Raw genomic sequence first — 72,089 nt, 5'->3', positions numbered from 1 at the left:
ATTTCACTTCGAAATTGTGTTGAGGGGTCCATCTCCAATAGCAAATGTCGTCAATGTCAGAATGGATTGGGCATTTGATAGAGATAATATGAGGAATAACAGCCGGCTGAAATACAGAGGAATGAAGGTCCAAATCCCGTGCACCATTGCCATCCGTAAGGTCCAATATATGAGTGAAGGAATCTATCGATAAGGGATTACTGACGTGATTATAGAGGGGACCAAGGGTGGGAACCCACACGTCGTGCCACAGGGAAACATGATTACCATTACCAAGGCTTCACGCTAAATTGGGGAGGAGATCGCTCCAAATGTTAGCAACCGAACGCCAAAGGGTCGAGCAGCGGTGGCGCTGTATACTAAGCGGTACTAAGCGGGAGACGCTCCACCATTTTATATTTTCTTGCAAAAGTTGGACCCAAAGAGCCCTTGGTTTTGAGATCAAAGCGTAGCCAGCCAACATTATGAATGCCTTGTTGTGATCATAACTCCGGTGAATGCCAAGACCGTATCACTTAATAGGTTGACAAATAGATTCCCAATTGACTAAGGGGGGTTTTGGAAGTAGGAGAATAAGAGCTCCAAATGAAGTGCCTTATAAGTCGTTCAATTTCATTGCAAACAGTCTTGGGGAGTAGGGACGTTTGCATGAAGTACACTGGAATAGCAGAAAGTACGGATTTCACAAGGGTGATGCGACCGGCAAGGGAAAGGGTCTTGGCCGCCTATCCATTTAATCTGGCCTTCATTTTATCAAGGATAAAATAAAAATCGGAGCACCTTGTCCTCTTATGAACAACAGGAACGCCAAGGTATTTTCCGAGGGAATTGACAACCTGAAATCCCAATCTCGAGCTAATTAAAGTTCTAGCCTTTTGCTCGATGGAGGGAAAGAAGAAAAGTTGTGTTTTCTGCTTGCTGACCTGGTGACCAGAAAAATAACCGAACTCCGCAAGAATTGTGTCAATGATTTGAGCATGTTCAATGTCTGTCTTGGCATATAAGATAAGGTCTTGAGCAAAAAAGAGATGTGAGAGGGGCGTGCCGTTACGAACGAAGCGAAAGGGTTCCTATTTTCCCAGCTGAACAGAAGCAGTAATACTGTGGCGTAAGCATTCCACAGCTAGAACAAAGAGGTATGGGGAGAGGGGATCTTCCTGGCGGACTCCACATTCAGGGTGGAAGGTGGAAGTGAGACTGCCATTCCATTGGATTTACATTGACGAAGAAGTAACACAGTTCATGATGATGCAGATAATTCCAGGCGGTAAGCTAATGTCATGGAGAGTGTCCCAGATAAAGAGTCGATTTAAACATTTGGAATTTTAATATTTAAGAATCTTAAAATTTTAATTTAGCTGTTTATTGTCCTGATTTTTCATTGTCTAATATTGGAATTGTTATTTTTTTTTTGAGGGTTTAGGGTTATTTTTAAATAGATATTGACTTTTACTTATTCCATAATAATAAAAAAATAACTTTGATTTTTAAGGGGTTTATCATAATCTAGTTAGATTAGAACAATATTTTAACTAATGGTAAAGAAAAAACTATTTGAGTCTACAAAAATAATAGTAAATTAATCACATATATCAATTTTTTTAAATCTTTAAATTATATAAATTAACCACTTAAAATAAAAAGATCAAACAAATGATTAAAACTTTGACTAAACAACTCAGATAAATGATAGATACAAATAAATATCGTCATCGACGATTAAGGATAACATCATCAACACTGACATAAAAAAATGCATATAACAATAATGACTCGTTAGCAAATTGACATTACCACAACTCAATTGCGATAAATTTTCGATGATTGAGAGTGTTTATCAATATCTAGCCTAAGAATCCAAAATATGGATAAATTAATAAGATAATCAAATATAGGTTATAGGAATCATAAGAGACGATATCAAATCTAATCCTAAAATGAAGAAAATATCTTGCTATAAGAGTTAACAAATTTTTTTTACTACAACTCTAAAAGAGCTGTTAAAATTATTTATAATTTAATATAAAATGAAAGATTAATTGAAAAAATACATGATTTTAATTATAAAGAAGGGGAGGGTAGGAAAGAAAAGTGAAATTCAACTACCAAAGACTAATAAAAAATTAATATTGTCATCGACAGTTAAAAAGTGTCACACCATCATATTATTAATAGTTTAATTATTCAATAATAAATAATAGTAATTCACAATTGCAAATATACTTTAATGACTAAAACGAGGTAAACCCTAAAATTTGATGAAATGATATACTATCACATATATAATGTTCAACCTAGTCTTGCGTCAGAAACCATGCATTTAAATTAATAGCCATGATTAAATTGAGCAACTATCAATGAAGTTTTGGGCATCATACTCGAAATCGACGGATTCCGACTCAATCTGACCCGATCGGAGAGGATTTTTTAAAGGTGATGTTCGGGTTAGGTCAGATTTGAGTTTAGGGTGAAAAAATACCCTACCCTATCCGACATAAAAAATATAATTTTACTTTATATATTTAGGAATAATTACAATAATACCCCTTAATATATTATTTTTTTTAATTAAATCATTGTTTTATTGAATAAAAATAATATTTTATTACTATTTTGGGTAGCGTAGGATCGAGTTTGAATTTTATTTCAAAAAGTCGAGTCGGATTCAGGTCAGTTGAAGGATATAAACTTTTCGAGTCGGATCGGGTCAGCCAAAACCTAACCCATGCCCATCCCTAGTTTCAAGTAATAATTAAAAGAAGAAATATTTATTTTATGACAAAGAGCAAGGTAAACAATGTGTCAGATTAAGTAGTGTCAATTTTCGTCCCATATATATATATATATATATTTAAAATATTTAAAAAAAAATTAGTCATATAGATAAAAAAAACTAAGAGTCAAATATTTTAAAAATAGTAATTTGATTTTTTTTGAAATAGTGTCTTGAATCTTTTAAAAGATTAAGAGTTGATATTTATGTTTAAAATATGTGATTTGATTTTTTTTAGAAATTTAACATTTTAATTAATATTTAAAAATGTACGAACTAACTTACTTCTGTGATTAAAAGAATCGTTATTGTTTCTAGAGGTCATGAGTTGGAGTTCCAATAGTTGCAGCAGGGTGATTGAACGTTTATTATCAAATGATTGAGATTATTTAAAACAAATACTAATTTGTAATTAAATTTAGTTTTTAAAAAAGAAATTAATATTTAAAAATGTTGAGAGGAAAAAAAAGGCGAAGAAAGTGAGATGGAATGAATGGAGGCATTGTTGTTGTATATTATATTAATAAAATCATGGAACAATGTTGGTTTGCCTTGTTGGAAAGACAAGGTAGAGTTAGTCGTTGTTGCCAAAATATATCCATTCTCCTTTATGTTATCCATCCATTTATTATCATCCACACCATTGGTGGATGGTTGATGTTTACAAGAACCTAATTCTGCATTATTTCATGGAATATATTCCCCCATACATTGCTTTGTGATCCTCGGGGCTATGCTTACAAGAACCCTACTTGTTTTCTTTTCCTTTTTAATGTCCCATACTTAGAGGGCCCTAAACAAGGTGGCCAACAAGGATCCTTTCATCAAAATGGTAGGGTTGGCCACCGCTTTGAATGATCCTTTTCTTGTTTGTTTGCTTTTGAACTTTGAAAAGAATAAAGTGATTTTTTTATGACCAAAAATATTTTATTAAAAATTAAACCGTAGATAGAGTCTCATTAAAAATTTCCCTAAACTTAAGTGAAAGAAAATAGTATCCTTAGTTAAGAACAAAAACAGCAACACTAGAACCGAGCTCAACAACATCCACGAAAATACACCCTTACCACAAGTATCCTCTTACTCGTCACTCTATCGACATGGAAAAATAACGAAAACTCTACTTAACACAACCCCACCGTAACACAGACTAGCAACAAACGCGATCATTGGAACAATGACCCTGCTACACATAAGATAAGACCCCAGACTACTTTGAAGTTTGCAAAGAATAAAGTGATTTTTTATTATTTTCTTTTTAATTTTGAAGTAAAAAAATATCCGGAGTTAAAATGTTAGAAATAAAATACCTACATAACATCATTCTTATTTTTGAAAAAAAAAACCATTAATGATAAAATTATTAAAATGGTCACTTTGATCCATATTCTATTTCTAACATTTTAGTTGTTGATGTTTTTTTTGGTCAAAATAGATGCTATCGTAGATGGAAACCGTTAGTTGACTAACAATCAACTCATGTTGGTAACATGACATTTTTACATATGTTCAATCCATGACACATATCACGTGAATATACGTGAAAATGTTATGTTCACAACATAAATTGACCGTTAGTCAACTATCAGTTTTCATCCATGATAGAGTCTATTTTGACCAAAATTTAAACATTGGGCTAAATGCTCTAAAAAAATAAGGACAAGATAACCATTTATACAAACATTGCAAAGTAATTTTGTTATCATCGGTGAATGAGCTGTGTAGGAGTTTGGGGAGGTCACTGCCCCTCAATTTTTATATTAAAGAGTATAAGTATAATTATCTATTTAGATCTTTAAATTTTAATTAATTATAATTTTATCTTCTATTTTTTATTGTTAATTATATTTTATCCGTCTTAAACTAAAATACCAACACTGTCCCTTATCATTATAAAGAACACGTCCACAAACTCAAGTAAAATGTGAAAGTTTAGAAGTATAAGATAATCTCGTCTTGAATTATTTGCTCTCACTGAATTTAATGCATTTTCTATAAAATTCTAATTTTGAACTTGGGAAGTGACAACATCAGCAGAATTATCACTGCTAAAATCATATGATTTCTTATCTAAATTCTAAGAAAGACTTGTTCATCGGTATTATCAAAAGACCATTTACTAACATTTGCTTTTGCGGAATATACTGAAAGGGATTAAACATAGATGTCGCATTAACCACGCAATCCAATTATAGGAATGTACTTTTACTATGTAGAGAGAGAGATTAATGTAGGACAGCTAAAATGCTATACGGCAAAGACAACAACTAGTGGATTATCGTGCAATCAGATAACGAAGTTTATACTTTATAGGTGCCTAAGCCTTAATTTGATGTTGAATTTAGAGTACAAGACAGATAATGAATATCTATTAACTAACAATCAAATACGTGTTATTGATATAACATTTTAATATGTGTTTAATTATTAATGTGATATATATCACGTTATTATTTTGATGACGTGATATGTATCATATCATTAATTTAATTACGTATCACATGTCACATCATAAATTTTAATAATATAATACATAATATATCAACACTTTAACAGTGTGATATATATTATATTATTATATTGAGTGACGTAATACATATTAATGGTGGTCATTTAAGAGGAGGTAGCTATGGTTATTTTCATTGAAAATACGGTTAATGTTAGTTCCGATGAGGTGATGGGGGTAATTTGGAACAGTCCTTGCTTGGGAACTGAAGTTGGTTATGGGTTTCTGGAAAACATTGATGAGTTTGTCTTCTTATCTTCACAGCAGTAGAAGTACACATGATGATTCATCGAAGCTCCGTTGACGATGAGTACGTGATTGACGTGGTTTGGGTGCATTTAACGTCGGGCGAAATTGGGTTGCGACGGAGAACCAAGAGACGAGGGCAACGTGGATTGAAAATAGTTAACGTTTGATATTTTATTGAATGATTAAAATATTAAATATTTTATATTTAATTGATTTTTATTTATTTAGATAAAAAATGAAAATTAAGTGATAATGTGGTGTGCTTTGATTGTCACTAAATTATTTTTTAATAGATTTAACGGTTTGGAGCAAATGAGGTAATTTTTCAAACTTCAAGAGGTAAAATGTCTCAAAAGATACTTTAAAGGGTAATTCGATGCAAATGACATAATTCATAGGGTAATGATACATTTAAATCTTATAAATTTATAAAAGAACTGAGTCGATTATCATAAAAATTTTAATCTTTATCTATTTAATTTAAAAATAAAATTTATTTCGATTGAATTTCTTTGATTAAATTAACAATTTTTCTCGATTTCCTTGAGCTTTTTTCAATTTATTTTAAAATTATATTTCTGGATGGTTCATTCTGAATTATTTAAAGTTGTGATAGTAGTACGAATCAAGTGACTTCAGTGGTAAATGAATTGTTGTTGTTCCTTGAGGTCTTAGATCCGACCACTATAAATTCCAGAGATCTGAGTATTTAATGTCAAATAATAATTAAAAGTATTTTTTTGAATATATATATTATCTTATACTTGGATGAGATTAATAGAAAAAGTTGTGATAGTAAAGAGAAGGAGAAGGAGACCATTCTTATCTCAGTTTCTTACTATACTTTAGTTGGTCCACAAGTGTAGCTTTCACATCAATATTTTTTTTTAAAGCATAACCTGAATATATAGTCCACTAATTGATAAGTATCCTTAAGCTTTTTTCTCATGTTGGGTTAATTTAATGTGAAAATATTACGTTAGTTTCGTCCCTCAAAGAATGAACTATTTGAATGATCATCTAATTATGAGGTTAGTATCAAAATAACCACAATTTTTAAATTTTCATGTATTTGAGGATTTGAACTTAGGTTCTCTACAATGGAAATTATGAGATATCCAAATCATTGAGCCAATTGCTCCATTAGTTTGGTAACACCAACATTTATTTATCTCATAATATTATTAGTGATATAAAAATAAAGAAATAAAAATATTCAAATGATATTTAACTTTTAATATTTTTAAAACAAATCAAAATAAGTTTAATAATTTATTTCTAAAACCAAATTCAGTATTTTTATATTTTTTAAATATAATTTATGGAAGAAATCATGTAATATAAAAATAAAAATATTTTTTAAAAACAAATCAACTCTATAACTACCTCTCAGCCAACTATTTTTTTTTTCCGAACTTGTAACCACCTAACTTCCCAACACTTTTCAACAATTAAGTTTGTTTGGTATGTTCCCGTGATAAAATAATGCGCCTCCAATAGCATTGCTTGTCCACAAACTCCATCCTCTTCTTTGAAACCAGCACCACCCAGTCATCCTTTTTTATTTTTCAATTATTTTTAATCAGTTGTTGACATGAATCTGAAATGCAGAAAGAACATGAAATTTGGCAAGATGCTACATTTTATTCATATCAGTTCTCATGCAATTCCATTGGATATCCAATAACAAAACAAAGAACTCGTAGCCGATACCTCAATACAGGACCAAAAGAAGATAAAAAAAAAAAAAAGTCTTTTGAGAGATTCATATAAGTACAACTTTAAAAACAAAAGGAATTCCCTACGACGGAAGGAACTCAAACGCAAACAGCTTAGAAGCCTTTGGGTTTGTGGGCAATGAAACTGATGCACTGCACTTGACGGACGTTGTCGAATCCGATGATTCTAACGAAAGAATTGGGGTATTCCTTCTTGCACTCCTCCAGCTCCGTCAACACCTGAGATGAATTGGTGCATCCGAACATGGGGAGCTTCCACATGGTCCAGTAGCGTCCGTCGTAGTACCCCGGTGACCTGTGGTTCTCACGGTACGGGAATCCGTGCTGCACACATCACAACATAAATATGTAAGAAGAAAAGATGGGAGGTAGATGGTTGATGTAGTGGAATAGTTTATAGAGATTTTAGAGCTTGAAAATACCTCTAATTCGAATTCCAAGCAAGGAATCCACTTAGATCGGAGAAGGTAGTCTATTTCCTTAGCCAATTCCTCGGTAGTAAGATCGGGGAGGTATGAGAGAGTCTCAAACTTCTTCTTTCCAAGTGGAGGCCACACCTATACTCCCAAAAATTTGATTCAATTCATGTAATGTCTATTCTAATTTAAGTGGTAATTAGCATAAGCCACATAGTGTGACCAAGTACCTGCATGCATTGCACTCTGCCACCGTTGCTTGCAATGGAAGTAATGTCGTTGTTGGCCTTTCTAGTGACTGGGAAAGCGGAGGCAGACTTGAGGCCGGTGAAGGGGGCGACCATGTTGGCCTGAGCCGGGGAGGAGCGGTTGACGGTGGCAATGGTTGCCGATGAGATCATTGAGGAAGACATTGCAGATACTGCTTGCTAGTAGTATATGCTAGAGTTGTACAAAAGTCTCAGGAATTCCTTAGGAGTGTTATTGCCACTGCTGCAGTAGCCTTTATATAGCGATAAAATTTGGCTCCCATTTCCTGAGGTCACGAAATGATGAGATGGACTTGGGAGAAAAGGTGACCACTGGATTCAAAATCTGATAACATTACAACATAACGACCGCAAGAGATGGAAAAAAGTTTTGAACGGTAAACCTTATCTTTGGCAACCTGCCACGTGGAAGAAGCACAATGATCTTATCTCATCTCATCCAATGGGATCCCAGAATGAGTGATCTCTTCTTTTGGATTCAAATAAAAATCGGTACGGTCCCATTTGGAGGTTTGCCCTTGGAACAAACGTATGACCATACCTTGTTTGCTTGGCCATCCTCTCCTTTTATGTTTTACTGCCCTTATCTTCAAATCTAGTAACTTTGGTAATGAAGTGTTACCTATGTCATGTGATTTTACAGGGATGACATTGTTAGAATGAGAAGACAATACTTTTAAGCCATAATTTGATAGGGATGTAATTTCTAACACACTTTTATAGGGATGAAATTGAAGAAGAAAACCAAGATATTCTTTTGGAATCTAGTACAGGTGATTTATCATAAGAGCCTTGAACAGATGTTTAATCATGGAGAAATGATTAGTTTTGAGGAGAACGGGTGGTATCTGCAATTAATGCCAAAGTTGCTGCTCTGGCAATCCTTCTTCACATACAATAATGAGATGATTGGAGTCCATATCTTTTCTCATCATTATTAACTGCAACTAAAATATCAAACCTTCTTTTAGAATTCCAATTTCAGAGAGAATGCCATGAAGAACCCAGCTGATATGAACAAACAACAGTGAACCTTTTGATAAATGAAATGCATTTTATGGTCAAATTATATTATTGAGAAAATGCATCAGTAAAATAATATTTTATTATCACTGAAAATATATATCAACAAGATGGTAGATGAAGGTGATGACATACCAATCTTGGACCTCAAACTCAAATAATCAGCCGCATAAGTGATGCTAAAATATCTCCTTTTTCATTCCTTATCGTACCTTTCCTATGTACAGCTATTCCACCATTGAAGATTCGAAGTAATGATCCATGTCTCCAAAATTCCTTAACATGTAGGAATGCATTATTAATATCCAGTTGGCAATGCATTATTAGTAACGCCAAAGTTATATTTCAACTTAATCATTACACCGTTACATTATTGCAAACTTATGGTCTGCTTTTAGGTAATTTTATCAAATATATAAATTGTCTGGCTTAATGGATCATTTGATGAACTTGAAGCATCGAGCTCTCAGGTAGAATATCTTGATGAGTGATCGAATTTGTATATATTTTATTGATAACTATTTTTTGTTGTTGAATTGATATAAGGGTTATATTCTGTTTTGATTTATTTTTGTGATGTAACTTTTTTTCTAGAACCAGCAGTAGGGTGAATTCTACAATTTTTATTTTCTAGAATCGTAGCTGGAGCCATGGGTATTACCTGGGGCACGACAAATTCCGAAGCGGTAGAATTTGACGATCCAGTCAATAGCAGCTTCTAGAAGACAGTCCAGTCAGCATATTCTAAAAGGTAGAAGGACGAAATTATCAAATAAAATTCAAGTTTAAATTTCGAAATAAATACTTTGGATAAATTTTTGGATTATTATTAGGATATTTTATTTTGAATATTTCTTTTATTCCTAGGATATTTTATCTCTTATAAATTCTCCAAGCTATAAAACCCCCCTAAGGTAAAGCAGCTTGAGAATGTACTTTTTGATTTATTAAATTCTCTCGGGGTTATTTTATAAAAGTTCTTTTCTATCTTTCATATTTTATTTTTACTTTATTTTTATTTTTTTTTTTCAAAATTCTATGTATGATCTCAATCATGCTTAGCTAAACTTTCATTTAGTCAAAGGCTTTTGCGATGATTCAATTTCTATTGTGAAAATTGAAAAACACTTAATATTTTTATATAACATTCTTGATTTTTTTGAAAATTTGGATTAGCAATAGGCCATTCATTTTATAATCTCAACACCTTCACTTCAAAAAGTCAGCATTGATTTGAGTAGTGTTTTTATTTACAGTTTGGGAGTCGGATCGATTGGTCGTAGTTCAACTTCCTATGAACAAACTTAGTGACGGTCCGCTAAGGTGAATCGAGAAAGGGTTCGATTCTCAGTGAGACACCATAATTCGAGTCGAGCTTTTCCAGCACTTAAAGTTGTATTGGTGTTAACGGTGATAGTCATGGTTAGCCCAATAAGGATTGAATTCTAGAGATAAACTTGAGAATATCGGTTTATCGGAGAGAAAAGTTAGTCGCAAGAATTAGACTTTGTAGACTGTAATCAACGTGTATTCGAAAGTAAAATATGTTTTTGATGAGCAATTGGGAATTGACGCTAAGAGAAGCTAGAGGCTATTTTCATCTCATCTATTCTTTCCTAAATTTATTTTATTTCATTTTACTATTTATTTTCGATTTTTACTCTCTTAATTAAAACCCAATTTTACTATTTTTTGTTAAATCAAGATCATAACATATCAACATTATCAACTTTCTTAGTCCTACGAATTGATCCTTTTTTTTTATACTATTCTTATTTATTTATTTGATAAATAAAAATTAATTTATTTGACAATTCCGATAATTGTAAAATATGTTATGTGTTGAACATTATGACTCAATAAATCAATGTATATTATGGTCGTCAACAGGCTTTCCATTCTTCCTCATGGTTTGGATCTTTGGGCCACTGATTGCTTTCTTGTGCTCCCTCGCTATGGTCCATGTACTTTACAACCTTCCCTTTGTATTTGGGTTTAACAGGCTGCTAGCCTTGAGGAAGCATGATCAGCTCAGTGGATGTAGGGACCGTGTTGAGTCAGAGTCACTGTAACCGTCATCATTATTATCGCATATATTTTAGTTTTAGTAACATAAGATGTATACAAGATTTTATATTAGAAGATTAATTTTAAAAATTTTAAAATTAAAAATATATTATCAATAAAAATTTAAATTATATAAAAAAATTTAATTTTTTATTAAGCTAAGATGATTACAAAGTAGTATATATTTAAATTCTCTCAATCATTTGACAATGAACGTTTAATCACCCTACTATAGTTACTGATATTCGAACCCGTGACATCTAAAAATAATAATGATTCCTCTAATCATTTTATTAATAATTTAATGATTAATTATATATTTTATCATTTTTGTATTTATTTTTTTGATAAAATTATTTTTATGTTTATAAGTTCATAGTAATACTTCAATTTGAATGGTCATAATAAACGACTATCGTAAAATTTATTAATTTCATACATTATGAATGTTTAAGTCATTTTTATAATAATTTAATTAATTTTAATAAGTAAACATATTTTTATTTTAAAAAATAAATTATTTTAAAATAAAATGTTTTACTTATTCATAATCATATGTATACGTCCTGCCTTAAAATTACTTTGTATTTTTTGCCAAGCACGGACCAAAGAAAACAGGTGTCACTCTCAACTCACGTTATAATTAAAACATCACTTATAACAAGCGTTTAAATAAAACAATTTCCTTAATCCACTATATTAGAAGATAAGCACGAGCTTGTAGTTCTTTTCCCACATTCAAAACCGTTGGCTGATGGGAGGTTCATAGCGCGCCCACGGTCCCATCCTCCCAATCCCGGAAACCAGCCACCGGTTTTCGCTTAAAAGCGGTTTTGAACTAACACCAACTTCCCGAAAACCAGGAGCCTTTTTTAATTTTATTTTATGATTTTCCTTTAACTAAAAAAAATTCCGCCAAGGTAGAGCCCATCATATCACTCCGTCCGACAGATTATATGTGGCGATTCGACAGCACTCTCGCACTTAACGTGCCACCCACGCGCTGCTCTCTTCCTTTCTCCATATTTGAGCTTTCTCTAAATAAATATAACAATTATAATATTTTTGTCATCAAAAAATTAAATAGTAAAAATAAAATTATATAAGTAATGAATTAAAAAAATATATAAATATATATTATTATTAAAAATAAAAGATAAATCTTATTAATATATAATGATAAAATTATGACAACACATTGATAATTAATTTTTTAACTAAATAATTGATTTTATTCTAACCCAAACGCGATATATTTGAAAAAAATATTATAAAAATAAATAAAAATATTTATAAATTTGTAAAATTAAAAAGAATATTAAATGATATAAAAATTCAAATATATATAGTATAATTTTAAGAATTTGAAAATGAAAAAAAGAGTGAAAGAATGAATATAGAGAAATAAAAAGAATTGATGGCTAACCTTCCTACACGACCTTGCTTCCTATTGTTAACAAGACATCCCAAAAAACTTAGTTAGGGATGCAAGAGTGAGTTACACTCGTGTGAAGTGAAAGTGGTGAAGAACCGAAGTGTCGTAGAATATTTATTACTAGTTTGTTTTGGTTTATAGCGTGGCTCCTTGAATGTTGAAAAGTTGAAACCATGATTTTGGAAGTAAAAACAACTGCTGCATCCCCTGAACCCTGAAAACCAAGCGGCCACCGCCTACTGCTTTTTTGTTTTTTTTATTTATAATTTTTTCTTCTTCGTTCTTCCCTTAAATACTCATACTGCTCTAGATTCTTATCCTCCTGTTTCCCATCTTATTTTCTCGTACACAAATCCAGACATCAAATTTTCTGATTTGATATCGATTTCAAATCTTTTCTCTTGCCTTGTGTGTTTCTCAAAACGTTTTCAAAATGCGAATGAGTTGCAATGGATGCCGGGTCCTGCGCAAAGGCTGTAGCGAAAACTGCAGCATTAGGCCTTGTTTGCAGTGGATCAAAAGCCCTGAATCCCAAGCAAACGCCACTGTTTTTCTTGCCAAGTTTTACGGCCGTGCTGGCCTCTTGAATCTCATCAACGCCGGCACCGAACACCTCCGTCCTGGTCAGTACTCTTAAATATTTTTAGATTATGGAAAATATGATGTGTGGACTAACGGTTTGTTCTTTTAATCTTCAGGGATTTTTAGGTCGTTATTATACGAGGCTTGTGGGCGGATTGTGAACCCCATTTATGGTTCAGTGGGATTGTTGTGGTCTGGGAATTGGCAGCTTTGTCAAGCCGCCGTCGAAGCAGTGCTGAAAGGATCTCCGATCACACCTATTGCTTCGGAAGATGCGGTGGATGGTCAAGGGCCGCCTCTTAAAGCATTCGACGTTCGTCATATTTCTGTAGAAGACAACTTCGCGGCCTCCAACAATGTTGATCGTGTAAAGAGTCGTTGCCGAGTCAAGAGAAGCGTGAAGCGGAAGGTGGACAAGAAAGCGATAAAGGAAGAGAGCCGAAACGCAGAAGCCAAATCCGAACCGCTTTACTGTAGTGACGAGGGAAACCGATCGACGAGCCACGAGTCTTCGCTGAGCCATCAGTCCGAGTTGGCGGTTATGGATGGGGAATGTAAAGAAACCGAGAGCATGATCTCGGAGGAAACGGCGCTGGCGTCGCGGCTGTTTCCGGAGGAGCCGGAGTTCGGAGGTAAGGTTTCCAACGAGGAATGTGGAGACGTTAGGCTGGAGTTGACGTTGGGAATTCGACCGGGCGCGTGTGACGTGGTGGTGCCGGTGAAGAAACGGAAATTGGAGGCATATGACACGTGTGAGAATAATCGCACGTGTATAGTTGAGTTGGGGCTTTCTTATCCGGCTTAAAAGAAATCTTCTGGTCCTGTTTTGGCGGCTCGGTTTCGGGCCTTTTTTTAAAAAAAAATCTTTTACATAGAAGAGGGAAAAATGTGAGGTGTAGAAATGTGGGATTACATGAATAGAAATTGTACATTTATTAAAGGGTAAGTTTTTAATATCTAAATTATCAAGATAATTTATGGTTTGTTTTAGTATTGAAATTCTATTTTTTTATTTAAAGTTCTAATTTTTTAAAAATCATACATTATGTTTATTTTTTATTTATATTAGTATTTTATTATTAAATTAAAAAATTAACCGATAAATTTTAGTAAGGATGGATCGAGGAACGGGTGGGATAGTCGTCCCTAAAAATTTAAAATTACTATATATTTTAATTTTTTTTATGTATTTTCTATTAAAAATCTATTGTGGCCTCTCGAAATTTTAAAAATTCAAGTTCATCCCCTAAGTTTAAGTTTGTTCGTCTAATATAAAATTATATGCCTGTCTTTCGGTTCACGACATTACATCCATCGGTAGATGAATGTGAATTTTTCAACCTATACCTTTTTTGGATACTCTGAACGCGATTCTAACTTTCATTTCACCGAAAAATACTTTAATCTCTCTAAATTGAATATGGACTTTTCGATTTCTTTACCTTCGATCTCTATCGTTAACTGTCATATAGATTTGAACTATATTGACTGACTCGTCTTTCTCTCGTGATCCACCATTTGAATAGATCATCCGTCCACTGGAGTATGTCTTGTAAATCTATCTATTAAATATTTAATAGCTAATGTACTAAAATGAAACAAAATACGAATGTTGCGTATAGTTTACCCTTTATTAAATAGGTTAATCTACAGTCGCCCCCCATTTCATTCAGACATGAGTCTAGCTATGAGGCAAAGGGATAGTAAGATAACCCTATTTCAAGTACTCGATACATTCCTGATACAGGGACGACACAAAAATAATTGGGATATGTATCAGGGAATATCATGGTGACGGATATGTCTAAATGAACACGGAACCATTTGATGCTTACTTGATGACATTTCAAGGAGGATATATAACTATCACATAAGTCCCCATAAGTAATTTTAACATTTTTCATTGAAAAATTAAAAAAAGTCCCGCACAAAACCTTATTTTCATCATTCATAGGTTTATTGGCATCCTTGATTTGGCATCGTTTCAAGTACACAGCTTTTTTGTATGCTAACATCTTTGCAGTTTTTAAGAGCAGAATCAAGTTGATGTTTTATTTTCTAATAAGTTCATACATTCAAGTAGTGTACTATTTATCTTTGAACAGATATTACCATGTACTTATCCTATATTATATTAAAAAAAAGAATTCATAGATTCTATTTGCACATATTATATATCAAGTTGATGGTTTTGTTTTTTTTTCTCTAAAAAAATGTTTATTTTTTTAAAATATTCTATCTCTATATTTTATGATTTTTACATCTATTTATAATTTTAAATTTTTTATATACCGTACCATTATCATCTTCGTATCTTGTAATTTTAAAATTTATTGTTTTCCATCCCGTATCTGTATCACTGCCGTATAGGAATATAGCGCCCAAAACAAAATCGAAGCTAAAACCCCAAACCCAATTACCTATAGGGATGGGCAAATAATCTGTATCTAACCCGATCCAATCTGATATGGTCAGATTTTTTAATTTAAAATTCTGGTTCAGGTCGGGTCGGTAAAAAATAACTGACCCGACTCGACCTAGAATAATTAATATATGTTATCAATATATTTACAAAAATGTCATTATATATATGTCATGTAGGGTTATTTTTTTATCTCTTATCCCTTCAGCCGTTTCAATCTCTCTTCTCACCCTTCCTTATTTCCCCGTTTAATTCTCTCTTTTTACCATTTCCTTACTTCTTCCGGCCTCCTAACTTTTTTTCTTTTCCTTTTCTTTTGTATTTTCATTTTCAAAATCAAGGTGATCTGTAGGTTGAGGATCTGGAAAATCATGATGTTACAATGAATCCTAATGAAAGAGTTGTTGTTCATCTACGTGCTATCAGAGATCATCTAAATCCCATTTTGGATGATTTGAACTCTGTTATTATAGCTCTCGAGATTCAGATAGCATAATTTGAGTTAAAGCTTGTTATGTTCAATATGTTGAACTCGATATGACAATTTGGAGGCATGCCGAATGAAGATGCAAGGTAACATATTAGAGCTTTCTTGGAAGTTTGCGACTCTTTTAGATAGCAAATAGTACAATGTAGATGTATTAAAGCTCAAGCTATTTCCCTACTCCTTGTATGGAAGAACACGAGCATGGTTAAGTGGTGTTCCATATGGTTCAATGGAATCATGAGAAGACTTGTGTAAGAGTTTCTTGTTACGTTACAACCTACCAAACATGAATACTCAACTAAGGAATGACATCGCATGCTTTCCCCAAGCGGATGATGAATCCATGTACAAATATTGGGATTGATATAAGGGGTTGTTGTGCAAGTGTACAAATCATGGGTTTCAAGATTGGACATAAGTGGCTATGTTTTATAATGGTGTTAATGGCCATACAAGAATGATGCTTGATGCTTCAACAAATAGAACTTTGTTGGATAAATCTCTGAAGAGGCCTTCGATATCTTATATAGAATCACGAATAATGATTATCAATTCCTTTCTTCAAGGCTTGGAATAGAAATGAGACCTCAAGGAACTTTTAAATTAGATACTTATGATTCTGTTTCAGCTCAGTTGTCCACTATCACCAATATGCTGAAGAATTTGCAACGCAAAAATGAAGTAAAGAAGGCCAAGGTTGCGAGTTTTTCTTGTGTTCTATGTTGTGGTAACCATTATATAAGAGCTTTCGAGAGATAACCTTTATCTTTATTTGATGCTTGATATCGAGAGTGTAACACCCCCAACCTGTACTCGATGTGGATACGAGTCCGCAGTGTCACGGTGACTTTTTAAACTTTGACTCTTAAAGAAAATCAAGGAAATTTTAAACTTTCATTCAAATAAAAGTTGTTAACTTACACAAGTTGACCAGAATAATACAAAATCAATAAGAGCATTCGTAATTAAAAAATTATTTACATGCCAACTCACTAGATACAATAAAACACATACTTTGTCAATTACTTCTGATCTGATCTTCTAGTAGTGATGTTGTCCTTGCAACTCCTAACTCTGATCTTCTTCTTGTTTCTTGGTACCTACGTTTAAACCATTTACACGATAAGTCATAGACTTAGTGAGGCATAAATAAATATATAACGATACATTCATGAACATGCACTACTATCAATCAATCATAACATTACAATATACATGTATCTACTAAACTATAACATATATGACTTTGATATGCATATATGACTTTGATATGCATATATGAACTTTAACTTCACATAAGAGTTTTCAATCAATTTATCTTTGGATGCCCATGTACATTATTGAGAACAGGAGGTACGTGTGTACATTGAGGTTGTGCACGAATACAATCACCACAGCTCGAATAAATTGCCACTATGGGCACCAAAAATTTATCTCGGATGACCACTGATAATCCCTCAACTCTTGGCATGCCAATTATACCTACAACTCTCATATCATATAACATGGGCTTAATTATAAGTATCTGTCACATTTCAAATCACTTATATATTTCTCATATAAACTCATCATATGCACATATATGATCCTTTGATGATATCATTCATCACATATAGTGTTATATTAAAGCATGGATGAATTATGCATGTAATAACTATAACCTTAATATATATATATATATATATATATATATGCATGTACATGAATTTGAAATCATGAATTCAACTATAAGAGATAGACTTATCGCAAGTCTTATCTCCATACAACTTTATTTAGGATATGCACTCACCTTAGCCTTGCTTGAATTGAGTCGATTCTAATTCTTTGATTGTTCTGGAATAGAATTACGTTAAATATCTACATAATTATACATTGATACATATCAGTATTCCAAATGGCATACTCTAATCTTTCATTTCTTAAATTAAAAGAAACGCTAATTTTATTTCTTGTTTAAAATAGGTATCAGTACCCTCTATAAGGTATTGGTACATTCCTTAACTGAGGTATCGATACCCTGCCTAGGTATTGATACCCCTATTACATTCTGTAAATTATTCATTTCAAGGGGGTATCAATACCATCCTTAGGGTATTGGTACCCTTTGAATGCCTTTCTAAATTTACTCTTGAGGTATCGGTACCTGTTGAATGGTACTGATACCCCTTGCCCATAAATCACTTTTTTAGCCTGAAAGTTTACTCAATTAAGCTCAAATGCTTTATATTTCACCCTCTTACATATACTTAACTTACATACACATGCTTAAACCCATTAATACTCATCTAATACATCCTTAACTTCAAAATCCAATCATCTACATAGAATTCAAGAATAACACCAAATTTGTAACATGTTCTAATTCCAATTCTAACACTTCATATTTCTTAGTTAGGTTGATGACAAGTTAAATTTAACTTCCAATTCTAATTATAAACTCTATTCCAAGTTTTTACTAAAGAACTCAACATTTTTAATCCCTCCTAACTCCATCATCCTTTGATTTTAAGATAACTTAAGCTTTCTTTAAGCTTAATTATCATCTAATGATCATAAACCAACCTTAAATTCAACAAGAAATTAATTAACCAGAAAACTCACCTTTGTTTTTGGGGCCTTCACGTACAAAGAAGAAAGGAGAAAAAGAGAACTCTGGAAACTGGAACTTTGTCTCTTCTTCACCTCCACGAGTACCTAATATAAACCCATCAAAATTTAATTATTTCTTACCCAAAAGACTATTTTGTCTTTCAATTACTTCTTCTTTGCAATTCAATCATATACCAAATTTATAATATAAATCCTTAAACTATTTAATTATTCTACTGTAGTCACCAAATTCTGAAGTTTTACAATTTAGTCACTAACCCGATATTGGGGATGTTACAAATCTCCCCTTAAGAAAATTCGTCCTTGAATTTTCATTACTCAAAGAGATTGGGGTACTGATTCCTCTTGTACTCTTCACGCTCTCACGTTGCTTCATCTACCTTATGATTCCTCCACAAGACTTTTACCAATGAGATAGTCTTGTTCCTTAATTGCTTAATCTCATGAGCTAAAATTTATACCGGTTCTTCCTCATAAGTCAAGTCTGATTGAACCTCTATTTCTTCTGGCATCACAATATGGGAGGGATCGTATCTATACTTTCGAAGCATTGAGACATGAAAGACATTGTGGATCTTCTCCATTTCAAGTGGAAAAACTAGTTGATATGCCACTGATCCCACTCTCTTAGCGATTTCATAAGGTCCAATGAACCTGTGATTAAGTTTTCCCTTACGTCCAAACCTTAAAACTTTCTTCCAAGGAGATACTTTTAGAAACATTTTGTCTTCAATTTGATATTCTATCTCCTTCCTCTTTAGAGCCACATATGATTTTTGTCGATTAAATGTTGCTTTGAGATTACTCTGAATTACTTGGACTTTTTCTTCCACTTCCTGAATTAACTCATGACCGAGGACTTCTATATCTTTAAGCTCGAACCAATTCAAGGGCGTACGACATCTTCTTCCATAAAGAGCTTCATAGGGAGCCATTTTGATGATTGATTGATAACTATTATTGTAAGCAAATTCGGCAAGTGACAAATACATTTCCCACGATCCCTTGAATTCTATTACACAAGCTCTCAACATATCCTCTAGAATTTGGATGGTTCGCTCATACTGCCCATCTATCTGAGGATGAAATATTGTGTTGAAGTTCAGTCGAGTGCCTAATGCTCCATGCAAAGTCTTTCAGAATCTCGAAGTAAAGAGAGTGTCTCGATATGAAACTATGGAAACAGGTACATCATGCAATCGTATAATCTCCCTGACATACAACTCGGCATATTTATCCATGGATAAATCAGCTCATACTGGAATAAAATGGGCTGACTTAGTCAATCTATCTACGATCACCCAGATTAAATCTCTTTTGTTCAGAGTTAAAGGTAACCCTGTCACAAAATCCATTGTTTCGTTCTCACATTTCCACTGAGGAATCAACATTGGTTGTAACAGTCCTGACGGAACTTGATGCTCAGCTTTGACTTGTTGGCAAGTCAAACACTTAGATACAAATTTTGTAATATTCCTCTTCATTCCAGGCCACCAATATCGACTCTTGAGGTTCATATACATTTTGTTCCTTCCAAGATGCATCGTCAACGGACTATAATGAACTTCTGATAATAATTCCTTCTTTAACTCATCATTATCTTGAATCACCAATCTCCATCGGTAATACAAGTTCCCATCAGACTTGATCTCATAATCTTTTATATCCTCGTTCTTTACTTGTTGCAGTTTCTTTAGATATTTTTCATCTTTGCAATTCCTTAATTCGATCTAGACATGATGGCTTGAGAGTCAATTCCACACAGATCGCACCATCTCTATTTAATGATAGTCTGGTATCCAAAGCTCGCAAGGCTGCAAACGTCTTTCGACTTAATGCATCCAATAGTACATTTGCTTTTCCCGGATGAAAATCAATCACCACATCGTAATCTTTTAGAAATTCCACCCATATTCTCTGTCTTAAATTCAATTCTTTCTCACTCATCAAGTATTTTAAACTCTTATGATCAGTATATAAGTAGCAACGTTCACCATACAAGTAGTGACACCAAATCTTAAGAGCGAACACTGCTGTATCCATCTCCAGATCGTGCGTTGGGTAATTATTCTCATGGGGTTTTAATTGCCTCGAAGCATAGGCCACCACCTTGCCTTCTTACATTAACACACATCCCAAACCATTATGGGATGCATCACTATAAACTACAAAGTTATTGTCAGATTCGGGTTGAACTAATATTGAAGCTTCTGTTAAAATCTTCTTTAACCTTTCAAAACTATCTTGATATTCTGGGGTCCAAACAAATTTTACCTCTTTCCTCAACAATTTAGTTAGGGGTAAAACTATCATCGAAAAGTTCTTAACGAACCTTCAATAATAACCGATAAGTCCTAGAAAACTACGAACTTCCGACACATTCTTTAAAATTTCGCACTCCAAAATGGTTTTTATCTTTTGAGGATTCACTCGAATTCCTTCTGTAGAAATTACATGCCCAAGGAATATCACTTCGATTAACCAGAATTCATATTTAGAGAGTTTAACATATAACTTCTTATCTCGCAAAATCTGTAAAAATATCTTTAAGTACGAACTATGCTCTTCTTTTGACTTCGAATACACCAAAATATCATCATTGAAAACCACTGTGAACTGGTCCAAATAGGGTTGGAATATCCTATTCACGAGATCTATGAAACAATCGATGCATTCGTAACTCTAAACGTGTAATATCCCAAAATCGAGGTTAGTGACTAAATTAAAAAATTCTAAAATTTAGTGACCAATCTCAGAAAAGATTAAAAGTTTAGGGATTTAAATAAAAAATGTTGATGTTGGATTTAATAACAAAGTTTGAAAGTAATAAGGGTAAAATGGTATTTTCTAAGGAAGGATTTTATTTCTCTCTTTATATAGGAGAGCAACACGTGGTAATAAATAGAAAGGAAAGAAAATTTTGGAGCTTGTTTTATCTTCTTCCTCTTCTCTTCTCGTAAGCTCCATGGCAAAGGTAAGTTGGTTCCAAGTTGATTAATTCTTTTGTTTTAAAGTTGGTTTTGATTCTTAGAGTGATAGAAAAGATTAAGGAAAGCTTAAGATGGATTAAAACTCAAAGATTATCAAGTTATGAGAGATTGAAAATAAGAGGTTTCAAATTGAAATCTTGAAAAAGAGTTAGTAATTGAAGTTGGAGGTTAAATTTGACTTGTAAAAGGGTTAATTAAGAAGTTAGAGGTGATAGAATTGAATTAAGAACACATGGAAAATTTGATGAAATTCTTTGATTCAATAATTATAGTGAATTATGAGGGATAATAAAGTGTTATAATGTTATAAGAAGGTTTACATGTGTATAGATAAGTTTTATGGTATAAGGAGGGGTTAATAAGTAGAATTTGATGACAAAGTAAGAATTTTCGGGCTCAAAATGTAATTTATGTATCAATGTATGATTATATAGATATCGAACACGAATAAGTTCTGGAACGATTATCAAGTTAAGATTCGATCGAAAGAGAGGAAATCATAAAAGTGGATTGGAACTTAGTGAGGCCAAGGTGAGTGCAATTTTAATTGTACTTATATTATTGAACGAACATCAGCTTGCAATGAGCCAGTGACAGAGTTACTATGGTAAGAAGTAACTTCTAAAATGTTATGTGATTATTATGTGTGCATTAGTACATAGAAATGGATGTATGTTCTTATAGGTTACATGATATGATATGCGAGTTTACATGAACAAATGAGAAATGATATAAGCCATATGAAATGATCTATGTGAATACATACACGTGTGATATATGTGATATTAATATAAGTAATTATAGGAATATGTAATATAAGTGTTATATGAAATGTGACTATATGATATGAATGTGATATGTGAACATAAGTGACTAATTGACATGAGCTATGTGACTATATGAAAGCAATAACATGTGACATGAAATACATGATAAGAAGAAAAGATACTCTGTAAGGATATTACATGATATAAAATAAAAGAGTTATGAGTCACATGCATATGTGATATATGTTTACACATACATATGGTATGTGACAGAAGAGAAAGAAATATATGATCATATAAAATGTTATAAAGAGCTATGTGAAAAAATAAGTGATATGAAATGTATAAATGATAATGCCCATATTATATGATATGAGAGCTAGGGGTATAGTTGGCATGCCAAGAGTCGAGGGTTTACCCATGTTCTACGGAACATATGAACATAATTACCTACGTCTTTCGAGACATATGGACAATATACATCTGTTCTAAGGAACATATGGACAGTTTACCTAGGTTTCTCGGGACCTATGGACAGTTGCCAAGGTTCTTTATGACCTTTGGATAGGTTTTTTGGGACATTTATACGAGCTGTGGTGACAACATAGTGGTGCACAACCTCAATGTACTCACATATCTTAAGTTCTCAAAACTATACATGGGATAATACATAGACTTTAAAGAGAGTAAATAAATCAATTGATATGATACGATGTGTGTTCGGTTGTGAACTGATATATGTGTACCATGATGTATATAGAAATGTTTAATATATGTTTATATGATAAAAAGAATTAGTGACATGTATACATGGGCTAATAAGAGATAACATTGAATACAATGTATGTGATATATATATATGTGTGTGTGTTTTGTGATATGAATTATATGATATGATATGATATATGTGTGTTAGTGATTATTGTATATGTTATAAGATATATGATATGAACATAATGGATCATATAAACAAGAGAATAGAAATATGAATGATAATAATATGATAATGATAGGAAAGAAGATAATTATATGCATGTGCGGATTTGATATATGAATGGATATATGTTTGGGTATGATGTGATAGCAATAATTGTTCATGCATGATTACAAGTTATAGTTTACATTATATGTTTATTGCCTCACTAACTTATAGACTTAGCGTGTAATTGTTTCACACGTAGGTTACAGAAACGAGAAGAAGAGTAAAGAGCAATGTGGAGCAAGACAGGTCAGTTCTCCTTACTGAAGGTCAGATCAGAAGAGAGGTGAATAATATGTATTTTAATATATAAAGTTATAGTTGGCATGTACTCAAAAGAATATAGTGTATAACTCTGAATAGTTCTGTAAACGTTTTGAATAAGTTATATGTTATAATTTTTTTTAAATTACTCACTATTTTATACAAGTAAATGTTTTAAAAAGTCAATGTGACACCTCAAACTCGGATCCGGGTCGGATACGGGTTGAGGGTGTTACAAAACGGCATCACAATAAACTCATAGTGATCATGCCTCGTTCTAAATACCATCTTTGGAATATCTTTTTCTTGAATCTTCAACTGATGATATCCCAACCGTAAATCAAATTTTGAGAACACTGAAGCTCCCTTTAACTGATCAAACAAATCATCAATTCGAGGAAAGGGATACTTATTCTTGATGGTCACTTTATTGAGCTGCCTATAATCAATGCAGAGACATATTGAACTATCTTTCTTCTTGACAAACAAAACTGAAGCTCCCCATGGTGAAACACTTGGTCTAATAAACCCTTTGTCCAACATTTCTTGTAATTAAATCTTTAATTCTTGCAACTCCTTTGGGGCCATTCGGTATAGTGTCATTGCAATAGGCACTGTTCCCAACATTATCTCAATCTGAAATTCTACCTCTATGTCTGGAGGTAACCCTGATGACTCTTTAGGAAATACATCGGGGAACTCTCTGACTATGGTAATTTCTTCAATCACCTTCTCTTTGACTCCAACATCTAGCATATTAGCAATGAACCCCTGACATCCCTGTAGAAGTAACTTTTTTACCGATATCACTGAGATTACATTTGCTAATGGATTCCATCATTCACTAAATAAAATGACTTCTACACCTTCTAGACTTCTCAACGTTACTCTTTTCAGTCTACAACCAATATTAGCGTGATAACGATATAACCAATCCATTCTAGTATTACCTCGAATTCATCAAAAGGTAATTCCATCAGATTAGCAAGGAATTCAATTCTCTGAACCTGTATGGGACACCCTCGACACACCATATTTACTCAAGCACTCTGCCCTAGCAGATTCGTCACTATCACATCATTGCATGTAGTTTTCAAATGAATGTTCAATTCCCTTACTAACTTACTACTAATGTAAGAATAGGTAGACCCTAAATCAATCAATACTAAAACACTCTTGCTATACAATTGAAAGATACCTTCTATTATCTCCGGGTCATCTTGATTCTCATTGGTCTTGAGGTTATACACTCGAGAAGTAGAGCGTATCTCCTGTTGAGCAGAGGACTCTGACTGACTTATTCCTCTGCCTCTACCTCTTTCTCTTTGAGTCATAGAAGCAGACCTCTCTGGCTGCGCAGACTCACTGACTATCATGGGACAATCTCGAACAAAATGCTTGGTATCTCCATATTTAAAGCATGCTCCAGAAATCATTCTGCATATCCTCGATTGATTCCTCCAACAATGTGAACATTGTCTGAATTGGCCTTGGTTAAATCTCCCAGCTCCAGATCCCGCTGACTGAGTTTGTCTGCCTCTCATCAGATTCGATTCTCTAGCGGAGGATGCCACTAACTCTGATCTAGCCTGGGGTCGAGAACCAACATCTCTGTCCCTTTTTTATGGTACATAATTCGAAGAAGCACCCGTTATTTTCAATGTCTGAGCTCTTGAATCTCCAAACCTCTCATTCTGAGCTCTTTCCAAAGCTTTGGTATGGTTCACCACCTCTTGAAACGAGGACAAGTTCAACACAATCAACATTTCTTTCAATCTTGGACGCAAACCTTCCACGAACCAATCACAAGCATCTTTCTCTGTTGGAATAAGCTCGACAGTGAAGTGACTCAACTTGTTAAATTCACACTCGTATTCATACACGGTGCAATTCCATTGCTTCAAATTCATAAACTCTTGCTTCATTTGTCAGATGAACTGAACTCCTATATATTTATGCTTGAATTCCTCTGAAAACAAGGACTAAGTTACTTGATCACCAGACATCCTCAATGTAACGTTAGTCCACCAAATTCTCGCTTGCCCTCAGAGCAAGGAGACTACTCCATCCAGCTTCTCAGCATCAGAACAATGAAGTCCCTCAAGTATAACTTTCACATCATTGAGCTAAAGGTCTGCAGTAATAAGATATTCTTCAGCTTCACCTCTAAACTCTGGAGCTCCTAAACCCTTGAACTCATTCGCAATATTCATTCTCATAGTTGAAGTAATAGGAGGTTGGAAACGCGTCAATACAACATCCAACGTCCTAAAGAACACATCTTGATTACTCATATGCACTCCAGAATGTGTCTGTTCTTCACCTCACCTTGCCTGGCCAGGATAGGTGAATTACTGCTTTTAGTGGGCTTATCGTCTCCTGCTTCACTTCTAGAACTATCATGTCTGGACATCTAATAAGACATAACCATATCATTCTATTAGCAAAACAACATACTCACTATTTTATCAGATCATAAGTTCTCACTTATACGTTGGCATGTACACATTTAAAGACACTTTAGACTCTGATTTATGCCTAGAATTGGCTAAACCATAACTTTGATACCATTAAATGTAATACCCTCAACCCGTACCCGACCTGGATACGAGTATGCATCGTCACATTAACATTTTAAACTTTGACTATTAAAGAAAATCAAAGAAATTTTAAACTTTCATTAAAATAAAAGCTGTTAACTTACACAAGTTGACCAGAATAATACAAAATCGATCAGAGCATTCGTAATTCACAAATTATTTATATGCCAACTCACTAGATACAACAAAACACATACTTTGTCAATTACTTCTGATCTGATCTTTCAGTAGTGATGTTGTCCTTGCAACTTCTTACTCTGATCTTCTTCTTGTTTCTTGGTACCTATGTATAAACCACTTACACGCTAAATCACAAACTTAGTGAGGCATAAATGAATATATAACGATACATTCATGAACATCCACTACTATCAATCAATCATAACATTGCAATATACATGTATATACTAAACTATAACATATATGATTTTGATATGCATATATGAACTTTTGACTTCACACAAGAGTTTTCAATCAATTTATCTTTGGATGCCCATGTACATTATTGAGAACAGGAGGTACGTGAGTACATTAAGGTTGTGCACGAATGCTGTCACCACAGCTCGAATAAATTCCCACTAGGGGCACTAAAAATTTGTCCCGAATGACCACTGATAATCCCTTAACTCTTGATATGCCAATTATACCTACAACTCTCATATCATATAACATGGGCTTAATTATGAGTATCTGTCACATTTCAAATCACTTATATATTTCTCATATAAACTCATCACATGCACATATATGATCCTTTGATGATATCATTCATCACATATAGTGTTATATTAAAGCATGGATGAATTATGCATGTAATCACTATAACCTTATATATATATATATATGCATGTACATGAATTTGAAATCATGAATTCAACTATAAGAGATAGACTTATCGCAAGCCTTATCTTCATACAACTCTATTTAGGATATGCACTCACCTTAGCCTTGCTTGAATTGAGTCGATTCTAATTCTTTGATTGTTCTGGAATAGAATTACGTTCAATATCTACATAATTATACATTGATACATATCAGTATTCCAAATGACATACTCTAATATTTCATTTTTTAAATTAAAGAAAAGGCTAATTTCATTTCTTGTTTAAAGTAGGTATCGATACCCTCTATAGGGTATCGATACATTCCTTAATTGAGGTATTGGTACCCTGCCTAGGTATCGATACCCCTATTATATTATATAAATTATTTGTTTCAAGGGGGTATCGATACCATTCTTAGGGTATCAGTACCCTTTGAATGTCTTCCTAAATTTACTCTTGAGGTATCGATACCTATTGAATGGGTACCGATACCCCTTGCCCAGAAATCACTTCTTTAGCCTGAAAAAATACTCAATTCAGCTCAAATGCTTCATATTTCACCCCTTACATATACTTAACTTACATACACATGCTTAAACCCATTAATACTCATCTAATACATCATTAACTTCAAAATCCAATCATCAACATAGAAATCAAGAATCACACCAAATTTGTAACATGTTCTAATTCCAATTCTAACACTTAATACTTCTTAGTTAGGTTGATGACAAGTCAAATTTAACTTCCAATTCTAATTATGAACTCTATTCCAAGTTTTCATTCAAGAACTCCTAATCTTTAATCCCTCCTAACTCCATCATCCTTTGATTTTAAGATAACTTAGCTTTCTTTAAGCTTAATTATCATCTAATGATCATAAACCAACCTTAAATTCAAAAAAAAATAACTAACCAGAAAACTTACCTTTGTTTTTAGGGCCTTCACGCACAAAGAAGAAAGGAGAATAATAGAACTCTGGAAACTGGAACTTTGCCTCTTCTTCACCTCCATGTGCACCTAATATAAACCCATCAAAATTTAATTATTCCTTACCCAAAAGACTATTTTGTCATACAATTACTTCTTCTTTGCAATTAAATCCTATACCAAATTTATAATATAAATCCTTGAACTATTCAATTATTCTACTTTTGTCACCAAATTCTAAAATTTTACAATTTAGTCACTAACCCGGTATTGAGAATGTTACAGAGAGAGTTAAACTTAGATCTATGTGAACAATTGGGTAAATATGTTAAGTAAAACCCTAACCTACCTTAGAGATAAGGAGCAAGTTTCAATGACTAAAAAGAGTAGAGCTTAAACGATAGTATTTTGCTAGGATTTATGCTAAGAGATATCACTTTAGTATTATTCTGTCAGGTTTCTTTGTAGAGATAGTTTAAAAACACCTTAGAAAACTCTGTCAAGCATTGTGTAAACTGGAAATTGTTGATATTCATTAAGGTTAAGACATAGGATTCCAGGATAAACCTAGCTGCTTATCCTTATTAACATTTTCTTTATTGTGACTTATGAGGTCAAATCGTGTTATTTATTTCTGTATCATTTCTCAACTTACAGTTTTGTTACAATATTTCTTATTTAATCTTTGCTTCAACAATTTATTATAGTTGACACTTACCTCAACCATCACATTTATTTGTTCATATCACCCTCATTTAGTTTGTTTTTTATTCTAAGTGCATATATTTACTCGAAATCCCTCCAATCTTCTTGGGAACGATACTCACTCGCTCTTTATTACTTGTGCGACCGTGTATACTTGCATAAATTGCGTATCAAATTTAGCACCCTATCACAAGCAATAGTGAGATTAAGGGGGAAGTGGGTACGTGAAATCAGATAAAATAAATAGGGTTTTAGCTTTTGATTTAAAAAATGATAAAATGTCAGTTTAGGTCATCATCTTTTTTTTCTTATCAAACTCATCCCAAAACCTAACACTTGGGCCAAAACCTAACACTTGGGCCAAAACCAGCCCTAACCCAACTTAATTAGATCCTCATTATTCTAATAAGTCCTTTTGGGCTCTATTTATGGGTCTCGGGTCAACCTAAACTACTAACCTGAGATTTGGGGTATTACACTCATCAAAGACCAAACATAAGCAGTTAAACCCCCCCCCAAAACCTTTTAAACCACAAGAAACAAATCTTAACGGAACAAAAAAAATAAGAGATAAAGTATATATAAACAAACTTAGGCCAAAATGCACAAACAAACAAACCTGCAAGTTATTTTTATGTATGAGAAGGAAGAGGAGAAGAAGAAGAAGAAGAAGAAGAAGAAGGGAAGAACAAGAGTTAAGTGCTATGTCAACAAAAAACTAACGGGATGTAACAGTATGAACCTTACTGAAAACGAATTAAAAGTTCCATGACTGTATTACAAGTTTCAAAAGTTGGGTGACCAAAATGTAAGCGTCCTAAAAGTTTGAGTACTATTTGTACACTTTACCCTTATTTTTATTTAAAAATTATATAAAAATATAAAAATATAGAAAAACATGTTCATTACCATTTAATAATAAATATCTTTTTATTTACTTTTTAATTAAGTTGATATGAAATTATCCTTTTGCCTTAAAAAAATAAACCATTTTTAAAATAAAACCTCATTTAAAAAAAAATAAAAAACATTAAGGTAAACTATTTTGCAATAATTATATTTTTCTAAAATTTAATTTAAATGAAAATTTAGTTAATATGATAACGCCAACTCCATTAAAGCTATAAGGACATCACTGATAATGTTTCTCTCTTCTCTCTTGCTTAAACAGCTCTTCAACATCCATAGCTTTTCATTTTCTTTCAAAATTTCTCTTATTTTATTATATTTTTTCCGACTTTAAAATTCAATGGAGAATCTGAATATGGCGTTACTTTCTTCATCGTCTTACTGTTCTGCTCCAAAGTTATTTCCATTAGGATACAATAATCATAGTTACGCTCTCAAAAACCCTACCAAAACCTTACATTTTCGAACTTCCAAGATTGTTCCTCGTCGTTCCCGAATTCCCACCTCCGCCCATCTTTTTCCTCTTCCTCCACGTCATCCCCGAATCGGTATTGCTTTTCTTCTTTAGTTATGCCTCTCTTTACCGTTTTTGTTTTGATTTTATAAATTCGTGTTATTTTGAGCTTGCTCTCTCTCTAATTTGGATTTTATGTTAAGCAGTTCTGAGAAAGCACGGGGATGAGCGGTTTGCGAGCATTTCTTCTTCTTCCAGCAATCAACAGACTACTTCTTCAGTTGGAGTCAACCCGAATCCCACTGTGCCTCCGCCGTCCTCTCAAATGTATTAAATCATCTTTTATTTTGATTTAACTTTGGTTCTAATTGCTCCTTTTGAAAACGAAAAAGAATAATGATGAACTTGTTAAGATTGTAATTTCTCTGGAGGGCAAAACATTTGATAGTATTTAATTTAATGTGAGGAGAGGAAGTAACCGATATTGTATTGGGATTATGGTTGCTTTTATAGTCTCTTATATATTTTCTTCTTTGATTTTTTTCCTTCTCAATGTTCAGTAAATCTTCAGATACCAAAAACCACCAGACAGAGCCTAACGGAACAAATATATTTGAATTGCCATGAAATCTTTAACTTTTTTCTCAAGTTTTTATGGAGTTGTGATTTTACTTTTACAATTCACATTGTACTATAAACTTAGGAGGAAGTGATGAAAATGCAAATCAGAGAAAAAAGTAGCAATCACTAGGCAGGCATTATCTTTTTCTTTTTATGAACTCTTTTTTCATCGCTTAGTCATTTGTTTCTTTATGTTTTGTAGAGGATCACCGCTCTTCTGGATTGGAGTAGGTGTTGGGCTTTCAGCACTTTTTACATGGGTGAGCACTTTAAATTTTTTTCTTGGTCGAGATTTATAATGTTATTGTATTGATAATGGCCATGGTTTCCTTTTTGGTACATATTTTGATGAGACCAAATGGAATGACAGGTAGCTTCAAGATTAAAGGTGAGGGTTTCTCTCATTTGAGGTATACTTGTATTGTTTTTGCCCGTAATATTTATTATTGGATCTTCTTTTTCAAGTTTTGGAAGTAGAATATGGTACTTAAATGGTGGTAGGTAATTTTTTTTAATGTGCGTGCTTTGGATATTTTCTGTAAATTGAAAAGTCTTAATCATGCTTTTGGTGCCATCTGAAGATAGGATGTTTTTGTCTCCCATTAGTTTTCTAAGTGTCCCATATCTATCTAAAGTTTTTTTTTTATCTGTCAGAATTTTTTATTTTTCTTGGGAGGGTTCATATATAGCTGTTTTTAAGAGGGTTTATGTTTGGTCTAGAAGACTATACAGTTATATAATAAATCATCCATCAGACCTAATTTGAACAGATTGTTTGACCATGTGCTTGAATCTAGTTGTTATCTATCAATTGAAATCCAAGAATAGATAGTGATAGTTCAAAACAAGACTGGGGAATCAATGTTTTCCTAGAGGGCCCAGAGTTGACCTGCAAAATTGTGGTTTGATATATGCAAAATATTTATCTTCATTTATTCTGAAGGAAGATGAACCCATGGTTGGGCCCCCATTTGTGGGGTTTGCAGAGTTGATAACAAAGTTGTTAATGGAAATTATTTATCCATGATATAAAATTACCAGTCGATCATTTTTCAAATAAAATAAAATAAAATTACTAGGCAATCAGTAAGTAAAGAGCTTGTTGTATATTTGTGCCACTTCCATTTCTGCCAGATCTTAGTTGATGCAGTTGAGAAGATGACTTAATGGAAGAAAGTTGCCTTGTCATATCTAAATGTGTGTCAATTTATAAATGTTGTAAATAATTGGGTATGATACCGAATGTTTTGCTACAGTGAGTTCCTTGTGTCATGAAGACTATCAAACCCCTGCTATGACTTGTTAGATATGTATCCCATATCTCTTTCTCGGCCCTTTACGTTTTGGGGCTGAGCTGTGCCTTAATGTATATAAATTATGGTCCTTGTTTTGGGGTATGCTTAACTTTCTTTATGCACTTAACATGGTACAAATGGTAAAACATTTTAGTGTAACTCTTTTATTTCGTTGTATTATGACATTTCCCTCTAATTCAGAATTATGCAATGCAACAAGCTTTCAAAACCATGATGGGCCAGATGAATACACAAAATAATCAATTTAGCAATACTGCTTTTCCCTCGGGATCCCCGTTTCCGTTTCCATTTCCAGAACCTCCATCAGCAGGTCCTACTACACCCCATTTTCCATCTTCTTCTCAACCTGCTGTCACAGTTGATGAACCTGCATCAAAAGTTGAAGCAGTCTCGGTGACTGATTCAGAAACTGAAGTGAAAAGTGTGAAAGATGAAAAAGAAACAGCTGAGCCAAAGAAATACGGTAATATGAAACTTTTACTGTTACCTATACGATGTATAATGAGCAACTCTTCCTTTTTTGAGGTAAAAAGGAACATTATATGGCAATTAGTGTATATGAAATGTTAGCAGGACTAAAATAATGGTTTTTGTGAGTTATGGTTAGATGTAAATATTAGTTTTCTACTTTAATACTAACACTAGAATCCTAATTTGTAGATAATACAATCCCTAGTGAAATAGAAGAAGAATTTTCTGAGAAATTTCATTCTACATGGTATCAGTTACATATTGTTCAGTGATGTCTGCTGAAATTGTTTTATGGCATTTTAGGTTAGATCACTTGAGTTTTAGTTATCTTGCAAAATTGTTTCCCAAATTGTTCGTTAATAAAACCCTTCATCATTTTCTTGTGATATATTCTATCTTGCTAAACACATTTGTAGTATGTATTTTCCTTCTAATTATTATTCTTCCAAACCGTTTTCCCTGGAACATAGTGACATTTGGGGTCCATCTCGTGTCAAAGGCTTACATAGAGTTCGTTGATTCATCTCTTTCATCGATGATCACTCTCATACCACATGAAGGATAAATTCAAGGTTGGGAGAATTTTCAAATGGTTCCATAAAATGATTGAGACCCAATTTCAAAGCTCTATCGATATTCTCAAATCCGATAATGGTAGTGGATATTTTTGTAACATGTTACGGTCTTTCTTTCAGGAAAAAAATTGTCCATCTCACTTCTTGTTTTGGTATACCACAACAAAATGGGGTAGCCGAACGCAAAAATCGTCATCTTCTTTAGGTAACCCGAGAACTTATCTTTTCAACCCATGTTCCTAAGTACCTTTAGAGTGAGGCTCTTTTAATTGCAACCTATCTTATTAATCGTATGTCCAATAAAGTCCTTAAATTTCAAAGTCCTCGGGATGTGATTTCTCAATTTTTTCCTCATTTTAAACCATTTGCTTCTTTTATTCCTCTTTGTGTCTTTGGCCGTACAGTTTTTGTTCATGATCATTTCCCAACTAAGTCCAAACTTGATCCTCGGGCAGTTCGTTGTGTCTTTGTTGGGTACTCCTCTCTACAAAAGGGTTATCGTTGTTACTCTCCTTCTACCAAGAAAATGTTCGCTTTGATGGATGTTACCTTTCTCGAACATAGACCTTTCTTCTCTAAAACTGAAATCCAGGGGGAGAGTGAGTGTGAATTTCAACTTTTTCCAATTCATATAGAGTTACCCATCAACTTATCTCCCACTGAACCTATAGAACCTCAACCATCGCCTGAAACAATCATTCAAGCACCACCTACTACCTAAACCCAACACCAAACCGATTCACCTAAAACACCTAATCCACCCATGTCTCCATTTGTTCCCCAAACTGATATTCGTACCTACAAAAGGCGACTAAAATTCACCACACTCATTCCCACACTGCCGCCGCATTGTCAAGAGTCAGAACCAGGCTCAGATTCCTTGGAAGGAGAAGAAGGTGATCAAAGTAAGTTAGATGTTTTGGTTGATTCTAGTGAATTGCCCATTGCTCAAAGAAAGGGAGTATGAAGATGTTCAACTCATCCTATCAATAAATTTGTTGCTTATGGTAGACTAATGTCTGGTTTTAAGTCATTTACAACCAAACTTGACATCATCCGCATTCCAGAGACATAGGAGAAGCTCTAAAAATTCCCGAATGGAAGAAGGTAGTAGAAGAACTTTCAGCTCTTGAAAACAACAAAACCTGGACTATTTGTGATCTTCCTAAAGACAAAAATGCAGTTGGTTGCAAATGGGTCTTTACAGTCAAATACTAGGCAGATGGAAACATTGAACGGTATAAGGCCAGACTTGTGGCAAAGGGGTTTACTCAAATTCATGGAGTAGACTATCAAGAAACTTTTGCTCTAGTTGCAAAACTCAACACTGTAAGAATACTTCTATCCTTAGTAGTTAATAAGGATTGGACACTCTATCAACTTGATGTCAAAATGCATTCCTCAATGGCAATTTTGAAGAGGAGGTTTATATGCAAATTCCACTGGACGTGCAGATGAAATCGAAAAATCAGCAGTCATGCAAGTTGTTGAAGTCATTATATGGACTAAAAAGAATCCCCTCGTGTCTGGTTCGATAGATTCACGAAGGTACTTTTGCAAGACAACTATAAGCAATGTCAATTTGATCATACTCTGTTTGTGAAGATCGGTTCAAACAATAAAAGGACAATCTTAATTGTTTACGTTGATGACATCATCATCACTGTGATGACTTAAGAGAAATAGAAAATTTGAAGAGATTGCTAGCAAGAGAATTTGAAACCAAGGACTTAGGGACCTTGGGGTATTTTTTTGGCATGGAAGTGGCAAGATCAAAAGAAGGAATTTTCATAAATCGGAGAAATTATATTCTCGACTTACTCTCTAAAACTGGATTTACAGATTGCAAGCCTTCGGAAACTCACATGGAAGCAAATATGAAGTTAAAGGAAAATAGAAGTCCAGTAAACAAAAAACAATATCAAAGTTTAGTGGGCAAGCTCATCTACTTGTAACTTACTAGACCAGACATAGCCTTCTCTGTGAGTATTGTGAGTCAGTACATGAATGATCCTAGAGAAGAACATTTGGAAGCAGTATCTCGTATTTTAAGGTATTTGAAGATGACACTGGGTCATGGGTTAATTTTCAGAAAACATGAAGATAGAACAATCAAGATCTTCTCAAATTCAAGTTGGCCTGGAGAGTTAACAGATAGGAGATCAAGTTGGGTTGTAGTTTCCGGAAGTAGTGCAAAAACAGAATATCGGGCAATGGCACTGGGAATTTGTGAAGGCATTTGGTTACAATGACTCTTAATTGAGTTAGGAGTTAGTGACAAAACCCACTTTGAAGTTCAAAGTGATAGCGAGTCGGCTATAAGCATTGTTAAAAATCCGGTACAACATGACGGAACTAAGCATGTGGAGATCGACAGACACTTCATTGCAGAAAAGGTGAATGGTGGAACCGTAAGACTCAACTATGTATCTTCAAAAGATTAACTAGCCGATATTTTGATCAAGGCACTTCCAAGAATCAATTTCGACGAGATTACATCCAAGCTGGGTCTTTACAACATTTATTCCCCAGCTTGAGGGGGAGTGTGAGTTATGGTTAGATGTAGATATTAGTTTTCTACTTTGACACTAACTCTAGAATCCTAATTTGTAGATAATACAATCCCTAGTCCATCTTAAACTCTTTACAAATACTTGTATACAAACACTTCTGTAAACTCTGATTGCAACGTGAAATAGAAAAAGAATTTTCTGAGAAATTTCATTCTACAGTTTTAGATATAGTTAACGACTTGATTCATTTCAATTGCTATGCGATTCTCGAAATTGTTTCTCAAAGATTGAAGCAATTTTTTTTTGCAGCTTTTGTTGATGTTTCTCCTGAAGAAACTGTCAACAAGAGTGCTTTTGAAGATGCAGAGCTAAGTTCATCAAGCGGTGTTGGCTCTCCCAAGGATGTAAGTTTTAATTTTTTTTTCTCATTATGATGCTGTGCTATTATGGATATTTCTTTAGGAATCAGAGTATCTATTTGGGAAATTTATTTTATTGTATTTTGTATGAAGGTTTCTGATAATGGAGTTGCATCCAAGCAGGATGCTGGTGCTTTCAGGGGTTTCCAGGAAAGTGGTATGTAAAAAGCTAGTTGTAGAGTTTATGGTTATTTGGAATGGAAGTGTGGGGCATTTTGGTTTGTTTGTGTTTGGCTGCGATAACCGTATGAAGAAAACCATCCGTGTCAAGTGCAACACTTCTAACCCTTGTAATCTTCACACTGTTTAAAATTTCACCAGGGTTATGGGAATCCACAATTTTCTTAGTAATTAATGTATCTTTTTTAATATCCATCTCTTTGCAAATCCATTTGGTTTGTTTATTAGCATAGCTAATGGCGGTTAATAGTTGGATTTATTAACTAACTGAGACAGGCATTTCTGTTACCTTATTTATCAGGTAGCGCTTATTCAAGATTATATATGGTGCCTTTATTTCACAAGCTTAGTTCTATCCGTGCTCTCCTGTGATTTATTGATTTAATTATGCACGTGGATACTTTTGGCCAGCTTTCCAATTGTTCATGCTCTATGAGTAATACTCGTGCAAACGCTTTATTGCAATTGCAGGAAGATCAGGTCCTACCTTATCTGTAGATGCTTTAGAGAAAATGCTGGAAGATCCAACAGTACAGAAGATGGTTTATCCGTAATATAGCTTCTTTTCCTTATTTATCTTTTTCCTGAAATTCTTATCGATGTCATCTTGGTTTGCACTGAGGTTTGGTGAAAGTTTATGCTCGTCTAAATATAATTATATAATACTTATTCTTTGGAATAGTTATAGAACACAAGGCCTGTAAAATTACTAAGTTTCTTGTATCTTTCCTCTTGCAGTATGTTTCAGACATCTGAATGTTTTTGATGAGGAACATGACATATTACAGCTTTTATTTTCGTGTTAGTGAATGAGTTCTGATCTTTTGTTCCTACACCCTTTGTGTTCCTTGATGATTTAATACCTTTTTACCTTAGTGTACTGAACTATGGATGTTGCTGGTCAAACTCTGTTATCTTCTTCTTTGTTGTCTCTTCTTTCCTTTTCCAGTTACACTCAAGACATATCCAGACCTAAAGCCGAAAACCTTTTCTTCTCCAATGCAATTATCTTCATTTCTCATAATTCTTGTGGATTTTTCCCATGACTTTTAGTCATTGAATGCTGGCATCAGATCTACCCATTAGTCGTTTCTTGTCATCCTTTTTGTGAACCTTGGCCTTGAAGTTAGTGATTGGGAGTTAACATCCAATTATCCTAACATGAAGGTAAGTGACATCAAAGGCAAAGCTAGTAGACTTGCATTAACTTTAGTTCATGAACATTCACCAAAACAAGGTATGATGATGGTTAAATTGGCCAAAAAATACTCAAAAAACTTATAAAAGGTAAATTATATCATAAGGCTTTCTTTCCGGATTTTGACATCCATTTCTCAATGAGGTAAATTAGATTATAAAGAAAAGGACTATTTGGAGGCCAGTTGTGGGCTTGTGGCAGAAGCTGTTTGGTTTCAATTAGGTTGTTAGAAGAGACCAAGGAAGGGGAGTGTTTGGATAGGATATTTTCTTGTAGTATTTGTCAATTAACTGAATTAAGCTTTCATTCAATCTTTTGTTATCTATTGTCAAAAGGAAATTTGATCCTTTATTCATCCGAATAGGTATTTGCCCGAGGAAATGAGGAACCCTGAGACTTTTAAATGTAAGTCCACAGTTTTTGTAACACTTCTTTCCTTCTCACCTTTTATGTTTTTTTTTTGGATTAGTGTGATGGGCAGATGGGAGTAGAGAAGGTAGGTTTTTATGGTCTCTGTAAAAATTATACCATATGCTAAATTTTAGACTGTTTTCTTTTGTCTGGTTAAGGATTCATGCAAAGACTTGTTTCATGTCCCAGTCAACTTATTAGAATTATTTGTTTGCAGAACTGCTTTGTTATTTTGATGCATAAGCATTGCTGCAATTTTATGGATACCGTTTTTATACCCAATTTTCTTACTGTTGTGCATATTTTTTAACAGGGATGCTACAAAATCCTCAATACCGTCAACAACTGCAAGACATGCTGTAAGCACTCTTCTGACCCTTCTGCATTTGATTACTTTTACGGGTTTGTCTTTTCTCTTGATTTACACTGTCACAAGCATAGTCATCCAAAAGAATTTACTGCTTGCTTCTCATTTTGTTCTTTTTCAATTATCCTTCTCACTTTTCTCTCTGGACTTTGTTGATATATCATTCCCACTTCTTTTTTCTTTATACAGATTTTTGAATGGCAGAGTTGAAATGCATTATTCCTGTAATCCCATCTTAATTTTTTATTTTATAATTCTTTAATTAAGTTTTTCTTCAATATCTATATTTACTGCTTGAAGAGTAAGAAACTAATTGTGATCATTATCAAACGTCAATGTGACATTTTTACTTGCAAATTAACATGATCCTAGAGCCCAACTTATTTATTTGAATAACATCTAATATGCTTGGATGTCTTTTTCAATTTTTTTCCTCTGATGTCAGTCAAATTTCATACTTCGTACATCAATGCTTTAACTTCATTGATTTCTATTTTTTCTCGTTTTCCCTATTAGCCTTATGGTTTGCTATTGTTATATTAATTTTCTTGTTATTCAGAATTAAATCAGTTTCCAGCAAATCCTCGTATGCTAATATCGTCTCAGAAATTCTTTTCAGAAATAATATGGGTGGAAATACTGAATGGGACAATACGATGATGGAATCCTTGAAGAACTTTGATCTCAACAGTCCTGAGGTCAAGCAACAATTCGGTAAGTCTGAAGCTTTGGCGCTTTGGATAAGATACTAACTGGTTTATATCAGACCCCCTTATTATCTATATATGATATTTTAGTTACCAGATTGTCAAATTCTCTGCCGCTTGAATATGGTTTGGAACCTGAAGAAGTTTCTTTAATTTCTCCCCTTCCCCGTTTGCAGATCAGATTGGGCTGACACCTGAAGAAGTAATCTCCAAAATAATGGCCAATCCTGAAGTTGCTATGGCATTCCAAAACCCTAGGGTTCAAGCTGCTATCATGGAGGTATGTTCTATCTGGTTGATAGGATGAATCCTCGAATATGTGTTTAGACTTTAGATGCATTCGTACATTGTAAACCTTAGCATTTATGTTCTTGACTATGTGCTTCTTTTTCAGTGTTCCCAGAACCCACTGAGTATTGCGAAATATCAAAATGACAAGGAGGTAATCTTTTTCCTTCTTTCTATTTAATCTATGGGATTAATGGCCATCACGGAGTTCTTCCCTTTTAAACAGTCCCCCCCCGGGCTTGATGACTATATGATGTCTACATTTATTTATCCAAAAATACAATCATCTTACATACATGCATAGGCCTACATGTCTACCTGTCTACTTGCAAATGGATTTACAATATGGCTGTGATTTTGTTTTTTCAATGAGCCTATTAAGATTCAATAATCAGCTTTTCGTATACGTACTAAGATTCTATCTGTGGTTCATCATATAGTCGTCTAAACTTTGCTACCGTTTTCTTGATTCACAGCACATTTTTGTTTTGCACTTCAGGTTATGGATGTATTCAACAAAATATCCGAACTCTTCCCCGGAATGTCTGGTTCATATTGAACTTGGTTAGTTGGTTGGATCCGGAGTATCAAATCCAAAACCGAGTATGATTTCTGAATCACTCGTTCCGAGTTTGAGTTCTGTTTCCAGAATGAAAACGAGCATTACCATTCGGTTAACCCTAATGTCCACCGTTTATTGTAATCTAGATTTTTGGTAAACTGTAGTTGCAGTTGAATGCGTACACTATCCAGAAACTAACGATAAATGGTTTTATAGAGGCGCAATGTCTTTGCAGTATTTGCCTTGTTGATCAGCTTGATTTAATGGTATACTGAAAAGCGACATGAAAGGCTAATTTATGCAACCAATTGATAATAATAATAATAATAATAAATAATCGGTCTACAAACATAAAACATAAAGGGCTATTATCTCCACGTCATTAATTATATTTAAATAATCCCTAAACTTCAAATTGTAAATCTAAACCCTAAAATGTATAATCCTAAACCTTAAATAAGATATACGAAAACAATGGAAACCTGTTTACGAAATATTTTCTTCCAATGCCATGAAATAGTTATCCAAGCATCTCTAAATACACATTTCAACAATATACAACAATCGGCACTCTGTTTCAAGCTTATATAAACACAAAAGTCCATCGCCTCGAGCAAAGGCATGAATCTTGGCAGCTAGGCAAGTGATATCTTCAACATCAACCTAAACTCAAACTTGACACTTTCTTTTATAGGCATCGTTACACTCTCCAATTACGTACAGCACAACCACGGATTACGTGTACACAGCGAAATAGAAACAGCTAACCTACTCTGCCAGTGCGATGTGAGCAACACTGCTGTTACATAACTGCAAACGTTGTCAAAGGGGTTTTACGGACATTGTATTCAGACAGTGCTAGTATGTACACGTTCATGGTTTCATCACATGTCCATGTTGTCGAATATTTCACCATCTTCGGAACACAAGTTGTCAGCAAGAAATCCATCACCCACAAAATTACTGCCCGAAACAACATTTGGGAATGAGGCGTAAAGACGATCATGGAAAGCTTGTAAAGTATCATAAATATCTTGGAAAATATACCGCCTTAAGCAGCAAAAGCTGAAACTCACTATACCCTTTAATTTTCTGTTTTAGAAGAAGAAACTGAATCCCCCAAGTGTTAATTATGGCAGAGTAACAAACCACTTGAGATTAAAGTTTTACGGGAAAAAAAGGGTCTTACATTGCCCTTTTCTCCAGTAAGGGATCAGCATCAGAATCTGGATTATAGCTGTAAATTTCACACTTCGAGAGATCCTCAACCTGCATAACTTTGGTATTTTAGAACCGCCACTTGCTGAAACTTGCATTTAGACTTTTTGAAATTAAGCTCACCTCATCTAGAGCCTTGTACAGAGTTTCCAGGAGTGAACTACCCCCATACTTCTCGATCCATTCCTGTCAGTGATATAAAGCAGGAAACTTAAGCACAACGTAAATCTACTTTTTTAAGGTAACACATATCACGATCATATGAACGCTGGCAATCCCTTGTCTCCCATAATACAACCCCACTCCACCAATCCAAACAAATGACAAATGGAGAAACCCACTGGGTCAACATGCCATATAACTCGGGAAGTGACAAATGAATACACCTACCTAAACCGGTGACCAACATAAGTATCCACAAGGACATGAGATACATGAAGATTACAACAATAACTCAGGTAACTTATTCAAGGAAATCCAATGTCAAAGTGAACAGATGAAGATAATTGTGCTAATACCTTTGACGCTTCAAGCATGTAGGTTTCAAAAATCTGCTTAAAAGTTTCCCAGCTTTCCTCTGTGAAGAACTGGTGTGCTTTAACTGCACTGGAAACCATAGATGCGCATGCCATATCATAATATAAGTGATCATATCAAAACATGCATGAATATCATTATAAGCACTCAATGGCACAACAATGACTTGAAATAGACAAATGAACCCATATAATCGGCAGAATTAGAAATGGGAAATGGAGTGATTTGAACTCTCAGCTCCTACAAGAGCGACAGTTGGCTGAATTGTCTGTCAAAGCCTTTTGACAACACTCCCAATGCAGAGAAAAGGAGAATTAATAGCGGGTTTCCAAGTCGCCCAATAAGCTGACAGTGGCATTACCCATAATCCTCCTCTTAAGCTTTCTTTAAAAAAGAAGAATGTGCTGATGCAACGTAAGATACAGAGATACCTTAAGTCGTAATCTGGATACATGTGATAGAGGGTAAGCACCAAGTAGATCAATGTCTTCCGGCTGAAATGCACGTGTCAAAGAAATCTGAAAGATAAACTAAACTGCCTAAACCTGAAAGTAATATTTACAACCTTGATCGGCTCAAAAGGAATTCAACCGGTGAGGAGTCGGTATCTGAAGATTTCCCAAGGTAGTCTAGGATCTGATATTAAACAAGCATTAGAAAACCCTCATCCCTCCAATAATAACCTTCTAGAGCAAAAAGGAATCGAACATATGATATGTTGATTGTTCTCAAATGTACCTCATTTTCCAGACTGAGAGAGTCTTTTATCTGTTCCTGTGTGTTTGCCTAAACGCAAGAAAGAAACTGAGTTTGATCAAGTTTCTCCAAATTCTTCAGGACAAATTATGTACCTAAAGTTGCAAGAATATGCTTCAAGACTCCCTTCGATGGTACGTTCACCAAGGTTTATTTCTTTCAAGAAATAATTTATTCTAGAAAATTGGCATGGGACTCGTGACAGAATTCAGGTTAGAAAGCAAATGGAAGTGCTCATGGATCTAAGAACTAAGGGATAAGAAAATAGCAACTATTATGCAATTAGGTCTTTTCAATGATTGCAAATTACCGGTCAAGAGGAGTGTATTCTAAGAACTTCATGATGAGTATATTCAGACAGGTTGTTGAATCTTAGCGTCGCAGATGCCAAACTAAAAGGTCCTGAAGCCAAAGATAAGCAGGATTTATACACTGAAACTATAATGTAGAATTTATCGTAGTAACAATGCATCCTGACTATCACTTAAGGGATGCACACAATCAGATTGAAACACTTACGGATGCAATTGCAAGCACGGTAAATACTTCAATGCAAGTCACAGTCAACCGATAAAAACCACAGTTTCTTTTCAAGTAATTGTTATTCATTTACAAAACTCCCCTGACTGATCTTGAGCATAGACATCAATCTCTCATCTCATTATTCTGTTATTGAAGATTTAAACTTGAAAAGTAATAATAATAATTCCATTTCCCAAATCTATACATCATCTCAACCCATGAATCAAGTAGAATTCGGGGGGGGGGGGGGGAACTTTTAAAAGCTTGTAACTTAGAACTGTTTTGTTAATTTAGATCAGGGTAATGGGCACTTCAGGTACTATATCTCCATATTGAATTGTGTCATTGTGTTCCAATTTTAATAAATTTGCAACCATAAATCAATTTCATGGTTTCTTACATGAAAATCACCGAAATAGAATGTTTTATGGAAAATTTTGCTGATATAATTGATTTTTTTTGTTGATTTCCATTTTATTCTGAAACCAAGAAAACTGAAAGTATAAGGGTAACATTCTACAAACTGAAATACAGTGGGAAGATTTAACATCGAGATCTATACTAGAATTTCTTACATCTAAGTTGCTTTAATTCCGAAGTAGTAGTCATATTAAGCAATTATGTCCGACATATAAACAACAATTTTCCTTCACATTTACAACTTACAAGCAGTTTGCATAATTGCATATGTGATTCCTTCTGTTTTAAACGAGAAATAAGTCATAAGGACAAAAACATTTCATACAAAACTATAGAAGGTAGACACGTGTTTGAATTCCCAAAATCCATGACATCTGTAGCATTCTCCGATGCAAACACTAAAGGATTAAACTCTTCTTCTTCCCTTTCAAATCCTTCCTCCAAACCTTATGGAGGAAAAGGTACATGAAAACTGGTTTTATGGAACAAAACAAATAAGAAGAAAAAAAACAAGTTCAACTGACTTACCCTACATGAACAAACCAGGTAATAGTTTGGTTTCCTTCCTTTTTCCACCCTTTTTTAAAGGCAGATAAGGAGGGGATCCTTCAAAACTTGGGAATTTGCATCATTCTTAACCCCAAAGAACGGCAGATAAGGAATCTCCCCATTAAAAAATGGATACAAGGAGCTTCTTGACAAATGAAGTTCTCAGAAGTGTTAATGTGGTGAGTTGTCTTGCTCAAGGGATCCTGCAATTACCAAAGAAATTAGAAAGGGGAGTGATGATTGAGTAGTTTTAATGTGAATATAGACGAAATGTGATATGAAATTACCAGGCGATTCCTTTTATATTTTATGGAAAGCCGAAGATCACCCTTGCGGATCATCACCACTTAAGTTCTTTGATTGGAGTTCGACGGCCTTCAGGTCTCGGAGATGTTGCAGGATTTCTTGGAGTAGATCCATCCCTTTGTCGCCTTTCTTTACGGAGCCCATGCAGTTCTTGAGGAATGCCCTGTCTTCTTCAAGAGCCTTAGCCTCTCATAAACACGATCCACCTCTTCTTCAATTGCTAGTTTTTTGTGATCCAACTCCAATTCTGGACCTGCATATTCCTTCATTTCGACTGATTCCATTCTGATTCTCCTTGTTTTTGGTATATCGATCCTTCTTCATTATCCTCTGCATCCAGGAAAGGAAGGAGACTCTTTGCCATGGCAGCCATTGTTGTACCATGGAAGCCATTATTGTCCCGTTACCTTCTTTGCTGCTCAGATCATTACTGTCATCAAAACCATTAAACGAATCCTTAATTGATTTCAGATCCTCCATGAACTGATCATCCCCCATGGTTAGTAACTTGTCTTCCAATGCCTTGAGCTGATCTAAGATGGACAGTCTCTCTTCCTCGAATCGGTCAACGATTCATCGAGTGCATTTACATGGTTTAAACAATCCAGTGCCATTTCTTCCAAGTTACCAACTGCATCAGGGCTGCTCTCTTGGTTGCCAGAGAAGCTGCTGTCCTCATACTTGGCCTCACGGTTTAGGTCTAACGATAGCTCATCGCTATCCTCCACATAGCTGCATGCAGCCGAAGTTTTCCTACTTTCCGAATTTCCCTCTTTGCTTAGCCTCATTGTCCTCATCCTTTCATCAGTCTCGTAATCGAGAATCTTCTTCTGATAAAACTCCAATTCTTTCTCGAGTTCTTCCTTCTCTTTCTCTCGTTTGATCATAAGCTCGTTTAGTAATTGAAGGGCCTCTTGGTCATATTCCGATTGTTCTTCCATCATCCTCTGGTATTGCAATGCTTCCATCTGCATCGCCGCCTTCTCCTCTTGAAGCCGTGTTATCATAGCCATTGTCTGATTCGCAGCGATTGCAGAGGCACTCCTCTCTTCTTCAAGCTCTGCATATAAAGCACTCATTGCATTTCTTTCACCTTTCAAGGAAGTTTTCAGCCTTTCAATGGTTTGAATCAGATCATCACTTTCCATCTCACTTAGTAAAGACTCCTCGATACCCGATTCACTTTTCTCTAAGAATTGCTGTTTCTTATGCAAGTAATGCATAACTTCATGTGATGAAGTTGGAGTCTCGGGGAACTTTTCCTCCTCTGCTTCGTTGTTACGATCCGTTCGAACCAATAACGGAGCATCTATCCTCTCTCGATCCTCTCATCCATTGTGCTCTTCTCTTCATTGACACCTAGTGTCACACCAAGAATGGCTGGAGGACATATGTTATAAACATATATATTTACCATTCACAAGATCAAATGCTTGACCACAGTAATTAAGTTAATAAGTACAGGCTTACCAACATTATGTTTCTTGCTTGACTCAGGAGCATCACCACCTTTAGAATGAATCTTAAACTTTGAAAAGCTTTCTTCTTGCAAGCTTTGCAATGAAGGATCTGACCCTTGAACTTGAGGCAGATCAGAGTCTCTAGTGCTTGGCAATGTCGTCTCGGATTTCGGTAGCTCAGCCATTAGATTAAGACCATCCTTTTCTAGTTGATTAGATCCTATAAATGACATTTAGTTTTGTGGTTGGGGTGGGGGTGGGGGGAATACTTGTAAGTATAATAAATCATGGTTAAGCAAATAAACTGTATAGAATTTTCATACCTAGCTCCAGACTTTCGGTTTGGCCGGGACTGGTAGTCTCTGCACTCTCAACAATAGCAAGCAATGGTGTCTCTTCAATCGAAGAATCAGTGCCGGTATCATGCTGCTTTTCTGAGAAATGGTTCGAAGATGTCAATAAATCAACTAATTGAACAGGAACTAAACGATTCGAAACACATTTCTGATGATGCTGATTAATGAACTGCAGCATATAATCTCCTGCAAAACAAGGTACAGCGGTTCCATTTGTAACATTTCCAAGATGCTTCTCTGCAACGTTCATGATGTCTGATTTGTCATCTTCGTGGACATCCTTTTCAACATCAGAAAGCACCTGTTGTTCAACCGTAGCCCTTTGATCGTTCCCGTCATCATCATCATCCTGATCGTTGAGTTTAATCTCGATCATATCCTCACCATCTTTGCACTGGTCATCACTTTCACTGCCATCACCATCGTCCTCCATCGCTTCAATAATCAAACGCCCTTTGTCTGCATAATCCAAAGCACCCCAACTAGGCTTGAACAAGAAATAAGGAGGACGGAGCTTGCTGCTGCCATTACAACAAGAACAAGGAACGACGTTACCGCCATCGTCGACTTTGTGATCGCTACTCACCCACGAAATGAAAGCAATCCCCCTCGTCATTCCTTTACCATCACTAGGACTTGGCCTAGAAGCCAAACACTCCTCGCACATGAGATGCGTCTCCGCTAGTTTCCCATGACTCGAACAGTAACTCAATCTCGAAATCTCGGAACCATGTTTGTCACAGACAAGACCCCGTAAGAGCTCGAGCTGTTGTTGTTGTCGGGTTCCAGGACATGATCCAGTCTAGAACACCAGGGACACGGTGGTTTAAGGCCAAAATAATAGGCAAACTTTGTAATCAAGTAAGTGAACAAAGAGTTGAGTAAAAGGAGGAAGATGAGGATCCATTCAAGCAGTGCGTAGACTAAAATGACAGTGATTTTGCCGGTGTGTTTATGCAAAAAACTTGCGAACTTGTTGCCAGCGGCCATGGGATGGTTGCTATTGTCTTCTTGCTGTTAACAGAAACACAAAATCAGATGAAAAGAAAAAGAAAAAACAAGACATGAAAATGTTCGCCAAGGGTCGAGTCTTTTGTCGCTATTGTCATTTTTCTTGTACATTTTAACAGGTACATTACTAACTAAATTAAGACCGAGTGTATAAACAATTGTATTTGTTATGCGTGAAGTGTATAAACACTTGATTTAGGCAGAGCATCACGCGCAAAAGATTGGCCCACCATTCTCCATTCTCCGCATGTGAGTAAGGTGGGCGGGCCATTTTTATGTATTATTAGGTGTTGGCCCACAAAACTACTTTTTCCCTCAGGCAGGCAGGCGCTCTTCAACATTACAATTTCATATTTCTTTCTAATTTTTTTAAGGGGAGATGCCAACAACTTATAGTATTACTTTTAATCATTTAATAATAAACGTTTAATCATCATGCTACGTCTACCGGTGCTTCGTGAGACTTAGTTGTACCGAGTGTCGAATTCGTGAATTTTGAAACGTATTTAATAACAACTTCATGGACACTTATTTTGATTGATTAATTATATTTTACATGTTTATTTGTATTTAAAGGAAGAAAACACTTGTAACAAACCCTAAAACGTTTCAAGGGAAAAAAGGGGTTGGCATAGTGTAAAGGTGGTAACAGCGGGATTAGTTGTAAAGAAAAAACTCGGGATTCTATTTGGTTTTATAATTAAAGCGCAAGTGGAGGGAATGATGTGTCAAACAGTGGCAGACACTATGGGAACCCTAAAAAGAATAAGGAAGATTAAAGTGGAAAAAAATTAGGGGGATTTTGATGTGACTTGGGAACCCCTTTTTTTTTACAAGTTTATGGTACAAGATGTTGTTGCCGTCATGGTCCCTATCTTTTGCTTTCTTCTTCCTCCTTTTCTGCCCAAAATTGTTTTCTTAAATTAACTAAATCGCATTCGACCAAATTAAGGATGTGAATATTTGATGTGAATTATGTGAACCATTCTAATACCAGAAAGTGAGCTGAAAAACCAACGATTCAATCGGTTTTTAGTCTTTCTTTGATAGTTTTTTAATTAATTTTTAAATTTATATTCGATTATTATTTGAGTGATGATTTAATTAATTGAATTGATTAAATAAAGAAATTAATGTTTTAACTAATTCAATCATAGATTCGATCTTTCTTAATTATTTTATTTGAAGAATTAATTTTTGGATTTGAAAATCAATTTTTATTTGTCGTGTAATAATAAATCAAATTTCATATTAACCAACGTAATCATAAGATTTTAACAAAGTTAACATTGGGACTAAAGTTTCCATCTGTAAAAGAAGATTTGATTTGATCGAAATAGTCTAAAAGATTACATATCTAAATTGCAGAAATTTGAGCAATTCCATGAGTGATACCTTATGAGCAATGAGATCAGCTTTGCTCAATGTTACCCTCCAAATCAAAAAAAAAAATACTTTTATCAATATTTTTCATCTTTAACTAATAGGACATTTAGTTTTTGAGAAAATAAACTCAGCGAAAATGTTTTATAATATACGATTTTAACCAACTTTTTTGGATTTGCCAAAATGACCAACAAAATCGCAATGCAATCTTAAATTCGCAACGCGAACTCTAATTTTTCAACTCAGTTTCAAAATTCGCAACGCGATTTTGCGATAGTCCAAGTTTGCGTTGCGATTTTCCAAATTCGTTGCGATTTTTCAAATTTACGTTAGTTCAAATTCGTTGCGATAGTCTAAGTTCACGTTCGAAGTTCGCGTTCGAAGTTCGCGATGTGATTTTCCAAATTCGTTGCGATAGTCGAAGTTCGCGTTGCGATAGTCGAAGTTCGCGTTGCGATAGTCCAAGTTCACGTTGCGATAGTCCAAGTTCACGTTGCGATAGTCCAAGTTCACGTTGCGATAGTCGAAGTTCGCGTTGCGATTTTTCAAATTCGTTGCGATAGTCCAAGTTCACGTTCGAAGTTTGCGTTGCGATTTTCCAAATTCGTTGCGATAATCCAAGTTCGCGTTGCGATTTTCCAAATTCGTTGCGATAGACGAAGTTCGCGTTGCGATAGTCGAAGTTCGCGTTGAGATTTTCTAAATTCGTTGCAATAGTCCAAGTTCACGTTGCGATAGTCGAAGTTCGCGTTGCGATTTTCCAAATTCGTTGCGATAGTCCAAGTTCACGTTGTGATAGTCGAAGTTCGCGTTGCGATTTTCCAAATTCATTGATATAGTCCAAGTTCGCGTTGCGATTAAAAATCGCAACGACTGGTGGTATTGCATTTGTTTCTTAAGAATTTTCTCTAAAATGATAGTATCCGCGCGGACGTGTCGAAGACACGTATTACCACAACCACGACCACGACCACGACCACGACCACGACCCGACCCGAGACGAGACGGGACGGGACGGGACGGCGGTGCGCGAGAGTCCCCCTTGTTCTCTTCCACTCAACAAGGAAGTGGGAAATCCAAGCCTTAAATACTCATTCTCAATAGTGTTTCCAATACTATGTGGGATTGAGCATTGCCAACACTTGGGAATCTTTTACACTATCGCAACACATTCTTTATTGTTTCAAACTAAGATCTTACAAATGACTTGGAAATCTTATACACTATCGCAACATATTCTTTATTGTTTCAAACTCCACGTGAATTTGGAATAGTTAAAATGTAAACTTATTTTGGATTTTTCACTATCGCAACACTTTTTCACTTTCGCAACAACACGTTTTTCAAACTCTCGCAACACATTTTAACTATCGTAACACATTTTTTAAAATCGCGTTGCGAATTTGGATATTCGCGTTGCGAATTTGAAAACTGAGTTGAAAAATTAGAGTTCGCGTTGTGATTTTGTTGGTCATTTTGACAAATCCAAAAAAAATTGATTAAATCGTATAATATAAGGCATTTTCGATCCCTAATGTTATTTTTTCTTAGTTATTTTGTACTTGGAACGATAAGCACATCACTTAGCTTTGTTTAGTGATGATTAGACCATGACTAGGATTAAAATACCGACTAGAAAATTAAATAATTAATAAAAACTAAATTATTTTTTACCTGGGAAACCTTATTAAAAACCCTAAATCTTTAACTTTCCCCCAAAAAAATTATCACCATGCTGATGATAATTCCCAGATCCTTTCAATGTTGTTGGTTGAATCAATCCATTGGGATTGTTTCTCCTCCATTTAAGATCCATGGGTGCCCTGCATATAACTGTGGAGACGGCAGCATCGGTGTTAAGGCATAGCCATCCAATGAGAGGAGGGGTCCATTGAATGTTCTCAACAATTGGTAAATATGGGAAGAAATGTTGAACAGGTCTGGTATTGTAGAGTTTTGCCCACTGAACACTAGTATGGAGGAGAGTGGAAATATCAGAGCAGTACCCGATGAAGATGAAAGAATTCCGACGTTTTCAAGTTCAGCAAATAAGAGAAGCAAATAACTGCTGCCAAGGTCCATCATTTAGGTGGCAAAGACGAGTAGATATAAATCCATTAAGGATCCAATCCTGCAAAGATTCATGGAAAAATTATCATGAATAAATGTCGAAGGGAAAGAATTCCAAAGCCTGCGAACATTGCAACAATCGCTCAACATGTGTAACAAAGTTTCAACAGGATCTCCACAGAGAGGACACAAGGAATTTGAGGCAAGAGATCTTTTGAGACAATTATGGTTTGATAGTAACTGAAGATACTAATTTTTTATCCATATTATTATTATTATTATTATTATTATTGGTATTATTATTATTATTATTATTATTATTATCATTATTATTATTATTAAATATATATTAAATATATATAAATAATTAATTACATGCCAATTACAAATGGACCGGCCCAGTTACAAACCAACCAGAAACCGGTCCAGATCCAACCAGAAACCCTAATATTTAGGTTTCCAGTTAGGGTTTCCTAACCCTAATTAACCAGCCGCCTCAGCTCACAGCCGTTGGATCTGGCAAGATCCAACGGTACAGATGGCTCCAGAGAGAAACCCTAGGGTTTGATACCCTAGGGCCACGCGGCGCCGCCCCAGTTTCCACACGGTTGCCGACACTTTCTCGCCGCCTCCGCCGCTGCACGTCCCAAATGAAGACTCCAGAAGATCAACGCCAGCCGTCCATGCCAGGTACGGGGTGAGTCACCACTGGTAGTCGGTGACTCACCGAGAGCCTTCTTCGGACCGGTCCGACGGCTACAACGGTGGTGGCTATAAAAGCCACCACCCCAACCTGAAAAAAAAAAAAAAACCAGAGACAGAAACAGAGAGAGATAGAGAACGGAAAAAAAAAAAAAAAAAAAACAGAGAAAAAAAAAACAAATATACCAACGATCTCAGTCAACATCAACGCAGCAAGAAAAAAAGAGAAGAGAGGAAAGAAGCTTACCCTGTCATCGGAGAACCACAACCGTCGGGATCTCACCAAAACCTTCGAAAAGCGAAGGTATTATTTTAGATTTACTCCAATTGGGAGCCGTTTAACGGAAAAAAAACATCGGAAACGTCATTAGGACGGTCCGATCTAACATTTAGAATAAAATTTTTTTTCCGGCCACCGAAGACGGTGGCCGGCGGCGGTGGTTGACGGCGGATGAACGCCGGCTAACGGCTGCCGGCCGGTTGGGCTTCTCTCTGTTTTAGAGAGAAGCGAGAGAAAACTCTCTCTCTCAGAGAAGAGAGAGAGAAGGAAAATGAAAAATGAAGGCTGGCCGGTTTGGACCATATATAGTCCTTCCCGAACGACGTCGTTTCGGGAAGGACTATGCGCGTAATTATAAAATAGTTAAATCCCATCCGTAGTCCTCCCAACTTGTAAATTTTATATTTTGGTCACTAAACTGAATTTATAATAATTTTAATTCAGTCTTGAATTTTATTTTATTCATTTTAGTCCTTTTATTAAAATAATATATTTAGGATAAATGACAGATTTAATCCCTTAATTTTAAAAATTTTTAATCCCTAGTTCATTTTTAATTTATTTTATTATAAAATTCGAATTTAAATAATTTTATTTTGGTCACTAAATTATTAAATTAGAAATATTTAATCCCTATTTCAATTAATTAGGAATTAGATTTAGTTTATTTTATTATAATTTAGTTATTTATTTATATTTCATTTACTGCTTAAAATATATTGTTTTAGTGATATTTTATTTTATATATTGTTAATATTTTTATATATTCAAAATATACATATAATAAATAGTAATTTTTTTAAATATTATTTTTAATATCGAAGAAAGGACAGTCTTAATATAACTGGATGTCCTATTCGATATTTTAAAATTAATAAGTAACAATATATTTAAATTATATTTATTAATATCAAAGAAAAGAGCTGTCTTAAGGCATTTTTTATAATTTTGAAATAATAGAATTATAAAATTAAATATTTTTGAATTTTAAAAATTTTAATAAATAGAGACAATTTATAAAAAAGTACAATTTTGGGCGTGTAGGGGTGCTAATCCTTCCCTAAACGTAACCGACCACGAATCCCTTTTTATTATTAAAAAGAATGAATTTTGGTTTAAACGCAGATCAGTTTATTTTTTAATTGGTGTTTTATTAAAACTCTTTTAAAAAATAATTTTTAGGTATTCGACCTACTGACCAAAAGGCCGATGGCGACTCCTAAATTATTTCAAAATTATTTATTCACGTCAATTTCCCCGCCAAATTTAATATTTCGTGCCCGGACGAAAACCGGTTACGGACAGCTTGGCGACTCCGCTGGGGATTTGGTCAAACTTTAAAAATTAATTATAAATTGTCTCTATTAGTTAAAAATTAAAAATTTTATATTTAATTTTTAATTCTTTCTTTTCAAATTTTTTATTTATTTATTTTTTATAATATTTATATGTTTTATTTTATTTGCAAGTATTTTATTTCAGTATTTATTTTTCTGTCAAAGGTTTGAACATTTCTCCTCACACACAACACTTGCATTGCATTACATAAAGCTCTATAATTGAGTTGTCCCTTTTAAGTGGAAGTGAAAGCGACGTCTTCGTGAGAATTTATTCTCCGTGTCAGACCTAGCAAGTAACTTTCGGGGTTCATATGCTCTATGTCTTCGTGAGAATTTATTCTCCGTGTCAGACATAGAGAAATGTATCCCCTCGAATTGAACTCAATCCACTTTAGTCTGTGATGGACTAGGATTGAGGGTTAGCAACCCAAGGGGCACTAACAAGGACAATTCGGGTACCTTTATTTTTAGATCTGAAACCTTGCATATAAAAAAACCTTAGAAACTCTTCTAATCCGAAGTCATGCCGAAATTTTGTCCAAAATAGGTGTACACCAGGAGAATGAATTCGTCTTTTCTGTTAATTATTTATTGTTTAAATTACATGTTTATTTAAATTATTTAAATTCAGAAAAGCATGTTTAAATAAAGAATATTTATGTAAATGTTATTATTAAATTTCTTTATTATGTAAACTAATATTTTCTTTTGTGTGTTCTTTATTTTTCTGTTTGCATTGCATCATACAGGATAAGACATTGATCCTTGTGTTAATTGTCTCATTGGAAGCCTTCATCTATGGATAAAAAGTGTTCAAGTCAAATAATTCTAAACTCAGAAGTAAGACAGTGGGCTGAGAATTTACAAAGACAAGAAGGAGACAGTCTGCAGGATGAGTATGTATCTGACTTGGCCAGTTATGCTTCAGTTTCACTAAAAAGAAATGATATGCAAGATTTGCGAAGCATTTGGGAAAGTTGGGATTCAAACAAAAAATTGCAGTTTTATCAGACTTACGGAGACATCCCATATTTGCTCTATGTGAAGTTGATGATGAATTACTCAGAGCCCTAGTTCAATTCTGGAATCCAGGGTACAATTGCTTCACTTTCAATAAGGAGGACTTGGTCCCTACTATTGAAGAATACAACTTTGTTACATCTTGAAGGTGCTTGGAGAATCGAATATATTCAAAGTCAATTAAACTCAACCCTTTCGAGTTAAATTAGCAAGATTGCCGGGGTACGAGAAGAATGGGTAGCATCCCGTACAAACAAAAAGGCGAAAGCGAAGGCATTGCTTGAACCAACATCAGAGAACTTATTCAGAGCCATCCAGATATTAAAGTACGATTCGATCTATTTGCTCTGGGTATATATGGTATGGTCATCTTCCCAAAAGTATTGGGATATATTGAAGCTGCAGTGGTAGACTTGTTTGAACAGCTACCGAAGAAGATTAATCCTGTTTCTGCAATCCTAGCAGAGACCTTCAGATCGTTAAATGCTTGCAGAAGGCTAGGAGGTGGACGATTCTCAGGGTACTCAGTTGTTATATGTTGGATCCGTAGTCATTTCTGGAGAACAGAAAAGGTTTCATACCGACGCTTTAATACGGATTATTCACCATTAAAAGAATTTCTGGAGCAGGAATGGCCGAAAGAAATTAAGAAAGATATGTGGATTAATGCCTTTCGAAATATGCAAAGCAATGACGTTGTTTGGCGAGCCCCGTGGCAAATACAAAGGGAATTCTTTTACAGGTGTGGTGATTACAACTGGATATGCTGCTCGGATTATGGGAGGAATTGGATATGCACCACTTCTGGTTATAAGACAGTATGAAGGTCGTCAATTTGTACCTGTCACTGCTAGACTACAGTCATCTGAGTTCGCATTCCACAGCAAAAATTATAAAAGAAATATCATGGAAGCCGTTACAGCTTGGAAAACAACTTTTTGTATCCGAGCTAAAACAGCAAAAGAAATGCTAACTCCTGATTATGAAGATTGGAGATCTGTCAGAAAAAACGAAAATATTCCTCTACCAGATCAATATGAGGATATTTCTATGGAAGATCGCATTAAGGTGGTTCCATCAGAGATTGAAATCTTGAGAGCTGAGTTTGAAGCAGAAAGAGAAGGCTGGTCGAAAGAGTTAGAGCAAATGAGACAAGATAAAGCTATGCTGGGGGTTGACATTGATTTTCATTCATCACAATGTGCAATGTTGAGAAAAGATAAAGAAAAAGGTGAGGATGAGTACAGAGCCTTACAGAAAAATTACCAGGAGTTATATAAATCCCGAAAAGCATCAGGACCCAGCCAATCGACGGTACAGATGACCAGAGAATTGAACATTGAGAAAAGACGAGTTGAAGATCTGAAAGGAAAGAATAGTCGTCTACTCAAAAGTCTGGAAAAAGGAAAGCAAAAAATGGAAGATTTCGAGGCTGACAGAAGAGAGCGAATTATAAAACACAAGGCTGAACACCGCGAGATCATGAATGAAATGCAAAGAGAAAGGGATCAAGCCAAAGATTTAGAAGAGATGAAAGAGTGACATCTTTGATAAATTTGAAGGCGAGAAAAATATCATGTTCAAGGGATTTGAATCTGAAATGAACCATTTGATTGCTGAACTTGAAGTCAGAGGCCAAAAGATGGAAGAATCCAATGTTGAAAAAGAAAAATAGGAGCTAGAAAGAAAAAATTTCAACACCAGACTTGAGGTAGAGCAGGAGGTGGCTAGCAATTGGATGCAAAGATGCAGAAACAAAGATGTTCAAATCCAGAAGCTTAATCAAAGAACGCAAGAAGCATGAACAAAACTTGAAGAAGATCTGGATCAGTCTAGAAATAAAAACTCAGAGTTTAATGCTTACATTTTGCAACTTGAAGAATCATTGTTTCAAGAAAAGGTTCGTCTAGGACCTAATGATCTCAAGGAAAGTAATGAGGAAAATGCTTCACTACACAAAGACGTATTAGAGATCTTGAAAAAATTCTGCACAATTGTCAAGTCAGAATCACTGAGTTAGAGCAAACTCTTGAAGGAACGAATGAACAATGGCAAAAGTCAACTGAGTTCTATGTCGAAAGAAGTGAAGAAAGAAGCAATATGGTGTTCGAGGCCATGGTACAAATGAGCGAAGTTGCTAGATATGTTGGGGAATTAGCTGTTGAAGCCAAAATAATTGAGCATCATGTTGATCCAGTTTCTAAATGCGGAAAGAAGGTGTCATGGTTAATGAAAGAAATTATAGAGCTTAATAGGAAAGCTATGCCTTATCTGTAGTTATGAAATATTATAAAGAAACTTTTGTATGCCGATGAAAGTTGTTCTATGACAGTTAACTTTTTGGGATCAATGTTTTTTACATACATGCATTTTGCATACATTCATCATTCATTTCATAATTTTCGCTATGAATTATTTTATTAAATTAAAATTCATTAATTAAAATTTGAAAAAAATAATAGTAAAAGATTTTTTCAATCGCAGTTACTCTGGCCAAAAGAGAAATACTACATCACTACGGTACTAGACAAGCTACTAAGAGAATTATGGAGGATAAAATACAGCGTATTGAGGAACAACATCATAAAGAACAAGAAGAAATGAGAATGAAGTTGGAAAAAATTGAAGCCAGTATTGCAAATTCACAAGACAGTATGATGAAGAAGATAGAGGACATGTTTAAAAGGCAGGCTATCAGTGGAAAAATGCATGAAAATCCTGTATCTTTCGACCAAGAACCCATATATCCTCTAGGTTTTTCACCAGAACCAATTTATCACTCTGGTACTACACCTATACAAATCAATTCTCGTACATCTGCATTACAAGAAGCCAACCCACATGAAAATCAACAAGTGGATCCTGCATCTTCAAGCAAAAATCCGCTTATATCAGATGTGAAAATAGGGGATCTTAATACTGATCATTTGATCCCGGATTTGAATGATCTGAATGAGAAACAAAAAGTAAATGAAGAACTGACCAGACAGATCAAGAGCTTAGAAGAACGAATGAAATCCGTGGAAATAACTGAATCGTTCTATGGGTTTGATGCTAGTGAGTTGAGTTTGGTTCCAGACTTAATCCTTCCCATCAAGTTCAAAGCTCCCGAATTTGATAAATATGATGGTACTACATGCCCTTCATCCCACATTACTATGTTTTGTCGAAGAATGGCAGGATATGTGAAGGACGAGAAATTGTTAATTCACTGCTTTCAGGATAGTTTGACAGGACCAGCTTTAAAATGGTATACTCAATTGACCAAAGCCAACATTAGATCCTGGAAAGATCTGGCTAAAGCATTCTTAGAGAAGTATCGCCATGTAACAGACATGGTTCCTGATAGATGGACTCTCCAGAATTTGGAGAAAAAGAATAATGAAACCTTCAGACAATATGCCCAGAGATGGCGTGACACTGCGGCTCAAGTTCAACCACCTTTGTCAGAAAAAGAGGCCACAGTAATATTTGTTCATACATTGAAGGCTCCTTATTTAAATCATTTAATGGGAAATGCAACCAGAAATTTTGCAGATTTGGTCATTTCTGGAGAATTAATTGAAAATGTCTTGAAAAGTGGCAAGATTGAATCAAATGATGGGTCTAGTTCCAAAAGACCTACGTACCGGAAAAAGGAGAATGAAGTCAACAATGCAAATTCTTACAGCAAGGATTCATCGAAAAGTGTTACAATAACCCAGCCAAGGGTTAAGAAAGAGGAAACAAACACTAATCGAGCAGAGTCCAGAGGATCTCGAAAGGAAAATGAAAGGTTGTCTTTTACACCTTTACCAGTACCATATGCAGAGATCTATGATTCGCTGTTAAAAGCAGATGTTATACGGCCCTATCCTTTGGTTCCCATGCAACCACCATTCCCTCCTTGGTATGATACAAAGGCACACTGTGTTTACCATGAAGGAATTACAGGACATTCTAATGAAAACTGTCTAGCATTCAAAAGGGTGGTTCAAAATTTGATCAACACTGGGAAGTTGGAATTCAATACACCATCCGTATCAAGTCATCCATTGCCAAATCATGGAGATAAAAACGTGAATGCAATTCAGGAAGAGGACAGAAAGAAAGCAAAGACTGACATTTCTGAAATTAAATCTCCGTTTGTTTGGATATTCCAACAACTTTCTTTAGCCGGTATAATTCCACAACAATTCAGGCCAAAGCAGAATGAAGGCAAGAATTATTGTGAATATCATCAGGAGAAAGGGCATAAAATTCAACTATGTCCTGAGTTTAGAGATTTGGTGTAAAAATTGATGAACAACAGAGAAATAGAATTCTTTGAAGAAGAACCCGGGAAAAAAGAAGATGATGTTTGCTCATCAGAGGATTCTAAACCAAATCAAAGAATAAATAATCCTGTGATCATTAATGTGAAATCATCCACGGTGATTCCTGCACCAATAAGGCCAAAAGTAGTTATTACCACTCCTCTACCATTTCCATACAAAGATACCCGCAGGGTACCTTGGAATTATACTACCAATGTTTCAATGGTAGGAGGATCTGTTTCTCTAGAAAAAACAGAAGAGAAAATACAAAGTCTGAGTACAACATCAACGTCCGAAGCAGTGAGCGAAGTCGGTTTCTTTACGAGAAGTGGGAGATGTTACTCTCCCGAAACATCCAATGCTTCAGAACAAGTGAAAGCAAAAGGAAAAGCCGTGGCAATACCTCAGAAGGTATTTGAAGATGAATCCCTTCCAGCATTCAATGAGCCTGTGACAGAAAAACAAGCTCAAGAATTTTTGAAATTCCTAAAACATAGTGAGTATAGTGTGGTTGAACAACTACACAAACAACAAGCGAGAATTTCTATTCTTGATCTCTTGATGAATTCAGAAGCACATAGAAATGCTTTGATGAAAATCCTCAATCAGACATTTATCCCCGAAGATATATCCCTCAATAAACTTGACAGAATTGTGGGACATATAGCCGCTGACAATTACATAACATTCACAGACGATGAAATACCGGAAGGCGGAATGGGGTCAGTAAAAGCTTTGAACATCACGACACATTGTCATGGTCATGTGTTGCCAGGAGTATTGATTGACAATGGATCCGCTCTCAACTTGATGCCTCTAGTTACACTTCAAAGAATGCCTCTGGATCAATCACACATGAAGAGTTATCAGAATGTAGTACGAGCATTTGATGGTACTCAAAAAGAAGTGCTTGGGAAAATGGAAATACCGTTGTTAATTGGCCCAGTCGTGTACAATATTGACTTTGTAGTGATGGACATCCACCCTACATATAATTGTCTATTAGGGAGGCCATGGATTCATTCAGCAGGAGCCGTTCCTTCTTCATTACATCAGAAATTGAAATTTGTTGTTGATGGACAACTAATATGCGTCAGTGCTGAAGAAGAAATCATTGCGTCTGTAACAAGCGATGTTCCATATATCGACACCAATGATGAGGCTCTTGAATGCTCTTTTCGAGCTCTTGAATTTGTAAATGAAACCTTTATTGCAGAAGGAAGCAAAATTCCATATCCCAGATTGTCTGATTGCACCAAGATGACGATACAACAAACTTTAGGCATCGGAGCTAAAGCTGGGAGAGGTCTAGGAAAGAATCTTCAAGGGATTTCAGTTCCTATCAGTATAAAGATGAAAAAAGACCGTTTTGGGCTAGGGTTTAAGCCCAATCTTCAGCAAAAGAACAAAGAGATGAAAAGAAGATGTGAAGACAGAAAGGCAAAATTGAAAGGAGGAGAAATCCTTTGGAAACACATGTCTTTCCTACAGTTGAAGACAACATTCAGATCAGGGGGAACAATTAATGTGGAACAGCAGCTTGTTGAAGCCTTTAAAGAAGAAAAGTTGACAAAAGATCAAGACATAGTTGAAGAAGCTATGAATGGATTATTTATCAACATGATCACAAATGACAACAAGACTGGCAAGTACTTAAATAGGATTCGCCTATGTCTTCCTGGAGAAACACTCACCAATTGGACCACTGAAGATCTTCCTATAGTTTTTAATATTAATGCAGAGTAATATTCAGAACTAATCTTTATGTTTAGCTCAAAAATATGAAAACTTTTTGTTATCTTGTAAAAGAAATTATGTTAAATATAAGAAATTTTCTTTAAAATTTTCAGATGGCAATCATTCTTTACATTTTATTACATTTTATTTCATAAATTTACTATATTCTTTCGGAAATGTTCCGACTTAAATTTGCAGGTGTCACCGTGTTAATAGCATGTGTATTCCTAAATTTAATCCAGTGATAAATTTAGAGCATCCTATATGTCTGGAAGAAATCAATGGTTGTGAGGATGAACTGGAATGTGATATTCCTACTGAACTATTAAGATTGGTAGAAAAAGAAGACAAACAAATTCTACCCCACAAAGAAAAGATTGAGACTGTGAATTTGGGAACAGATGAAGAAATAAAAGAGGTGAAAATTGGTACCACTCTGACATTCCAGATAAAACAAGAATTGATAAATCTCCTTCAAGAGTTCAAAGATATCTTTGCCTGGTCTTATCAAGATATGTCTGGTTTGAGCACAGATATAGTGATACACAAGCTTCCAATCAATCCTGAATATAAACCAGTCCAACAAAAGCTCAGACGAAGGAGGCCAGAAATAAAACAAGAATTGATAAATCTCCTTCAAGAGTTCAAAGATATCTTTGCCTGGTCTTATCAGATATGTCTGGTTTGAGCACAGATATAGTGAACACAAGCTTCCAATCAATCCTGAATATAAACCAGTCCAACAAAAGCTCAGACGGAGGCCAGAAATGTTGTTACAAATCAAAGAAGAAGTGATGAAACAGATCAATGCAGGGTTCCTACAGGCAGCTAAATACCCAGAATGGGTAGCTAACATTGTTCCCGTACCAAAGAAAAATGGGAAAGTTCGAATGTGTGTGGATTACAGAGATCTCAACAAAGCTAGTCCGAAAGATAGTTTTCCATTACCCCACATAGACACATTGGTGGACAATACTGCAGGACACGCATGGTTTTCATTTATGGATGGATTTTCATGATATAATCAGATAAAATGAATCCTGAAGACATGGAAAAAACACATTTATAACCATGTGGGCACATTCTGTTATAAAGTGATGCCATTTGGATTGAAAAATGCAGGGGCACATATCAAAGAGCCATGGTAACTTGTTCATGACATGATGCACAAAGAGATTGAAGTATATGTAGATGACATGATTGCCAAATCTAGAACGGAAGAAGAACATATTCAAAATCTGAGAAAACTTTTCCAGAGATTGAGGAAGTATCAATTAAAGCTCAACCCCGCTAAATGCACTTTTGGGGTAACTTCTGGAAAACTCTTGGGATTTGTGGTCACAAAAAAGGAATCGAGATTGATCCAGATAAAGTAAAAGCAATTCAAGATCTTCCACCACCCAATACAAAAAAGAAGTTTGAGGCTTTTTGGGGAGATTAAATTATATATCTCGGTTCATTTCTCAATTAACTGACAAATGTGATCCAGTGTTCAAATTACTTCGAAAGAATAATCCTGAAGTCTGGAATGAAGAATGTCAAGAAAATTTGGATATTATTAAGAAGTATTTATCCAATGCCCCCATTTTAGTATCACCAATGCCTGATAGACCATTAATTCTACTTGACGGTCTTCGAAAATTCGATGGGATGTGTACTAGGACAGCATGATGAATCAGGAAGGAAAGAAAAGCTATTTATTATCTGAGTAAGAATTTACTGATTGTGAAGTTCGATATCCACCAATACAAAAATTATGTTGTGCTTTGGTGTGGACTACTCGAAGACTTAGACAATATATGTTATACCATACTACTTGGTTGATATCAAAACTTGACCCTTTGAAATTCTTAATGGAATCACCAGCTTTGACAGGCAGAATGGCTAGATGGCAGATGTTATTATCTGAGTTTGATATTGTATATGTCAACCAAAAGCAATAAAGGAGTGTCATAGCTGATTTTCTGGCCAGTCGTGTATCAAATGATTATCAGCCTTTGAACTTCAATTTTCCTGATGAAGATTTGTTGTTCATATCCATGAATGAAGAAGTCAAAACAAATGATGCATTTGCAACTTGGAAGCTTTATTTTGACGGAGCATCTAATGCTTTGGGACGAGGAATTGGGGCAGTGTTAATTTCTCCAGAAAATGTTTATTATCCCTTTACAAGTAGACTGGAGTTCTTTTGCACCAATAATATGGCAGAATATGAAGCTTGTGTCATGGGATTGAAAGCAGCTATAGAAAGAAAAATCAAATGTCTCAAGATATATGGAGATTCATCGTTAGTGGTGTATCAATTGAGAGGAGAATGGGAAACAAAAGATCCCAAATTGTTGGAATACCGAAATTTTACCCTCGAATTAGTAAAAGAATTTGAGAAAGTTACCTTCAATTATCTCCCTCGAGAAGAAAATCAAATGGCAGATGCTTTGGCTACATTAGCTGCTATGTTTCAGGCAACTAAGAAAGTTGATATGATGCCAATCAAAATGCAAGTATATGAAATTCCTGCACATTGTTATAGTGGAAGAAGAGGTAGATGGTAAACCATGGTATCATGATATCCTGCATATATCAAAAATCAAAGTTATCCACCAAATGCATCGGAAATTGATAAAAGAACCTTGAGAAGAATGGCTGTTGGATATTTTCTTGATGGAGAGATTATGTATAGAAGAAGCAGTGATCAAATGCTATTGAGATGTTTAAATACCAGCGAAGCTCGAAATGTCATTGAAAAAGTACACAATGGAATATGTTGAACACATGCAAATGGTCTTTCCATGGCCAGATATGGATATTATTGGGCTACTATGTACACAGATTGCATTGATTATGCAAGGAAATGTCATAAATGCCAGATATATGCAGACAAGATTCATGTACCCCATCTCCTTTACATGTAATGACAGCACCCTGGCCATTTTCTATGTGGGGAATAGATGTCATTGGGGCAATTACACCAAAAGCATCGAATGGACATTGCTTCATCCTTGTGGCAATTGATTATTTTACCAAGTGGGTTGAAGCTGCTTCATTTGCCAATATTAAAAGGTCCACAGTCTGCAAGTTCATAAAGAAAGAGATAGTTTGCCGATGGCCTACCAGAGGATCATTACATAATGCTCTGAACCTGAACAACAAAATGATGACCGAACTTTGTGCACAGTTTAAGATCAAACATGCAAATTCAGTGGCATATCGTCCAAAGATGAATGGGGCAGTTGAAGCAGCAAACAAGAACATCAAAAGAATCATTACAAAGACCACTGAAACTTACAAAGATTGGCACGAAAAGTTACCTTTTGCTCTATATGCATACCGAACTACTGTTCGAACATCTACTGGGGCAACGCCTTTTTCTTTAGTCTACGGGATGGAAGCAGTCTTACCATTGAAGTTGAGATTCCATCGCTTCGAATATTGAGAGAAATAAAATTGGATGAATCTGAATGGATCCAAGCTAGATTTGATCAATTGAACCTTATTGAGGAGAAAAGATTGAAAGCTATTTGCCATGGACAGATGTATCAGAAACGGATGATGAAGTCTCATGATAAAGTACATCCAAGAGAATTCCAAGAGGGTGATCTAGTACTAAAAAGATCTTGCCTATACATAAAGATTTCCGTGGGAAATGGATGCCTAATTGGAAGGGCCATACGTTGTGAAAAAGGCTTTTTCCGGAGGAGCATTGATTTTGGCAGAAATGGATGGAAAAATTCTGAGAAATCCAATAAACTCAGATTCTGTCAAGAAATATTATGCTTGAAAAAAAAAAGGAAAAAAGAAAAAGGGGGTCAAGGTGAAAACCCGCAAAGGGCATCTTGTAACCAAAGGGAGGATTTGAGTTGAAAACCTGAAAAGGTGGCTTAAATGCAGGTTGATATTAGGCATCTGGCAATTGAACTTTCTTAAGATTTTGACAGTTTTGGGAGAAACTTCACATCCACAAGCATTTGACAACGTTTGAGATCTCCAGACAAAAGCTACATCATTACTCTAAATTGTGTCAACTTGATTAATTTAGAAATACTTATGCTTATAATTTGTTGAGACATTTGAATTTTTATTCTTATGCTTGCCATAACTTTGAATACAATTATAATTATTTCAATTTCAATTTATTTGAGATTCAATTTATTTTTGGAAATTCAATTTATTCTTTTCTATTGAATTAACATAATTTTGAAATAATTTAAAGATTTCTGAATATCACTTTATGTTAATACTTTTAAAAACATGGAATACAAAGTAAGCAAATCATCACTAGCTTAAAGCCATGAACATCAAGATTGTTACAAGTGGTGCTACCGACAACAAGGTCGAATCCGCCAAATCTACTCATCAATTGCTCCAACTGATCATCATTCAGTTCTTGCACATCTGTTTTCAAAGATATACTAAGGTAATAGAAAGCAACCTTTTGTAGCATTGATTCCGGCAAAAAGAAACAAGACATTGATATCACTGGGAAACATGTCTCTATACAGATCCTTGTGTATGGTTTTTTAAGGAAACCTAGAAGCATTTCCACCTCATCAGGTTCAAGTGGAGTAACTTTATTCCTTCCAACACCTACTAGATTCCATTTTCAGCACTCATCAATAACATACTTCTGGACATTCCAAGAAGGCCATTATTTCTTTGTCAATAGAAAAGCATCAGCACATGGAGGAAGCAGAATAAGAGAAACTCTGTTCTTAATTGGCAGAATTATGAATATAGTCCTTTTCAGTGTAGTATAATGGAAATGCTTCGAATCTACAAATTCTGGCTCTACATCAAATGAGCATTATGATATCCTAGTCCAAACATTAACTGGAACAAATATAATGTGCTCAATAGCATCTTCTGGAAGTGTTCTTTGAGTTATCTGATCTGGTTGGACAGAACCAATCATTGAATTTAGAAGATGAATTTGTCAATAGCATCTTCTGGAAGTGTTCTTTGAGTTATCTGATCTGGTTGGACAGAACCAATCATTGAATTTAGAAGATGAATGTGCTCAATAGCATCTTCTGGAAGTGTTCTTTGAGTTATCTGATCTGGTTGGACAGAACCAATCATTGAATTTAGAAGATGAATGTGCTCAATAGAATCTTTTGGAAGTGTTCTTTGAGTTATCTGATCTGGTTGGACAGAACAATCATTGAGTTTAGAAGATGAATTTGTCAATAGCATCTTCTGGAAGTGTTCTTTGAGTTATCTGATCTGGTTGGACAGAACAATCATTGAGTTTAGAAGATGAATTTGTCAATAGCATCTTCTGGAAGTGTTCTTTGAGTTATCTGATCTGGTTGGACAGAACAATCATTGAGTTTAGAAGATGAATTTGTCAATAGCATCTTCTGGAAGTGTTCTTTGAGTTATCTGATCTGGTTGGACAGAACAATCATTGAGTTTAGAAGATGAATTTGTCAATAGCATCTTCTGGAAGTGTTCTTTGAGTTATCTGATCTGGTTGGACAGAACAATCATTGAGTTTAGAAGATGAATTTGTCAATAGCATCTTCTGGAAGTGTTCTTTGAGTTATCTGATCTGGTTGGATAGAACAATCATTGAGTTTAAAAGATGAATGTGTTCATAGCATCTTCTGGAAGTGTTCTTTGAGTTATCTGATCTGATTCAGTAGGAACCCCAAAACCTATCGTTGGAATTGAAAGATGAACTTCATGATCATTTTCATTAAGAAGCTTATTTTCGAGCTTCTTCTGCTTCTTCCTTTCAAAAATCATAGCCCAAGTTTTGCCTTTGCTTGTAATTGGGATCATTGCATAATGACTTCCTATCTTTTACTAGAAGAAGTGCATCAGCAGCCTTAGTCATTTGAGCGGCACATATAAAATTTGCCAATTCTGCAATTGATGAATCTGGACCACATTTCTCCAGGGCTATTGAAGTTTCAGCCCATGATAATCCTATTTTTGTCAAGTATAACAGTTTATTCTCCTCATCAGAATCAGAATTCAAGATTTCTCGGTATTAGAAGAACTATCGATATCTGTGAAATCATCTTGAAAGGTCATTTCATAATCAGATGAGCTGTTATCAGAATCAATATGTTGCCTGAATGCAAGCTTTTCAAGAGCCTATACTATTGAGTTTTATTCTCAAGAGATTTTTGTGACATTATATCTATATTGGTCAAAGATGATAGATTCTTTCATTTGAAGAAGAAAAATCTATTGGGTTTTTACAATTGAAGAAATACTCAATTCACTAATCTGAAATCAAATAACTCAACATTCATGCATCATGTTTTAGGTGTTTACAAAAATAGGTGCATTTTCATTCATTTTCATCTATGTTGAATTTTTAACAGGAGTTTCAAAGAGTTTAGCAAAGATTCAAATCATTGATATCAACATTGCCAGATAAGTTCATAATGAGAAGAACTCATCTGAAGAAGGAAGAAAAAGTTCATAATGAGAAGAACTTGTTCAACTTTTTGTTTAAATTCATCATTTGATGGATCAACATTGCCAGAGAAAGTTCATAATGAGAAGAACTCATCTGAAGAAGGAAGAAGAAGTTCATAATGAGAAGAATTTGTTCAACCTTTTGTTTGAATTCATCACTTGATGGATTATTTTTGCCAGAGAAGGTTCATAATGAGAAGAACTCATCTGAAGAAGGAAGAAGAAGTTCATAATAAGAAGAATTTGTTCAACCTTTAATCTGAATTCATCACTGGATGGATTATTTTCCAGAGAAAGTTCATAATGAGAAGAACTCATCTGAAGAAGGAAGAAGAAGTTCATAATGAGAAGAATTTGTTCAACCTTTTACCCGAATTCATCAATTGATGGATCAGCCTTTCCAGAGAAAGTTCATAATGAAAGAACTCATCTGAAAGGAAGAAGAAGTTCATAATGAGAAGAGCTTGTTCAACCTTTGTTTGATACTATCACAGAGGAGATAGATTAGCATTAGCCTTTCTAGAGAAAGTTCATAATGAGAAGAACTCATCAAGAGCTTATTCAACCTTTTGAATGACTCTATCACAGAAAGGAGGTCATCATCCCCCAGCAGAAAGTTCATAATAAGAAGAACTCATCTGGAGAGAGAGATAATTTATTCATATCCATTATGATTAAGTAAGCCAAATGGATAAAAAAATTTATTATCTTTTCATCTTTGCCCTATTCTTGTTAACACTAAAATGAGCAAAGAGGGGCAGCTGAAGATACTAATTTTTTATCCATATTATTATTATTATTATTATTATTATTGGTATTATTATTATTATTATTATTATTATTATTATTATTATCATTATTATTATTATTAAATATATTAATATATATAAAATAATTAATTACAGGCCAATTACAAATGGACCGGCCCAGTTACAAACCAACCAGAACCGGTCCAGATCCAACCAGAAACCCTAAATATTTGGGTTTCCAATTAGAGTTTCCTAACCCTAATTTAACCAGCCGCCTCAGCTCACAGCCGTTGGATCTGGCAAGATCCAACGGTCCAGATGGCTCCAGAGAAAACCCTAGGGTTTGATACCCTAGGGCCACGCGGCGCCGCCCCAGTTTCCACACGGCTGCCGACACTTTCTCTCGCCGCCTCCGCCGCTGCCACGTCCCAAATGAAGACTCCAGAGATCAACGCCAGCCGTCCATGCCAGGCTACGGGGTGAGTCACCACTAGTAGTCCGGTGACTCACCGAGAGCCCTTCTTCGGACCGGTCCGACGGCTACAACGTGGTGGCTATAAAAGCCACCACCCCAACCTGAAAAAAAAAAAACCAGAGACAGAGACAGAGAACGGAAAAAAAAAAACAGAGAAAAAAAAAAAACAAATATACCAACGATCTCAGTCAACATCAACGTAGCAAGAAAAAAAAAGAAGAGAGGAAAGAAGCTTACCCTTCGGAGACCACAACCGTCGCCGGATCTCACCAAAACCTTCGAAAAGCCGAAGGTATTATTTTAGATTGCTCCGATTGGGAGCCGTTTAACGGAAAAAAACATCGGAACCGTCATTAGGACGGTCCGATCTACATTTAGAATAAAAAAAAAAATTTCCGGCCACCGAAGACGGTGGCCGGCGACGGTGGTTGACGCGGATGAACGCCGCTAACGGCTGCCGGCCGGTTGGGCTTCTCTCTGTTTTAGAGAGAAGCGAGAAAACTCTCTCTCTCAGAGAGAGATCCTTCCCGAACGACGTCGTTTCGGGAAGGACTATGCGCGTAATTATAAAATAGTTAAATCCCGTCCGTAGTCCTCCCAACTTGTAAATTTTATTTTGGTCACTAAACTGAATTTATAATAATTTTAATTCGTCTTTGAATTTTAATTTTATTCATTTTAGTCCTTTTATTAAAATAATATTTAGGATAAATGACAGATTTAATCCCTTAATTTTAATAAATAATTTTTTAATCCCTATTCATATTTTTAATTTATTTTTTATAAAATTCAAATTTTAAATAATTTTTTTTGGTCACTAAATTATTAAATTAGAAAATTTTAATCCTATAATTTCAATTAATTAGGAATTAGATTTAGTTTTATTTTTATTATAATTTAGTTATTTATTTTATATTTTTCATTTTACTGCTTAAAATATATTGTTTTTAGTGATATTTTTATTTTATTATATTGTTAAATATTTTTATATATTCATAAATATACATATAAATTAATTTTTTAAATATTTATTTTTAATATCGAAGAAAAGGACAGTCTTAATACAACTGGATGTCCTATTCTGATATTTTAAAATTAAAAGTAAACAATATTATTTAATTAATATTTATCAATATCAAGAAAAGAGCTGTCTTAAGGCACCTAGAAGTTCTTTTCGGATATTTTTAAATAAAATAATTTTTTATATAATTTTGAAATAATAGAATTATAATTAATATATTTTTGAATTTTAAAAATTTTAATAAATAGAGACAATTTATAATTAAAAAGTACCAATTTTGGGCGTTGTAGGGGTGCTAATCCTTCCCTAAACGTAACCGACCACGAATCCCTTTTTATTATTAAAAAGAATGAATTTTTGGTTATAAACGCAGATCAGTTTATTTTTTAATTGGTGTTTTATTAAAACTCTTTTAAAAATAATTTTTAGGTATTCGACCTACCTGACCCAAAAGGCCGATGGCGACTCCTAAATTATTTTCAAAATTATTTATTCACGTCAATTTCCCCGCCAAATTTAATATTTCGTGCCCGGACGAAAACCGGTTACGACAGTAACTTATCTTGAAAGGTCAACTAAAGAAAACCTCGTATTCTATCTGGAAGCGCGAGTTTCCAGATCAAAGTCCAAGAATGAGTAACTGGCTGCCATTTAGTATGGGAGATTTGAAGATAGGCATATTTAACCGAGAATTTTCTTTTTTTATTCCCATTCTAGAAACAACTATTGGATCCAAGAGTAGGCCGTGGAGGACATACGGCTTGAATATAAGGCAAAATAGAGTGATCAAGCTGGTTACTAAGGGCTTGCCAATTCCATTTCCCATTGTCGAGAACAAAGTGACAGAGCCGTGCTTCTTCATTAATATAAAAGTGCGAGGAACGTCAAAGGAGGAGGGGACCCAAGTTCAGGATCCACATGTCTCACCAAAATTTAATCGTGAGACCATTACCAACCGTCAGGTCGTGTTTTGGATATAAGAATTCCAAACCGAAGCCAAAGATCTCCAAAATGGAGAGCTATTAGAACGAGTGATGGAGTTGAGACAAGAGACAAAGCTCAGTCACCTCATAACGTTCACGTAGAATTCTGATCCAGAGAGCATTGGAAGAGTGGACCAAGGCGTGACAAATTTTGAGGAGAAATGCAGTTGACCAAAGAAAAAGGTTCTGCATTGCTAGACCCTGCCCTTATAAAGCGTCTAACTGTGCGTTCAATCTCATTGCAAATAGTAAGGGGAAACATACAAGACTACATTGTATAGTAAGGGATACTGAGCAGTACCGACTTCGCAAGAGTTAAGCGGCCGATGAAGGAGAGAGTCCTTGCATTATAACCAATGGGGCGGTTGTTGATTTCGTTAAGGATGTAATGAAAGCGGTCTGAAGTTGCTCCTATATGACGAACTGGGGTACCTGTATATTTTCTAAGGTCCAAGATAACCTGGAAGCCGAGATGGCTGCTTATCGCCTACTGAATCACTATATCAGTGTTTGGTGAGAAGAAGATTTTGGTCTTCTGATTATTAACGTGCGGCCAGAGTTGTCACCAAAGGACTTTAATAAGCTGGCAATGTTGATAGCTTTATCAATATCCGCTTTGGCATAAAGAATAAGGTTGTCGGTGAAAAATAGATGGGAAAGGGATGTATCATAGCGGGAAAGTTTGAATGCATTTTAAGAGCCGAAATTAATTGAGTTGATAATACTTTAGCCAAGACGTTCCATGGTGAAATTGAAAAGATATAGTAAAAAAAGATCGCCTTGTCGGATGCCTCTTTTAGGACTAAAACTTTGACTAAGAACCCCTTCCATTGAATTTGCATCGAAGATATGGTTATGCATTGCATGATAATCCGAACAAGGTTTGGAGGGAAAGCTGTATCGGGAATTGTATCTTCAATGGAATCCCATTTTAAGCGATCAAAAGCTTTGGAGAGGTCTACTTTAATTGTCATCCAACCCGTTTTCCCTTTTTTTGGAGTGCATTGCATGAATTATCTCTTGGTTGATGATGACGTTTTCTAATATACATCATCGACCTTTGATGAAACTAGTTTGCGCAGGACCGATTAGAAAGAGAATGACATTCTGGAGGCGACTAACCAAGATCTTAATGATAAGCTTGTAGAGGACCGAGCATAAACTTATTGAGCGAAAATTGACGGTCTTCGGATTGTTGATCTTGAGAACAAGAACAATGGCTGTTTTTTTGGGCTTCGAAATTAAATTGCCCCCATTAAAGAAGATGTGAATCATAGCACAAACAGAAGGCGTGACCCAATTCCAATTTTTTTGAAAAAAAATGAGCATGCAAGCCGTCGATCCCTGGGGCTTTTAGAGGGGCCATAGCATATAGGGCTTCTTTAATCTCTTCATTGTTCGAAATGCCATAAAGTAGGTCAAAATCTGAGAAGGAATGGCTCGAAATTTACCCCAAATTGAGAATTGTAAAGAGGCAATATCGTTGCAAGTAAACAACTGACTGAAAAAATCAACACTCCAATTGCGAAACGTTGAGTCATCATTACACCATTCACTCGAGGCATCCTTGAGCATGTAAACAGTGGCACAATGACGATTTCCCGTGGCCATAGAGTGAAAAAATTTGGTGTTACAGTCACCAAACAAGATCCAATCAGCCCTGGCTCTTGCTTCGAAACGACATCTTCTTGATCAAGGAGAGACTCAAGCTCTTGAAAAAGGCGAGACTCAAATTTAACCATATTGGGAGAGCATTGATTATCAATACAGCGTTGAACTCCACATAGGCGGGCTAGAAGAGTTCTTTTCCTTTTGTCGAGAGAACCAAAGACATCAGAGTTCTGCTGTTTCGCAGCAGTAGAGAAAGAATTGATGTTTTCAAATAAATCCAAGGACGGCTTTCAGCTATCTTTGAGCATACGGTTGAAATCAGGATGGAGTGGCCAGCTCGTCATATATTTGAAAGATGAGCTCGTGGGAGAATAGCTCGTACCAGCGAGGGAAAGAATGATGGGCCTGTGGTCGGACTTCATGCGGAGCAGGTGAAAAAAATCATCTAAGCCAGAGATCATTACACAAGCATCGATTAAGTCGGACACAGCATAGACCTTAGTACCAAGTGAAAGCGAGTCTCTGGAATCCGAGGTCTTGGAGGCCACTTTCAAAGACAAAGCTTTAAAAATTTGAGTCTGGTTTGCTGGAATTGGAACAACCCTTACGGTCTTCAAGGAGAAAAATAACGTTGAAATCGCCAAAAAGAACCCAAGGTTCAATAATTTGTGTATGTAAAGAACGTAAAAAAGACCACAGGGCACGATTTTAACGTCCGTTAGGACTAGCATAGATAAAAGCAACCAAGAAAAGGCGAGGACCTGACAGTTGTAGAGATACTACAATGTATGAATTGAAAATAACAGAATAGGACATCAATATAAACATTATCATTCCAACATAACCAAATACCTCCAGAGAAACCGACGGCTTCGACTCTGCAAGAATTTGGAAATCCGAGAAGGTTGATAATGTGATCAGTAGTCAGACCACTAACACGGGCCTCAACAAAACAAAAGCTATATGGTCTGTTATCTCAGATATATTTGCGAGTAGTGCGAAGGAAGTTTTTGTGCCCACAACCTTGGGCATTCCAAATAATAAATTTTAAATCCATAATAAAAGGTAGATAAGGAGGATCATTCAACCATATCATATGTCCCCGTGTCTTCAAGAACATTATGCATGATAGACAGAGGAATTCAGGTCTGGTATAGGTGAAGACTAACTAGCACTTTGTCTAGGCCTTGGGTTACCAGAGATAATCATCGTGCTAGTGTTGTTTCGC

At 35.0% G+C, this 72,089-nt stretch overlaps 3 protein-coding genes and 2 pseudogenes across 3 annotated transcripts; 2 read left to right on the top strand and 3 right to left on the bottom strand.

Annotated features, from left to right (window-relative positions):
- Nucleotides 1-7,298: 7,298 nt before the first annotated feature.
- Nucleotides 7,299-8,167, bottom strand: LOC120153126 (ribulose bisphosphate carboxylase small chain, chloroplastic). Its single transcript, XM_039165122.1, has 3 exons — nucleotides 7,914-8,167; nucleotides 7,690-7,824; nucleotides 7,299-7,591 (listed from the first exon to the last, which is right to left on the bottom strand). Exons 1-3 carry the CDS (start codon nucleotides 8,094-8,096, stop codon nucleotides 7,361-7,363), a joined length of 549 nt encoding a protein of 182 aa, XP_039021053.1. The 5' UTR covers nucleotides 8,097-8,167; the 3' UTR covers nucleotides 7,299-7,360.
- A 4,604-nt stretch (nucleotides 8,168-12,771) lies between these two features.
- LOC120153125 (LOB domain-containing protein 40-like) lies at nucleotides 12,772-14,049 on the top strand. The gene is made up of 2 exons (XM_039165121.1): nucleotides 12,772-13,100; nucleotides 13,176-14,049. The coding sequence occupies exons 1-2, from the start codon at nucleotides 12,911-12,913 to the stop codon at nucleotides 13,862-13,864; spliced, it is 879 nt and encodes a 292-aa protein (XP_039021052.1). The 5' UTR covers nucleotides 12,772-12,910; the 3' UTR covers nucleotides 13,865-14,049.
- A 15,712-nt stretch (nucleotides 14,050-29,761) lies between these two features.
- LOC120153093 (protein TIC 40, chloroplastic-like) lies at nucleotides 29,762-39,863 on the top strand. The gene is made up of 14 exons (XM_039165099.1): nucleotides 29,762-30,094; nucleotides 30,207-30,327; nucleotides 30,824-30,881; nucleotides 30,992-31,009; nucleotides 32,118-32,400; nucleotides 35,806-35,900; nucleotides 36,009-36,072; nucleotides 36,567-36,645; nucleotides 37,658-37,698; nucleotides 38,018-38,063; nucleotides 38,691-38,785; nucleotides 38,955-39,058; nucleotides 39,173-39,220; nucleotides 39,566-39,863. Exons 1-14 carry the CDS (start codon nucleotides 29,887-29,889, stop codon nucleotides 39,623-39,625), a joined length of 1,320 nt encoding a protein of 439 aa, XP_039021030.1. The 5' UTR covers nucleotides 29,762-29,886; the 3' UTR covers nucleotides 39,626-39,863.
- A 321-nt stretch (nucleotides 39,864-40,184) lies between these two features.
- Nucleotides 40,185-42,543, bottom strand: LOC120153069 (annotated as a pseudogene).
- Nucleotides 42,544-43,486: 943 nt separating this feature from the next.
- LOC120153106 lies at nucleotides 43,487-46,854 on the bottom strand (annotated as a pseudogene).
- Nucleotides 46,855-72,089: the final 25,235 nt, after the last annotated feature.

The sequence above is a fragment of the Hibiscus syriacus genome, unplaced genomic scaffold (assembly GCF_006381635.1).
Source record: "Hibiscus syriacus cultivar Baekdansim isolate YM2019G1 unplaced genomic scaffold, ASM638163v2 tig00111098_pilon, whole genome shotgun sequence".
Taxonomy (NCBI): Eukaryota; Viridiplantae; Streptophyta; class Magnoliopsida; order Malvales; family Malvaceae; genus Hibiscus; species Hibiscus syriacus.
The sequence above is the reverse complement of the archived record's forward strand: the minus strand, read 5'-3'. Positions and strand labels throughout refer to the sequence as shown.

Excerpts from the sequence above, each read along its gene's own strand:
- LOC120153126 (XM_039165122.1), bottom strand. The coding sequence starts at position 8,096 with ATGTCTTCCTCAATGATCTCATCGGCAACCATTGCCACCGTCAACCGC. Across the intron at positions 7,825-7,913 it reads GCAGAGTGCAATGCATGCAG|GTGTGGCCTCCACTTGGAAA; the intron begins GTACTTGGTCAC and ends TTGGGAGTATAG. Across the intron at positions 7,592-7,689 it reads GCTTGGAATTCGAATTAGAG|CACGGATTCCCGTACCGTGA; the intron begins GTATTTTCAAGC and ends TGATGTGTGCAG.
- LOC120153125 (XM_039165121.1), top strand. The coding sequence starts at position 12,911 with ATGCGAATGAGTTGCAATGGATGCCGGGTCCTGCGCAAAGGCTGTAGC. Across the intron at positions 13,101-13,175 it reads CACCGAACACCTCCGTCCTG|GGATTTTTAGGTCGTTATTA; the intron begins GTCAGTACTCTT and ends TTTAATCTTCAG.
- LOC120153093 (XM_039165099.1), top strand. The coding sequence starts at position 29,887 with ATGGAGAATCTGAATATGGCGTTACTTTCTTCATCGTCTTACTGTTCT. Across the intron at positions 30,095-30,206 it reads TCCACGTCATCCCCGAATCG|TTCTGAGAAAGCACGGGGAT; the intron begins GTATTGCTTTTC and ends TATGTTAAGCAG. Across the intron at positions 38,786-38,954 it reads TGAGGTCAAGCAACAATTCG|ATCAGATTGGGCTGACACCT; the intron begins GTAAGTCTGAAG and ends CCCCGTTTGCAG.